General features: G+C 33.5%; 6 protein-coding genes, 1 non-coding gene and 1 pseudogene across 12 annotated transcripts; 3 read left to right on the top strand and 5 right to left on the bottom strand.

Annotated features, from left to right (window-relative positions):
- Positions 1-4568: 4568 nt before the first annotated feature.
- On the bottom strand, positions 4569-8940 carry LOC133674611 (protein PHOX1-like). Its single transcript, XM_062095822.1, has 3 exons — positions 6082-8940; positions 5796-5991; positions 4569-5014 (listed from the first exon to the last, which is right to left on the bottom strand). The coding sequence occupies exons 1-2, from the start codon at positions 8102-8104 to the stop codon at positions 5843-5845; spliced, it is 2172 nt and encodes a 723-aa protein (XP_061951806.1). The 5' UTR covers positions 8105-8940; the 3' UTR covers positions 4569-5014; positions 5796-5842.
- A 4474-nt stretch (positions 8941-13414) lies between these two features.
- LOC133674039 (protein OS-9 homolog) lies at positions 13415-18064 on the top strand. 4 transcript variants are annotated; one of them, XM_062094996.1, is made up of 9 exons: positions 13415-13647; positions 14321-14378; positions 14861-14953; positions 15063-15266; positions 15442-15519; positions 16192-16307; positions 16416-16482; positions 16565-16671; positions 17430-18064. In XM_062094996.1, exons 3-9 carry the CDS (start codon positions 14906-14908, stop codon positions 17584-17586), a joined length of 777 nt encoding a protein of 258 aa, XP_061950980.1. In that variant the 5' UTR covers positions 13415-13647; positions 14321-14378; positions 14861-14905; the 3' UTR covers positions 17587-18064. The 4 variants fall into 4 exon arrangements, with proteins under 4 accessions (XP_061950980.1, XP_061950979.1, XP_061950978.1 ...); XM_062094995.1 differs by having other exon boundaries at positions 14305-14378; XM_062094994.1 differs by having other exon boundaries at positions 13415-13651.
- Positions 18065-19341: 1277 nt separating this feature from the next.
- Positions 19342-24014, bottom strand: LOC133673851 (uncharacterized). Of its 3 annotated transcripts, none has more exons than XM_062094760.1 (11): positions 23511-24014; positions 22704-22823; positions 22473-22569; positions 22030-22065; positions 21719-21906; positions 21515-21617; positions 20896-21081; positions 20745-20818; positions 20292-20394; positions 20121-20214; positions 19342-20008 (listed from the first exon to the last, which is right to left on the bottom strand). In XM_062094760.1, the coding sequence occupies exons 1-11, from the start codon at positions 23840-23842 to the stop codon at positions 19605-19607; spliced, it is 1737 nt and encodes a 578-aa protein (XP_061950744.1). In that variant the 5' UTR covers positions 23843-24014; the 3' UTR covers positions 19342-19604. The 3 variants fall into 3 exon arrangements, with proteins under 3 accessions (XP_061950744.1, XP_061950745.1, XP_061950746.1); XM_062094761.1 differs by lacking the exon at positions 23511-24014 and adding an exon at positions 23383-23453; XM_062094762.1 differs by lacking the exon at positions 23511-24014 and adding an exon at positions 23287-23363.
- Positions 24015-26519: 2505 nt separating this feature from the next.
- Positions 26520-27957, top strand: LOC133674058 (protein ALP1-like). The gene has a single exon (XM_062095018.1). It carries the CDS (start codon positions 26579-26581, stop codon positions 27842-27844), a length of 1266 nt encoding a protein of 421 aa, XP_061951002.1. The 5' UTR covers positions 26520-26578; the 3' UTR covers positions 27845-27957.
- An 862-nt stretch (positions 27958-28819) lies between these two features.
- LOC133674001 (calcium uptake protein, mitochondrial-like) lies at positions 28820-34278 on the bottom strand (annotated as a pseudogene).
- A 294-nt stretch (positions 34279-34572) lies between these two features.
- Positions 34573-37938, bottom strand: LOC133674000 (cuscuta receptor 1-like). Its single transcript, XM_062094965.1, has 2 exons — positions 37881-37938; positions 34573-36953 (listed from the first exon to the last, which is right to left on the bottom strand). Exons 1-2 carry the CDS (start codon positions 37936-37938, stop codon positions 34828-34830), a joined length of 2184 nt encoding a protein of 727 aa, XP_061950949.1. The 3' UTR covers positions 34573-34827.
- A 2805-nt stretch (positions 37939-40743) lies between these two features.
- On the bottom strand, positions 40744-43081 carry LOC133674734 (cuscuta receptor 1-like). The gene is made up of 5 exons (XM_062095940.1): positions 42706-43081; positions 42400-42555; positions 42139-42213; positions 40973-41200; positions 40744-40839 (listed from the first exon to the last, which is right to left on the bottom strand). Exons 1-5 carry the CDS (start codon positions 43079-43081, stop codon positions 40754-40756), a joined length of 921 nt encoding a protein of 306 aa, XP_061951924.1. The 3' UTR covers positions 40744-40753.
- Positions 43082-47020: 3939 nt separating this feature from the next.
- Positions 47021-47157, top strand: LOC133674962 (small nucleolar RNA Z247). Its single transcript, XR_009835290.1, has one exon. It is a non-coding gene; the product is annotated as a small nucleolar RNA Z247 (small nucleolar RNA).
- The last annotated feature ends 13851 nt before the right edge of the window (positions 47158-61008 follow it).

Here is a 61008-nt window from a genome sequence, read left to right as displayed (position 1 = left end):
AGTTGAATAAGAATGAAATTGAAAAAAAAATATAATTTCATAAATTATTTCAAATAAAATAAATAATAATCAAAATAATAGAGATCAAATCTAAAAAATAAAAAAAATAAAAGATGAAAAAATTAAAATAATAATAATTAACATTTTATAAATTATTTTAAATAAAATAAGTAACAATAAAAGAATGAGAATCAAATTTAATATATAAAAAATTTTAATAAAAAAATAAGAGAAAAGTTAATTTTTTGCAAAATGGTCATTGTCTACTTGTTCTTCTGTACGGCCATATGACAAGTCATTTGCGAACATTTTGGGAAAAAGCAAATAATAATTATAAAAATAAGGATCAAAATTAATACAAAAATTAAATTTTAAGAGATGAAATTGAAAAATAAATATTCAAAACAAAATATATATAGCAATCAAAAATTTGAGGACCAAATTTGATATAATCGGCAAATAATATAACAATTTTAAATTTTTCACAACTTCCTAAAAATGTTTCCGTCTAAATTTTTCAGGAAAACACTATTCTGAAAATCAAACTAAATTTTTATTTGACTGGAAAGTGTTTTTTGTTAACTAACTTTTCTAATAACAAACAAATAAAAAAGTTTAGAAAGTGATTTTCTAAAAAATAAATTTTAGTAAACAAATATAGCCTAAGAGAAAACATCTTTTTCCAAACAATATAGTCAAAACTGTTCCTGATAACTTGAGTTAAGCTTGTCAAATACACTTTTTTGAATAATTTAGAAGTGGGAGTTGCAAGCATGTACGCTTTAACTTGTTGCTGATTGTTCTTATTTCGTACTTCAAATTTGATGCAGGTTTATTCAACAAAGAAATCAGCATCCGCAAGAGAGGTGGATTGTGGTTTACGGCTAAGTGGTATCTTAAACTAGTTTTTGCAAGAACTAAACTCACCATTATATCACCATCTAAGGCAAAATCCATTCTAAATTAGAGGTAATCCTTTATATCTCATGCTAGAAACATTTATCAAACAAAAAAAAGTAGTATTTTTTATTTATTTATCAATTTTTATATATAAAGATTAGGTCCATCTCTTTATTTTTATTAAAGAAGAACGCCACAATTAAAAGATAAATAGATTTTCAAATAACTTTATATATCAAAATTAGATATATCTCTTTGATTTTAAGAAAGATAAATTACTTACGTAAAGGTTAAACAATTCATAAAATTTCAATGTAATGAAGTTTAAATCTTTATCATAAACAATGATTGCGTGTAATTAATCTCTTGTCATAGGCATTGAGTCCACTTGCCTAATAATTAATGGGAGTGCCTTTTTATACAAGCAATGGTGAGCTTTTATGGAGTTGTCTAATGTTTGTTCCTGAAATAATTAATGATGAAACTGTTTAAAATAAATCCTTTGGAAATGAATCTTTAGCATAACTTTCATCATCTATTTCCTTAAAAAAAAATTAGAAAGGAAAAAACATTGTTGCCAAGCCCATTAATACTTAATAGCATTGATGGATTAACTTTAAACCTAGCTCGGGTCAACTTTATGAGTGTTTAGTATTATAGTTAAAAATAATTTTTATTTAAAAATATATTAAAATAATTTTATTTTTTTATATTAATATATTAAAATTATTAAAAAAATATTATTTTAATATTTTTTAAACCTTATATATTTTTAAAACAATTTCAAATATAATTTCAACCGGAATGTTAAATAACCTATTATAGTTAATATCTGTTTTGAATATCTCATACAGCCAAAGAAAAAAATCTTTATAGTAAATCCAATTGTAGAAGATTTCAACAGGTAAATTCATTGTTAAAACTTCAACAATTGAATTTATGAAATTTCACTAATTAGATTCACCCATTTAATACACGAAAATTTTTGGAAATTGAATTCATAAAAATATCTTAAGTGGTATGAGAATATTTTATATTCAAATTTTCTTTTATTTATAGCTCTGTTTAATATGTGTTTTGTGATGCAGCTGGAGTGTTTTTTGTTTAAAAAAAAAATACTGAATTGATTTTTTAATTTTTCTTCAGTAATTTTAAAAACATCAATATCAATTTAATGTTTTTTAAAATAAAAAAATAATTTAAAAATCATCTTGAAAATACCAAGACATCAGAGTCTAGAGCTCTAAACAAATACACCAGCAAAGCTAACAAGCATGGTGTTTTCAACGTTTTTTAAGCACGGAAACTCAAATAAAAAAAAAGATATACTTAATTTTGGTCCTTGCATTATATTTTAATTCTAAAATGAATTCCAAACTTATAAATTTGATCAACTAGGTCTTAAACATAAACAATTCCCACGTTCCCCGATAAGATTTGTTTTTAGAATTCCTCAATAGGGTTGTTAATTCAATTTCTGTTCACGTTACGTGCAGAAGAATCAACATGTTAATTAGCTTCGACCAGAGACATTTGCAGCTTGAAGGCTTAACAATGGAATACAACTAACAGCAGTAACATTAGTATTAGCTAATATAAATGTTTTAAATAATAACGCACATGCAGAATTCAGTTAGTTGTTGATTACATAAAAACAAACTGTCCTTAGTTTGATTTGGTCTTGAATTGAAAATACAGCTGAAAACGCTGCTCCCGTGTATGATCATATGTTTATATTGGTTCATGTACTCTTTTTTTTTATTATTAGTTTAATGTGGGTGTTCAGGTCAACTTATGCGTACCTCGATTAATCCTACAGGCCCTAAATTTAACAATCATGTTTATATTGGTTCATGTACTTTAGTTGTCCACCACTTTGTCAAAAGAAACATAAGCTTCACTTTTATTTATATGAAGATTCCATGCTTGGAACCTATTGTGCACCATGGCTATATTTGAAATAGTTTTATGGCATGGTTGGTAATGCGTGAAGCTACTGAGTTAAGGTTCATATGCAAGAGAACCGGAACAAATGCACCTTAAACCTAAATTGGCCTGTCTTGTGACCCTCCCTTCAGTAGGCTTTATATAATTATCCCTTTATTATGTTAGGATTAATTAGCCATGCTGGAAATAATATAGCTCTTGGAAGGATTCTTGGCAGCTCTTTTTTTCTAGTGTAATTTCCTCTGTGTTTATATGGTTGGGTAGGAATCCGGTCTTGTTTCTGGGTTGACGCCCATTCAACGGTGAGTGTTTTCTGTCGCTGAGTGATTATGTTTCTTTCTAAAATAATGTTTTGTATATATATAAAATATCAAATCATTAAAATTAATTAATGTCATTGAAAAACAAGTTAAAAACCATAAAAACACCCTTTCTCAAAGGGTGTGCATTTCTATCGGGGGTGAGAAAAAAATCAAAAAATCAATTAAACCAAGAAAACCAGAAAAAAAATAACCAAAAAAACCAAACTTAAAAAAAAAACTGATTACAATTTTGAAAAAACAAGCCGGTTCAGTTTTGGTTTTAAAAGCAGAAAACCGAAAAAACCGAACCGGACAGAAAAAAACAGAAAAAAACCGAGCCAAAACCGGAAAAAACAGAGCCAAAACCGGAAAAAACCGAGCCAAAACTGGAAAAACCAAGCCAAACTGGTTTGAACTAGTTTTTTCCCTAAAAAACGAACCGAACCAATTCGAAACCGGTCAGTTTAACCCGGTTTCGGTTCGATTTCAGTTTTTTTTTTAAATAATTTTGATTTAATTATTTTTTTATAAAAATCAAACTGAACCAAAAATAATCACCTCTAATTTAATTACCCCTAATTTCTATACCTGTCCACTTCAAATATTTTATCCTGATGGCACAGGACGACTTCATCAATGCACCATGCATGTGGAGATATCTTTTGTTTACGCATTGCACTCATTCTTTATTATTAGGCCTTTATATCGGTATCATCTGGCGCAAAAACACATCCTCAGCGCTTAAAACTTTAAGGTTCTTATCGCAGAGGTATGAGTCATACCGTACTTCATCTTGATATTTAACCCCATTGAAATCTCTTGTTGGGGGTAATAGTCTCACCTGACCTTGCCTCTGGCGGGTCACCAAAGAGGCATGTCGAAGGGCCTGTAAGACGAGAAGTATTGCAATACGGCGAGAAAGCATTGCATGAGCTTGGCTCACCTGCCATTTTCGTGACACAATGTCTAATGAGTTCACACCACAAAGTGGGGTGTGAGTGAATCTATATCATCACTTGATATAGGGTTCCACCCTGTTTACATGAGTAGGTGCTCATGCAAAACCGGGCTTATCTAATATTTCATCTGAATAAGACACCATCTTCGATTCTTAAGATATCACTGTACTGGAACCTGTATAATCTTTTTTACCTAGTTGTTACTGCTGTCCTGTGGTTTCCACCGAGCTCAGCCGATGAGAGTATTTGATGGATTAAAATAATCCGAGGTCCAACTTTTGCTCACATGTTACACTCTTAATAACTTAGCAATCAATTTTAAAGGGACCCATATGTTGTGTAGGGCAAATGATGGGAGCTACGAGCCCAACTTCAGTTCTACAAAGATGTCATATGCTAGACAAATGCATATGCTGCAATCTGCCAAGATATAGTTTCTGGCGTATGAAGTAAAGAAAGATTTTCTATCAAAAGAAAAAACAAGACCGATTTCTTTTAAACGTTTGTAAGACAAGACACTGGACTCAATCCAGTAGAAAAGCACACTTGTTTCCTTGAAACCTAACTAACTAGCATGACTATGAACATTTACAAAGAACACATCAAATTCAAGATTACAAATCATAGCGGCAAACAAACAATGTATAATTGCTGAATACTTGACAAATGAATAACATATACCATCTCCTGTTGACTGTCAGTCTAAAAAGTGGGGAGGCATTTGAGTGGAGGCAGAAATTAACAAAAAGGGAAACCTTAGCAGCTTCATCTTATCCCCGTCAGTGTAAACAAATGGAAGAATCTGTTTCTGCTAATATCATGTAATACAATCCCATTACTACAGCAGCTACACCTCTGATGTTTCTAAAAATACATGGCTGAAACTGAATTTTAAGGAGAAGATACCTGCAGAACATACAACAATGGTTATCTTGAGCAAAAAGGCATCTAACTTCTGGATGAACGAAAGAAATAAATTAATTAAGAAAGACTGAAATATGAAGTGGTAAGTGGTATGCATGCACTAATCATAAGTGGCAGAGATAACGCAAAGCCTATCACTGGTCTGACCAGAGTGCATAACATTAAAATCCCAAACAAGAAATCACATTGAATTCTTGAAAGCCATTTTCATCAAGTCTGTTAGAGAATAATATAAATCATATCTTGGAATCTTACCTAACAATTTAAGCTATTAAGTTGAGATGGTTCTTTGACATGATATCAGAGTCTTAATGATCAAGCGGTCATAAGTTCAAATCTCACCATCCCTATTTATTTGATAAAAATTAAGTACAAGGTAATATGAGCATGTGCGAGATTCAAGTTCAAATGGCTTTCACTTGAGGGAGTGTGTTAGAAAATAATATAAATCATATCTTAAGACCTCATCTAACAGCTTAAGCTATTAGGTTGAGATGGACTTTTGACAAAGTCAAAAGAATACTGTCCCTTCCTGAGATCGAACTATTTAACAAATTAAAGCCGTGACCACATAGAGCTGCTTGTGAAGTGGTTGCCAGTTAAAAACGGAGAAAAGGTCACTCTATCAATTATTAGACAGCAGCTGCTATATGAACTTTGCACATGACATATGGTAGCTGGAAGCCAAGGTATCACAGAAATTTTTCCATCTTATGCAAAAGAACTTGATTAACGAGAGTGTTTTTGGTATGCATGTACATACCTTAGCAAGAAGTCATCTATTCATAGTAAAGTTTTGATTGATGCAACTCATAAAATCTCCAAGGCATGATAAATATCGGAAACACGACGTCGAAGTAATGGTTCTAGCCGGAATGTGGGAACCCCATTCCGCCACCTCTTAGCTTCATGCATCTCCTTCCATGCCTGTACTATCTCGTCAATTCTAAACCCTAAACCTGCAATGGTGAATTTTAAGCAGATATATTTGTTAGCATCTCAGAGATAGTTCTTAAACAAAATTTCTATTAAGTAATCAAAAGTTATACCTTCCAGTGCATTATCGTTTGAAACATGATTCTTTATCATAACAGCTATATCTGTGGGGGAAGCTCCAGCAAGATGAAACTTCTCGATTGCAACTTCCAAGCATTCTTGCCAGACTGGTAGGCCTAATTTGAATTCCATAATTGACCGCTCATATAGTATGGTGCCCCAAAGGAGGTTAATCTGGGACCTCATGTTCCTAGCCTGCTCAGTAGCATCTTCTGAGGACACATCTTTAAATAGCTTGTCTGACCCAGTTTTCTGAGATTGGGATTTAACCTTCGCTATGCTGGAAATGTTCAGGTGTTGAGCCTCAAATTCTTCCCACATTTCCATGCCCTTTTCCATGTTTTCCTCAGCCATGTTATAAAGTTGGATAACCTCTTCAGAAGGCCATGTTTCCAAGTCAACATTGTTTCCAATTGCATAGTACCAGGAAAGTTTTGCCCGTTCAAACTGCTGCTGCGCTTGAGCTAGAAGACCTTCATAGAAGTCTGGTTTGATTCTTAGTGCTTCTTCATATCTCTTCCCTGCTTTTATATATTCTTTTTGCGCCCAATCATATGACTTTCCAATCTCTTTAAGTATTGATTCTCTTGAACCTTCTTCAGTGAAGCCGAGCCTCTTCCTTGCCCTGGACATGTGAATGTTTCCCCAGTTGAACAGTGCCAAAGCTGCCATCTCTTGAAACTTGCTTGCAGCTGTGTTGAAAAGGTCTTGCGCTTCTTCACTAGTAACTGTCTCCTCCATAGCATCTGAATACACCTTCATACCGAGTTCATGAAGACCCAAATAAGAATCAGAATCGAACCCCACATGGTTCTTGAACAGCTTAGCAAACTCTACTATCCATTCATCAAAGCAATATGATCTGTTTTCAGACAGCTTGCCGTTTTCCATGTTCCCATTCTCAGTGGCAAGCTTTTGTTTGATATCCAGTTTGTGCACCTCCTCCAGCGTAAGTCTATCAAAGGATGGGTCTTTCTTAGGATTGGCTTCGACCAGATACAGCTTGACAGAAACCTGGGTTTCTGCTGATGCTTCTACCCCCCTTAATTCTTCATCAGACGTTATTGTAACCAAATCACCTTCATGGTCCCTGTATTTGATAAGAATCTCTTCTAAGCCTGGAAACCGATCAGAAATAACTTCCCTAAGTTGCAGGAGGTTGCAATTAATAGGCAACTGAGCCCATCTTATGTCCTCCCCAAAAACCAATTTTACAGACTTCTTAGGTTCTTCCGTTTTCCTCAGTTTTTCCTCCACCACCACCTTATCCTCGGCTTTCTTCCCCTCGAGCTGGCTATCAACTCTACTGTATTCAATTTCTTTCCCAGCATTCTGTCCCTCAACTTCATCCCCAACCATCTTTTGCTCAGTTTCACCTGCAGTCTTCTTTTCCTCTACTGTTTTGCCCTTCTTCTTCTTTGTCTTCTGTTTCGCTAGTTTAGATGAAGCAACAGGGGGTTCAACATATTCTGGAGGCAGTTCAATTACTGTATCGTTCACCCTTAGCCCCTTCTGCTCAATTGTCTTTTTCACCCTTTCTGAAATCTCTGATGCCATGAAATTATTTGGCTCCATTTTCAAAACCGTACTGACATCTCTCAGAGCCAAATCCAACCTATTCAAAGCCTCATAACACCTTGCTCTCTTCAACAGTGCCTTACTATACTTTGGTGTGACCTCTAACGACAAATTACATTCATGAATTGCCCTGGGATATTCACTCAGACCCATCTGCATATAACATGCGGCCATATTACTCCGAAGATAGGATACATCTATATGATTCCTCGGAAGCAACTTGATGGCCTTTTCGTACTTCAACATGGCTCCTTCATGGTCTCTCTTCTGAAACAACTTGTTCCCTTCCTCCTTCAATTCTTGTGACATGGAAATGAAGACTGCAGTGTCCTTATCTAGCGCCTTAGGGCTATTATTCCCGACCTTAGGTTGCTTCATATCATTCTCACTTGATTGTCTTCCTACCTGTTTCTTATTCTTTTCGTTCTCCTTCGCCATTGTGAATCCGACAATCCAAAATCCAAGAGCTACAACTCAATAACTAACTATATGATGACTATCCAAACTAAAACCTCAAAATCCACAACAATCCAATCAAACAGTTCACAAACTAACAACCGAACTCGCCTACAAGATAAATAATTGAAACCCAACAACCACTTCTGTGTAAAAGCTTTAAAATTGCAGGAACAACAAAGGCTAGAACTTCAAAAGCATTAGGTAAACAGATCTTCACAACTCAATCCAAAAAATATACTAAAATACAACAGACCACAGACACGGGCAAATCAAAACCAAGCTCTAATACAGCAGACCCACAAACCAAATTCAAACTTTTCCTCCAAAATGGTGCCAATTCCCACAAAAAAAAACTTCAAAAAATCTAAATCTCTCCCTTGAATCCCAAATGGGCTCTTCTATTTTTAAGCACACATTGACTTCAAAACCAGCAAACCAAACAACACGAAAGGAAAAGTAATAAACTTTGTCTATCCCTCCAAATCAGGACAAATTCTTTCTCCTCCAGAGAACAAACAAATCCCAATTCAGAGAGATGCAAAACAAAATCTTAAAAAGAAAAGAAGCCTTCTTTCAGCTAAAGATTGCAACTTGATACTTTGCTTGAACAAAAAGAAATTAAGACTTATCTGGGAAACGAATTCTTGAAATTAGAAAGCTTGTAATGGAGAATTCTTTTTTTTTTCCTTTTCTCAGGAAAATGCAAAGAGAAGGTTGAAGGAACAACAAAGCTCGTACGCTTGTGCTAAAAAAACGAAAAATGGAAAGAAAACCGACCAAATTCTTGTACTTTTATAATGTGTAAGACTTTCACAAGCTTAACGTAAACGCCACAAAAAAAAAAAACTGATAAAACAATGTTTTTGTTTCACGTATTTTTATTTTCTTTCTAATATTTTGAAGCTTTCGATTTTATTTTATTTTTGGTTTTGTGGCTTTTATATATATATAACACACGCGCGCACACACAAAAGTGGTAAGGCCCATGATGACGTAAATTCCAAGTATCTTGGGGACGTTTGATGAGAAGTGAAGGGCAAAGATTTGATTTGACTAGTTGCCACATAAAAATGGGCTGTCTTTTTCTTGAATCCAAATCCTTTAGCTTAATTAATAATTAATAATTAAATAGGAACATCTTAAATAAAATCTTACATGCTAAGTAAGGTCATTAAATAGCAGACCTCGATTTCAAGCATGTGAAATCCTACAGCTTAATTAATTAATTAATCAAATAAATAGGGACATCTTAAATAAAATCTTAAATGCTAAATAAAGTCATTAAATAGGAGGCCTCGATTTCAAAGCAAGTGACTTTTGCTGGCAAACGATTATCATTAGTTGTCTTTTAGTTACAAAGGATTGAATTGTTAGTTATTTAAATGGGAATGGACAGGGTAATTCGTAATTTCACTTGTAGTTGAATTTTTTTATTATTTGTGCACGACATGAGATAAAAAAAATAATTTGTTTCATATTTAGATATATATTTTTTTTATAAAAAAATAGTTATATCTTACCAAGAAATATTTTATGTAAATTAAAAAATATCTAATAACATTCTTATCATTTTTTTATAGGATCATAAATTTTATTTTTTTATATCTATTTTTAAAAAAAAAGTATTTCTATCTAATTTTATCCCTTCCCTAATCATACCTTTTATTAGATTATATACAATCATTTAATCATCATTAATCATGCCTTTTATTAGATTATATACAATCATTTAATCATCATTTCAAAATAAGAGAATGTTTATAAATAAAAAAAACAAAGATTTTCAACGCACTTAACAACTAAGCTCTATTTGTTTTTGTGTTTAAAAATGTTTTTAAAAAAATTTATTTTTTTTTATTTTTTTTACTTTAAATTAATATTTTTTTGGTGTGTTTAGATCATTTTAATACGTTGATTTCAAAAATATTTTTTTTTAAATAAAAAAAATATATTATTTTAATACATTTCTAAATAAAAAAACACTTTAAAAAATAATTATAACCACACTCAAATGTAATATATAGATAATCATTATCTCATATGGGTACCATTTTTGTAATGATATTGAATGCATGATGTATGAATATCTATTTATGATTGTTTTACTTAAAGCTATTACAATTAATTAAAAATATTTTGCAAAACCTTTTTTTCCTTAATTTTTTTAATCCCTTTAAAAGAAAAATCTACAAGTTATGTAAGCTCTGACTCTCCACATGCTCTCTGTAAATTCTTTTCTTTCATTATATGTTCTTTTTTATCAAAAGAAAAAGGTTTCTGCTAATAATAATAATTAAAAAAAAGAAAAAGGAATTTAATGAGGCCTTTCCTCGTCACACCATGTGTACAACATACATTGCCTTTGTGGTTATTATTCTGGCAAAAACCATGAGTGGACGACATGCTGCTCCACCTTTTGTCTTCCTCTTTCTCTCACGTGTGTCCCTCTCATGCAATCCGAAGCAAGATAAATGTGTTTGAGTACTATTACATATTTTTTAAAATATTTTTTTTAAAAAATATATATTAAAATAATATATATTTTTATTTTTTAAAAATTATTTTTAATATTAATATATTCAAATGATCTAAAATTATCAAAAATATATTAATTTAAAATAAAAAATAAAAAAATTAATTTTTTTAAAACATAAAAATAAACAAGAAACTAGTTGCAATGTACCTAAATAAACTACTGCCAATCACAGAACAAAGAAAAAGAAAAGAGTTTTTTTTTTTATAAAAAAAAAACACCTTCGCCAAAATAATTTATAAAACACCTCAGCAAAAACAAATTTAAAAATAGCACAAAAAAGGTAGTCACGTTACTGAATAACAAACTCAATTACTTGTGTTATTCCTAGTAATGCTATTAAATTTAATTAATTGCGCTATTAAAAATGATATAATCATGAAAAAAAATATAGTTTCAATAATTTTTATATATATATAAAGTTTATGCTATACCTAACAATATAGCATTTACAATTTATTTCAGTACGCAACCTTTATAAATTTGTTTTACAGTTTTATTATTATCAATTAAATTGTGTTGCTAAAAAAAGGTAACAATCAAGCTATGTTGTTTTTGTTATTTTTTCTGGTTCAATTAATTTATAAATTATTTTTATTAATCATAATTTTTGTTTTTAGATATTTTTTAAAATGTATTTGTTTTAAGAAAATATTAAATTATTTTTTAAATATTTTTTAATGATTTTAATATATTGATATCAAATAAAAATCTAAATATATATTTTTTAAAATACTTTTAAAAAATATCATAATACTAACAATTTGCTACGATAAAACCGGCAACAGCAGAAGCCTTGTTAAGCAAGACAATCGTTTTTTGTTTTCGCAGAGCAAGAAATTGAAATTTCCCTTTCCCTTGAGCAAAAGCAAGCCCTCATTTTTTTTTATACTGTGAAAATTATTTTTTAAAATATTTTTTATTTAAAAATATATTAAAATAATATATGTTTTATTTTTTAAAATTAATTTTTGATATTAAAATACTAAAACAATTAAAAATACTAAATAGATAACTTAAAATAATAAATAAATAAATTTTAATTAAAAAAAAAGGTTTATCCCAGCTCCAGATTCCGTGTCTAGAAACGAAAGGAGGCGTGACAAAACAAACACACGTCACCGCTCGTCAACTCCTTGACCCTTCTTTATTCCCTTCGGTTTCTTCGTAATTTCTTGGTTTTGAGGGTAACAAACAAACACGACTCACCGCTCCTCCATTGAATAAGGCGAGGACTGGTCGGTGTGTAGAGGTGTTGAAATTTCAAGTTAATTTCCTTCTACACCCCTCCACAATAGAAAATGAAAAATCCCTGCACCAACAAATGGAGAACACGCGTTAAAAAATATAACAAAACCTTTATTTATTTATTTATTAAAAAAATTGAGGTTTAAATTCAAGATTTTTAAAGAAAGAAAGACATTATTTGACCAAATAAACCAAACAGTTAAAGGCAATACGTGTTTTTTTTTAATCCTTTCCTTTTATTTTCTCGCCCCAAATTCTCTTAAATCAATTCAATTTGGTCATAGATTTAAGCCTTTAGTTTTTGTTTTGTTTGGTTCCAAATTTTTTTATAACTCCTTAAATTCCGTAAGACTTGGTAGGGAAGAATAATAAGAGAAAATACATGTTGTGCAGCGGTGGATTATTCGAGTTGTGAGTTTTATAGGTTAATTTATGTTAATTAAAATTAATAAAATATTAAATATTTTTATAACTTTTCAATCTAATTCTAATTTTAATTCATCTCAAAACCAATTAAGACTTGAAAAAGTCTAATTAGAAAAAAAATAAAAATAAATAAATTGTACAACTAAGTTAATTCATCATGATTGTGTTTATTATTCAAGTCATAAAATTTACTTGGAAATCCATGTCAATAAAATATAAATATATTATCATCTTTTCATTTTGCTTGTCGTTGTTTTTTGTGATGTAGTTCTTTGAGAGCCTGTAATTTTGCATTTAAGTTAGAGTTAGACAAGGATTAAAACAATTACGACGTGAAATATATTTTTAAAACCAGATTGCCATTTGAACTGGCAACTAGTTCGCCGTTGGTCCACTAAGTCATTGTTTATAAAACACCTCAACAAAAAAGAAAAAGAAAATAAACAAATGGGAGATATAATATATCACCATCCCGGAGGATAAAGTAGTTTGCGAATGGATTTGTTTTAATTTTAATAATAACAATAATAAAAAGAAGAAGAACCAAGCACCTCAACAAGTGAAAAATCAGAATCAATTATCACTTATTCTTGATATTTTAACAAAAACTAATTAGTTAGTCCTTGTTATTTAAAAGATTATGTATTTAAATCCATTTATAAATCTTTTATCTCCTAAATTTCAGTGTTTTCTAGTTTATTATGTTTTTTTTCCTTTTTTGAAAAAAGAAAAAAGAAAAAAGAAAGAAAAGTAGGTAAAATGGAAAAAAAATGATTAGAAAAGATAGTAATTTTGAAAAAATATTTATTAAGGATGATCAGTACTAATCAAGATAGTATTCAATCATATATATAATAACAGGTCTGATTAATTAATGTTTTTGATGAACTGAGTTGACTAAAGTATAATTATAATAACTCAGGAAATTGTGAAATTTTTTATATGATGATTGTAACTCCAATCAAACAGTTGGGCCCAAATTCGATCTTAAAGCCTAATCATCACAAGCCTGGACTAGATGTGTTTATCCAGCCCACTATCTGTTACGTGGCGAATCTTCATTGGCCAATCAATTCAGCAACAAGAACACATGATTCAGACTCACAAAGGAACGCTTCCTCTTCCTCTTCTATTCTTAACGCAAAACCCAAAATCTGCAATTTTTTTGGAAGTTCTTAGATTATTAATCATAAAATTTCAATAAAAGTAAAATAAACCACAGAAAGGGAGTAGAAAGATGAGATTTTTGTGGTTAATTGTGCTGTTATACACTGTATGCAACCATGTTTTAGCTGATCAGATCTTCCCTGGTCATGTAGGTAAAAAGATTGCTACTTTGACTGTAAAGTCGATTGCTTTGTAAACATAAGATTAATGGGTCTTTGAGATTTTATTGTTTTTGACATGGGTTTATCCTGTTTCGCTATGATTTCTCAATTTTTGAAGAACTTGGTTTCTTAGGAATAATTAATTATTAATGTGTTTCATGGAATGTTTTTGTTGTTTCGTGCAATGTTTTTTCAACAAAGATTTTTATGTTTCGTGTGGAGAACATTCGAGTGCCTATAATTGGTTAGAAGGTAATTTTTTGGACAAAATTCAGAGGGAAAGGGTGTTAATGATAGTTTGTAATACGCTGTGGTGCTGAATCGGCTTGGCCTTTTATTGTTTAGTTGTTTTATATCAAAGCATTAAGTAGTTTACTGGTTATGAATGAAACTTTGAAAGGAATGAAAACACGGATAACTAAATGGGGGGTTGTAATTCAGCCATTACTGTTGCTGGCAGTTGTCATGGCACTATTTAAGAATTTAGAGGTTTCAAGTCCTGTTTTGATATGTTCAGTCAGTTACAAGGGTGTTTTTGTGTTTTGCATGTTAAGCAAGTTAGTTAAATTAATGTTGTTGAGTTATATCCTTCTTCTGTTTGTGTATTTCTAAATCTGCTATGTTAACTTTCTGCTAATTAACAGGTGCTACATTTCGCAGTTCTCGTGAACCTAAATATCAGATCGACTTTCATTCAGAAGACTCTCCTTTTCTTCCTGTAAGTAAGCGTAGGGTTTTTGCCTTTTTTTTCCTTTCTGTGCTACATATATCTTTGTATCATGCTAGTCTGTTCATTGTCTTTGTCATCAGCTAGATTGCATGTCCATGTTCCTTTTAACACTGTTATCACCACATGCTCTTTGATCAGTTAAAATGAGAATATGATGGGAACCTGGGACTTGGGGCCGGTAAGTATGTGACTTGAAAAGAGAAAAACTGTCTTGGCTAGGATCTGGAAGATGAATGTTTCTCAAAAAGTTTGCATGCAAAGGAGGGTTGGTATTATTTGATAGTCAAGAGAGTTTCCTTATTCATTTTCTGCAGCAGATGGGTATTGAGGGATTGAACAGTGACCGTGTTATGACATTGCAAATGCTTAACTCTGTTGTAATTTTAAATTGCTTCAGATTCTCTATTTTAAAGTCAGTTTTTAAGTTTCAGACTCAAACTGATATAACAATAAGTTTTTTTCTCTTTTAGTTTCTCTACATCCCATGGAGCCTGTGAGTTTCTTTGGTGTGAAGAATGTCCATGCAACAACCTAATGACCATTCTTTGGCTTTCTATGTGAATGTGATAACCTTAATTTATTTTCCTTTTTAGTTCTCTCTGTGTTGGAATTTGGTTTCTGTAACTTATATATAAAAAAATGATTTGTTTTTTTAATCCGACAACTTTGCAGGATGATGACCAGGAGTCAATAGTTATACCCAACAAAAATGGTGAGAATTATTTATGCTTCTTGCCTAAGGTGGAGAAAGCCAAGAGTGAAAAACCAATTACTCACCTAAATATAAGCAGCATGATTGTGGAAACTGAGGAACGGGTTAAATTGAAGACACCAGATGAGCTGCTTGAAGTACTGAAAGGCTCATGCTTTGTCAGAGTCAGTATCTGTCACTAAAAACTTTATGGACATGTCATACTAAATAATGCGTTTCTGTTTGTTGATCAAAATTGCTTCCAGTTGTGCTTTTTTTGTTTTCTTATGTCTGGTCTTTTTGAATAAATTTGCATCAATCGCAAGTCATTTCTCTTACACTGCTGTATCTTTGATGCAGCAAGAGGGTTGGTGGTCTTATGAGTTATGCTATCAGAATAAAATAAGGCAATTCCATGTGGAGGATGAAAAGGAAAAGGTTGTGACCTGGGCATGTATGAGTTATTCTTATCTTTGATTTTTTAATTTCTTTTGTTTTGCCTTTGGTTTTGATATTTCCTTGCTTTGTAACTGGAAGCATGCTGATGGATTAATTTCTTGAAGTTTCGGTGGATAGGATGTCCTATACGGATATCCTTTTGGGCTTGTCGTAGTAAGAGCAATAATGCCAGGCAGTTGCTACTATTATTATTATATTGGAAAACTTAGTTTATTTTCCAAATTTTGGAATGATTAGGACATTTTACAGCAGTAATTTCAGCATGTATGAGCTATTCTTATCTTTGAGTTTTTAATTTCTTTTGTTTTGCCTTTGGTTTTGATATTTCCTTGCTTTGTAACCGGAAGCATGCTGGTGGCTTAATTTTTTGAAGTTTTGGTGGATAGGATGTCCTATATGGATATCCTTTTGGGCTTGTCGTAGTAAGAGCAATGGTGCCAGCCAGTTGCTACTACTATTATTATTATATTGAGAGCAATGGTGCCAGCCAGTTGCTACTACTATTATTATTATATTGGAAAATTTAGCTTATTTTCCAAATTTTGGAATGATTAGGACATTTGACAGCAGTAATTTCAGCTTCCCTTTGTACATTGCACACCTGCAACTTGCATGTTATTGCCTTCATGATGCATATATTTCTCATTACAGGCTGTCCAAGAATTTATCTTGGGTGTGTATGATGAAGAAGCCACGGCTGCATTCAACCAGAATCTTTCTGACATTTCTACATTGAAGGATCATCGTTCAAAAGATGCATCTCAAAGGTAAAATACCAACCCATGCAAAGAGTGTGAGGTAAACTCTGCTTGTGTGCAAAGTAAAGCGAATAAAAGGTGGTAGCCATCATATTTCTATTGTTTGTGTTTGAGTAGGTATCATGCTCATCAGTATACAAATGGAACCATATGTGATCTTACAAATGAGCCACGAGAAACTGAGGTACGGTGGAGAAGTTACTTTTTTGCAGCCACTCTCTCTCTCTCTCTCTCTCATGTGGTGCCTGTGTTTTCTTTATGTGCAGGTGAGATTCGTATGCTCAGAGCCCAGAGCTATGATTAGTTCTGTCATTGAGCTATCCACGTGCAAGTATGCTCTTACAGTACAGTCTCCAATGCTTTGCAAGCACCCGTAAGTCTCTCTCCCTCTCTGAGGTGAAAACCATTGCTGCTAGAGATCAGATTTGATAAAATATTGCAACCTTTAAATTGCTTATGGTTTAAATACAAAGGAATAAAATATACAATAGCATGTTAACTTCAGCAATCCTGTTCAATCTTTTGTGGTAAAAGTGCCTTGCTTCATTTTAAGGCTTGATTGATCAACACAATTTGTCTCAAGTTTTAGACTCAATTTGACAGTCCAGGGCGCAATGAAATGCCAATCTTCTTGTTATGGTGAAAAATCATCTCTAAGGTGCCTTGCATCACTTGTTTAAACTTTAAACACAGTTGTTATTTGAATAAGGTACATGTTACTACTACCACAAAATTGGGCTTTCTTTTCTTCTGATATTTTTTCTTCAAGACTGCTTCTCATATCCATGTGCTGTTTATCGCAAAATGAAGGTAAAAAAATCTGCAAGAATGATAGATGGTGAATTTACAATTATTATGCTCCTTGGAGAACGACACAGTGAAATGAAAAATATTATTGTTGTACAAAGCAATAACGTATCGTTATACAATCTGTTTGTACTTGTATCTTGTGTGAAAATGCTTGTTTTATCTGTTGAGTTGCTGGTATGAACTTGTTTTGTATTTAGTTCGTGTTAATATAGCTTCAAATGGACTCTTTTAAGTTTCTATGGAAACATGCCATTTTATCCAACCGAATCTGTAATACTTGCTTACATGCATCATGCGTTGCATCCACTTTTGACTTCGCAGATTGTTCCAAGAAGAGAGACCAGTGTGGCATACCATTAATTGCAACCTTCTTCCCAAGGATTACAAAGAAGCTAAGCCAGATGAAGTCGAAACCGAAGATGAGCAGATTTTTATGGTGTCTGACGTTGAATCATCTAATTATGATTCAGATGAATAAGCGACGCAGAGGGACTTTTGTCAATATGGATCAAATTGAACGAGCTAACAAATTGTGTTCTTCGTGTTTTATATGGCTCTTTCTTCGCAAGTGCAACAAATGGTCCATCACTGTCATGCCATTGACCCAACGAGTTGCTTTTCCTAGACCCTCTCTTCTTAGAAAGCAGACAACAAACAGTGTTAAGACAGTTTTAATGGAACTTTGGATAACTCCAGGTTGATGAAACTGATCAGAAAATACATGTAAATTTTACGGAACAAGACATTCCTTGATGCGCCAAAATTTTCTTCCATTTCTTTCCATGCATTCCACTAATTTGTTGCTTTCCAACATGCCGATTTTTGCTTCGTGATGGAAGGCAGTGGTGAGAACATTTTGAGAACATAGTTTGGACCAGTAATATTTGGGACGCACAGAATTCAATTTCTTTTGATTCCCATTTCTCAATATTACTAAAATATATTTTGTATTCTAATATTGGTGGTGTATATAGATGTATACTAGATGACTGAACGTGTCATGTTGCGTGGGGAGGAATTATTTTATATTATTATTAAATTCAATCTAGTGAAATAATTTTTTTTTTACTTCAACTTTTGATAATTATCTTTACTTTAACCTAAAAAAACTGAAGATCAATTCAAAATTAATCATATATTAAAAAATAAATTTAAAAAATAAAATCAATAATTAGTTTTTAATAAAAAATTCAATATTAGAGGTTAAAAAAAAAGTCCAACTAGGTACAGGACCTAAGTGCCCAGGCTTGCGCATTCAGGCCATATATATATATATATATATATATATATATATATATATATATATATATATATATATATTTTATAAGAAATGGATCCCTACATCGTCTATCCAATTTAGAATCCGACCACCACTTTAATGATCAAAAAATCATGGGATAAAGTTTTTTCAAGTTAAAAATTTAATTTTCAACCTTCACCTGTCATAAAATCATTTCTAAATCACTTACTAGCCTCAAAACATTCTAAGATCACTCAAGAAAATTAAAATCAATAAAAAAATCAAAATTAAACTTCATCTTCTTTTTCAGTCATGTTTAAAGAAAAAAACTCATTATCATTGAACTCTCATAATCGAATAGAACCTGTTGACACTAAGTTGATTATTTTGATTGTAGAAATCGTGACAACTGATCATTTTCTATCTTCCATTATTTTTTAATGATTTTCTTTTTTTTTTCTAATTTAGAAATTAAAAATTAAACAAAATAAATTTTTGGATTAAAATAAACTTTTAGGCTATCCATATATTTTCTCTTGTTTTACAATTCAATTTTATTTCTTTTAATTTGATAATTATACCATAATTGTAACACTAATTCCATCTAATTTGATCATTAAAAAGATTGGATATAATTGAAAGGATAAAGGTTTGAAAATGAAAAGAAAACTCAGAAAAAGTGAAGCTCCATAAGCTTTCCCAAATCTTTTACATGTATTAGGTAATAATTGCAATACTAATTCTATCAACAACTCATTGAATGATGTAATTTAAAGGAAAAAAAAGTTTGAAAAAAAATAAAATTCAGAAGCTTCCTGTTCACATGATGTGTTTTTTGATGATAAAATATTGTTTTTCTATAAAAAATAAAAACCTGATCAGTTGATACTTATGCGTATGAATTTCTTCCACGTTTACCCTTTGTGAGGGCAACCATTCTTGTAGTAGATAAATCTATTAGAAATACAAACACGCGGGAATTGTTGCTTCTGCTTGGCTTTCATCTCCATAGTGCATTTATTTCAACCAGGAAGTGTTTTAAAAATAAAAAGGCTCGTTGCCAACACCATCACTCTCAAGATGGATGCTGCAATTACGTTTGCTTTCTGTGTGCAGGTCAGTACAACAACGCAGCCTATGCTTAGTTTCAACCCTTAAACACCAAGGCTCTATCATATCACCAGAATTGCTATTACCACTATTCACAATATATTCACAAAGATACACTTTGCGCCATTCTCCGAGTCAGTTTCTTCTTACTGGGAAGGTTGGGAAGACGAAGTGCCATCCGCTGATGCCAGCAAAGCGAGGTACTCATTGATGGCCTCCCCTTCTTTGGCTACTTCAATGTCATAATCAGACAATGCATCGCCTCTCGCTAGTTCATCAGCAATTTCACCCTCCATCTCCACATCCCGCTGTTCAATTTCAGCAGCTGATGGACCTTCATTACTACAATCAATATCCAGGGCATCTGGATCCAGATTATCCAGAGCAGGGTCGGTAGGAGTTGAATCAGGAGCACTAGCATTATTGTTAACAGTTGAACCATGAGCATTTGCACTGTTTTCAGCAGCAACAGTGGTATCTGCTCTGGAATGTGTGAGCAGTTGATGCATGGCTTGCTCTAAAGAACCACCAGCTTGGACAGCACCAATCACTGCAGAAAGCAGGCAAGAATAAATGTCACTAACTTGCAAGGTAATAATGCCTACAAACATAGAAACAGCCTAGAATTAGAGGCACCACAACGCACAGCTGCTTATTAGTACCTCTTGATCTTTCAAAGCCCATGGACACAAGCCGTTCAATGGTGGCATCAGTGGCTCGTTGCTGTCTTCTCCTTTTCCTCAATTCTATATTACGCTGCAGGTCAACTCAAGTTAGTAATGATAAAAGTTCAAAATGAAATTCAACAATATTTCATGTGTAATTTCAGAAACCTGAAGTGCAGTATTAGCTTCTGGATTTGTCAAGTCATCCAATGCTTTTTGAGTATCATTCTCATTTTTTCGAAGAGCTTCAGCAGCTAGCTCCTTCTCAAACCTGCCACAATGAGGAGCCCTTAGCTTTTACCAGGGCCGATAAGTGCTAAATGAGTAGGAAAGGGAAGTACAAGTGTTAATGTCATATTTACAGAATGCCCTAAAGAATTGAAGAATCTGATAATCTACATGTCAAAATATTGAGGAAGTTCATGAAATTGCTCGTCCAACACAATATTAAGCTCAGGTACCAAGAATGTGCATGACATTGGGATAACAAACGTTAAGAGTACCAAATGTTGAAGCACAAATATATGAACTCCTAATGCTCGTTACAAATAAGTTTTCCAACATGAAACTATGTTTTCTTACAGGATCACCACTAACAAAGGTATTAAAATGCCTGCTTACCCTATGGAGACCACCTCTGTCAGTCTTTGGAGATCCACAGCTTTCTTTAAGGGTGTAACTCCATACCGTTTCTGCTCCCTGGAAATCAGCAGAGAAGTGATGTTACTAACAGGGATAATCCCATATGAAACAGAAGTCAATTTTATGACACTTGCATTATTTCATTTCTTCGACGAATGTCATCTTCCCTTTTCTGTTCTCTCTTTTCCCTTTCCACTACAAGAAAATTAACAGCACTCTGAATATCCTGATTGCTCATTCTTAATGCTCGTTTTGCATCCCATTCCCCAAAGCCCATGCTCATGACAAGTGATAAGGCTTCATCTGGCACTTGTAGCTGGAATCCACGATAGGTATTGTTTTCAGAAGGAATAAAAATGCAAGGAAGCTTTGATAGGAAAAGAAAGAGTGCATTGAGATGGAAGATCAAAGACAAAGTAAATCAAGAATCCAGAATTACTCAATATTGAGATTCATAAATTTGATTTCAACGTTTAGACAATTGCAAAAGTTCAAGCCTCAAAAGCAACCACTTCAACCAAAAAGACTAAAAACTAGATTTTATTTGCAGATGCGTTGGTTTCAATTTTGGTAAAAGTTTGCAAACATCATAAATCATCCATAGACAAAATGAGAAAAATCAGACAACATTCAGTAAACTATCCCAGAATACATCAACCAAGATGAGAAAACGTTATGTACTTAAAAAGTATGTTCACTGATACAATGTCATGTCTACACACACGCACACAAGGAAAAAAATGTTTGACCTGGAAGAACTTTTCTTGTGCAGAGGCCAAGAACTTCCTAGATTTGTCGAACTGGCCACTGTGATAAGCCACCACTCCTTCCAACAATTCCAATCGCAAATATCTACAAAGAAATAGCAGAATGGAGTTACATTCAAAGTGCCAACCAAGACTTTCAATCCAGCTATCAGTAACCATGCAGAAAGCTTTGCATTAGACACTCACAATGCGAGCTCTGAAGTACGACCAGCTTGAAGCAGTCTGAATCGGGAGGAGTCCTTTCCATGAGCACGCTCAAGTCCTTCTCTAGCCTTTTTGAGGCGTAATCCTGCCACTGCAATCCAGGCAATATCTCGGAGCATGAAGTAACACCAGACCATGTCTATTTGCAGTATTGGAATATTGTCAACAAGCTGGAAGCAACACAGCCAAAAGGCAAAAGAAAAGGACAGTATTAATCACTTAACCATAAAAGATACCAGAAAAGAGATCTAGCATTAACCATCTTAGTTAAAGCAAAAAAATTGCTCACTCACTTCAATGGACTTGGGATTGCATAGAGAGAAAGCCTCCTGCAACATAGAAATCAACAGGATATTCATTTCCTTCATCAATTACTGGAGGGTTTCTCAATTGATAAGCAACAATCAAGTTTCCAAAAGCCAAAAAAAGATATCCAATAAGTCTAAAAATCATTTCATATGCATGAGAAAAGTTTTGAAAAGAAGCACAATGCCAATTGTAATAGACAAGCAGAGGAAATATGAAAAATAAAGGGAATTGTGATAAGTTAATAAAAGGAAATCTATGAAAGGTATAATATGTAGATACAAAAATTGTCCCCTAAAAAATTTCAATCGGAATATCTTAAAAGGCGCACCAATAACTTACTCCAAAACAATTGATTAGACCATAGAAGTTAAATATACAAATCAATTGCAATAAATTGACCATTTAAATAAATGCACAAGGAACTAACCTCTCCCATAGTAAGAACTTCTAGTGCATCAGTAAACATTTGCTTTCTGATAAATCGCTTTCCACTTGTATGGAGCATCAGACCTGTCATTATTGCCCTGCCAAATAATGGTTCAGATCTTACTTCTTATAGAGTTGGATGATAGACCCTTAAACTCTTAACCATGGAATTTTTGTCAGGTATCGAAACAATCTAGAAAAGTTACAAGCACAATTTGCTTCAGTATCTTACAGTCTATCAGTCTCAGAAAAGTGCACTTTCTTCCCACTCTGATCTTCAAGTTCAATATCGAAGTCTTCTATAGGTAATGCACCATCTGCATGCCTCTTGGACAATGCAGTAACAGCTGCCCTGCCAAGTTAAAAGAAACCACATGTGCAATGCAACAATTAGCAAATTACAAAGACATGTTCAGAACGATTTTATCCTCAGTCAGCACATCTGAGAGATTTATCTTCAACAAACATGTAGCAGAAGCACAACAAATAAATCCAAAATTCTAGTTGGGGGTTGGAACAACTTGGCTTAGTCATTCCTGAGTTATATAAATTTCCGGATAAAGAATTAACCGAGTTCACTCAAATTCTATCTTCTTCCAACAGATTTGACCATCATATCAAAATACTTCACTCATTGATTCATCTGCTTAGTATATAAAAAAAGCTCAAATACCTAAGTCTGCATCAATAACAACCCATACAAAATTCAAGCACTGTTGTTCAATCTACCCCCACAATTCAAAACCCAAATCAAATTGTTTGCGAAATCTCAAAAATCTATTAGCACCAAGAACCCAAGGACCGATAAAAAGTACCTAAAGAGACCAAATTTGACACAAAATTCCCAAGAAATATAACATTTAAGAATTTGCTCTCTAAATTCAAAACAATAAAACCTATCAAAAACTTACAAACCCATCATCGGCAGCACTCCAATTAAGTCAATATCAAGTCAATATAAAAAACGAAAAACCTTGAGCCACACGATTTCAAAAAACCAAATATATATAAACAAAATAAAAAGAAAAAGATAACTCACCTAATACGAGCAAGTCTACGGTTCCTTTCATCATCAGCCAACAATTCACTCTTTAAAGTTTTACCCTCCTCAACAGAGACACGACAAGCAAGAATTTTAGAGTTATTTTTAATACCCAGCTGAGAAAGACTGCTTTTGTCCTCACTAGTACAGTCTTTCAAAACTTTGCCAGCAAAAATTAGGTTGATCGACTCAGTACCCATGTTTGATCTCTTTGCAATCTCTTCTCTCAACATGGGCACAGTCCAATTCTCTGTTTCTACCTCTAACAGTCCTGCCCATGTCCCTGCTACCTTCAGCTTTGCAATTGAAGCAGGAGAAGAAGAAGACATAGTGTTTATATTTGTGTAAGAGTGAGAAGTGAATGAGAAGCTGGTTTCTTTTGGGGTTTATATATAGGTTGAGTGACAAATTGACAAACAAAGTTTTAGTCTTTTTCGGTTTTAGTTTTTGTGTAATTTCCTTCCTTGGCGATCACGTTGCTTTTGGGTTTTTCTAATTGGATTGGAAATTGTAGTAGATGGAATGGCAATAGATAAAGCTCCAGTTTAATATTAGTTGGAAATTGTATCAACTTTTTTTATATTTTTATATTTTTTTAATATGTTATTTTTAAAAATAAAAAAAATAATTTTAATATATTAAAATAAATAATATTATTTTTTATTACTTATAAGTTAAAAACAATTACTATTAAGTAATAAACTAAAAGATATGGAAAATTCATTGTTCATTCATATCCAATACAATATAACGTGGATTACAATTCTTTTTTATGTTTTTATATTTTTGTTTTTTTGTTTTTTTGCATTTTTTCTTTTCTTTTCCCCTTTTTTCTTTTTCTTTTTTTTTTATTTTTTTTGTTATTTTTTTGCATTTTTTTTATTTTTTTTAAATTATCTTTGTTAATTTTATTTTATTTTATATTAAGCTAGTTAAAAATTTTGTTTTGTAATTTTTTTCCTTTAAAATACTGTGAATTGCTACGATGTTTTTGCACATGGTTTTTTTTTTTTATCAAAATTACAGTTGTAGATTTTTTTAAAAATATTAAGCTAATTGAGAATTTAGTTGTAAGTTTTTAAAAAAACATTATTGATTGCTACAGTGTTTCTCCACGTGGTTTTTTTTTTATGATTTTCTCTAAAATTATCTTTTTTAATTTTATTTTTTAATACGTGAGGGAAGCACTGTAACTTTCCTTGCAAATTACTATGAATTGCTGCAGTGTTTTTTCTCACATAGTTTTTTTATGTTTTTTTTTTAAATTATCTTTGTCAATTTTATTTTTTAAATATTAAGCTGGTTAAGAATTATAATTACAAGTAAGGCTAAATCATATGGGGAAAATACTGTAACTTTCCTTACAAAACACTATGGATTGATACAGTTTTTCCTCACATTATTTTTTTTCCAGTTTTTTTTGTGTTTTTTTTTATAAATTTTTTTTCCAAAATTATCTTTTTAGGTATTATTTTTTTAATATTAAGCTTGTTAGAATTTAACTTTGTAATAAAGCTTAATTATATAGGGAAAGTACTGTAGCTTTCCTCACAAAACACCGTGGATTGCTACAGTGTCTCTCCACATGATTTTTTTTTCTTATGATTTTTTCAAAATTGTGTTTGTTAATTTTATTTTTTGCATATTGAACTGGTTAAGCATTACAATTATAAGTCATTACAAACAAGGCTAAATCATGTGGGGAAGCACTGTAGTTTTTATTACAAAATACTGTCAATTGCTACAATGTTTCCAACATGTTTTTTTCTCTTGTTTTTTTGTTATATTTTTTTGCTAAAATTATCTTTGTTGAATTTTTTTTTAATATTAAGCTGATTGAGAATTTAGCTTTATAATTAAAAAAACGTTGTTAATTACTGCAGTGTTTTCCCACATGATTTTTTAATGATTTTTTTTAAAATTATCTTTGTCGATTTTTTTTTAATATTGAGTTGGTTAAAAATTATAATTACAATAAAACTAAATTATATAGGGAAAGGGATGTTGTTTTCCTCACAAAATACATTGGATTGCTACAGTATTTTTCTAAATGGTTTTTTTATGATTTTTTTCTAAAATTATCTTTGTCATTTTTATTGGAGAAAACACTGTAGTTTTTCTCACAAAACATTGTCAATTGCTACAACGTTTTTTCTTATGGGTTTTTGTAATTTTTTTGCTTTTTATTAACAGAAAAGTAAATCATGTGGTGAAAGTACTGTATTTTTCCTCACAAAATATTATAGATTGCTGCAAATCATTTTATTCAGTCTCTAAGTTTTTAATCACCAACACAATTTTTTTTTCTATCATGAAATATTGGCTCCATTATACATTTAGTTTCTATTATTTATTTAACGTTGATTCATAATTATAACACTATTAAATAACATTTGTTTTATAAACCCGCGGTAACAAGCGGTTATATCATCTCGTAATATTCCACAACATCTCAAAGCTAAGGTGGACTGTATACTTAATTACATTTAAGTTATTCAATTTTAGTGTACTTAAATTTGGTATATCTATATTTTAGTATAGTTAAATTTAGTCCTTTAAATAAATCAAGTTTTTCATACCATTACAATTACAAGTTCCATTAAATTATATAAACAATTAAGAGTGTTTTTGTTTTTACAAAATCATTTTTGAAGATTTTTAAAATATTATTTTTATTAAAAATAAATTTTAAAAAATAAAAATAATATTATTTTAATACATTTTTAAATTAAAAATATTTTAAAACACGGTCACAAATACAATCACAATCATAATCATAATCATAACCATAACCATAAATTTAAATACCTTCTAAAATTATATATAAGGATTGTTTAGTAATGTATTAGATGTTGTTTTTTTTTTTTCATTTTGAGATATATAAAAGTAATTTATTTTTATTTCTTAAAATTTATTTTTAAATTTAAAAAATATATTAAAACAATATAAATAAATAAAATAAAAATTTAAAACTACAAATAAGTTTTGACATTTGCAGTCTCAAGTCTCAGCACCACGAAGCACTTCACAACACTCACCTCTGACCTCTCTCCCACTCCACCAAAATGGCCACCACCGGCGACTCCTCCAAACCCACCACCCCAAACCCCACCACCAAGAAACGCAAACCCAGAAAACCCAAACTCACCACTGCCACCGCACAACACGTCATTTCCATCCTCAACACCGCCTCATCAGCAGCCCACTCGTTCCTTTCCCAAAACGACCTCTACCTCCTCCCTTCCCAGTCCCTCCAGCTAGAATCCCTCCTCTCCTCCCTCCCCCCTCCCTTCTCGCAGTTCCCTTCACAACCCTCCCTTTTCCACCGCTTCGTTTCATCCGCCACCTTAGATTTTGACCAACGTTGGGTCCAATTCTTTCGCCTCTCAAGACCCAATTTTTACCGCCTCCTTTCTCTCCTTTCTCCTTCCCTCGTTTTCTTTCTTCCATCCACAATCCCTCCAGAAACAGCTCTTGCATCCGCCCTTTTCCGCCTCGCCCACGGCGCGTGTTATAAAACTGTGGCGCGTAAGTTTGGTCTGGACTCCTCTGAGGCGTCCTGCCTTGCGTTTTATTCAGTTTGTAAAGCTGTGAATGATAAACTTGGGGACTTGTTTGAGTTTCGCCGTGATTTGGAGAGAATTGTGGTGGGCTTTGGGTGGATTTCGCTCCCAAATTGCTGTGGTGCTTTGGGGTTTGGGAGGTTTGGGGTTGATGGAGAGGTTTTTGGGAGAAATGGGTCAATATTGGTTCAGGCTTTAGTGGATTCTGAAGGGAGGTTTTTGGATATTTCTGCAGGGTGGCCTAGTAGTATGGAGCCAGTAGCGATTTTTAGACAAACTAGACTTTATTTGGGTGTTGAGGATTCAAGGGAGTCGGAGTTGTTAAAAGGGCCAACTTATATGCTAAGCGATGGCTGTTCAATCCCTCAGTATGTAATGGGAGATTCTTGTTTCCCATTATTGCCTTGGTTGTTAACTCCTTACAGTGAGCTGGATAGTTTTGGTTCAGCGGAGAGAGAGTTCAATGTGGCACATAGTAGAGCAATGAAGTTGGTTAGTACTGCGTTTGGGAGAGTTAAGGCGAGGTGGCAACTTTTGGCAAGGAGGTGGAAAGAGGATAGTTTGGAGTTTTTGCCTTTTGTGATTGTTATGGGGTGTGTATTGCATAATTTCTTGATTAAGTGGGGTGAGCCATTGCCGGAGGAGAGTGTGGGTGGGTGCTTAAAAGAGGAAGAATTGCTGGTTTTTGAGGGAGAGGGAGATGAGACTGGGCAGACGATTAGGGATGCACTTGCACAGCACTTGAGTCTGGCCAGTATGAGGAAATGAATGGTATAAATTGTTATGTTCTGTCCTTGCAGTCCTTTTCTCATTTCTTGATGAATAATTGTTGCTGTAGTCCACCTTGCTTTTCTGTAAATAAATAACTGTTCTTTTTAGCAGTGGAGTGGCTATTGATGACTGATGTCTTTTATGGCCTGCTTTAGCTCATTATATACATCTATGCACATGAGTCTGCATTGCGTATGCTCTTCTGTGTCTATGCGTGTGTTAGAGATCAAGGGGGTCGAGGATGGGGGGATTAATACTGACATTTATTTAACTACTATAATCATTTTGTGGATGAAGCTGAAAATATCTAATTGCTTGTTCCTTTGGGTGCATGAACTCTCTTAGTCTTACAAATGACTAAAGATTTGGATGATGAAACACTTAAATTTGATTAATTAATTTCTTTCATACCACATCAATGTGCTGAAAGGATCATACTCCGTATGATTAATGGGCACCTATGAATCCCACATCAGTTCCAAGATTGAGCTGTGTTAGATAATCCATGGATTTGCTTGCTGTGTAGATTTTGGCACATTAGAATGATGCTATCTTATTTAACTTTCATGATTGTAATAGCTTTGTTGTCAAATGATTATTATTAATGTGGCATTTCTTTTTTTTGATTACAAAGAGATAAAAATATAATGCACTTGCCATTTGCATCATTCTGATGCTGTGGAAGATGCTATATACAGACTCACAAATAATGCCTGCATGAACATAAATGTGAATATTTTGCATTTCCTGTGTTTATCTGTATTATAAACAAGTATGGACATGGTAGTCTGGGTTGCGTATGTTGCATGGACACATTATCAATGATGACTTTTATGCTAAAAATACTCGCCATCGCTTGAATTATGAATGCAAATATTCATTTGCTTATTCACTTGGGAAACCATCTGCACCATACTGCTTGCACGAGCTTTCTTACAATAGAAATTTATTTTGGAATTTAACAGTGTACATTATCATTCAAGTATTGGTTCATCAACAATTTTTCATGAAGTGCTTGTTTACAAGTGAGGATGGACTTTGGATATTCAATCTAGATCTGTAGCTTCAGTTCTTAGTAGAGAATGATGAAGAAAGTTACTACTGGAACTTGATTAGTGGTTCTGTCCCAAGTTCTAAATGCATCTTTTGAGCTCCAAAAAACAAAAAATGCCTCCTCCTGAAAGAACATGTGGACTAGCTTTTGAACTTCGAAAGTATGAAAAACCTGTGTTCCATATAAATCGATTGAATTTGGTTCAAATTCAATCCTAGAGGCAGATGCGAAGTACGTGATAAAGGAGCATAATGAAATGTTAAACAAAACATTGAACAGAAGAGGAAGGCAAATTGCCAGAACACCTTTTTACACTACTTTTGCCAAAGGAAAAATAGGAAAAGAAGGAAAGGTTGATAAGGAGCACAATACCAGAGAGGTTTTACAAGGCCATGCAGGCTTAACAACAAACATAGACTCCACGGATACATCTATACGCAAGGCTATGAAAATCGTGGAAAATTATTGATGGCATAATTTTCTACAAACAAGGCGAAGCCTCTGTACCGTACTATATTCATGGCAAGAATAAGCATACTAATCCCCATCTCTGGCCTATATGACCTTGAGTAGGAGAGGAAATGTCCAGGGAGTATTTCACCTCTAAAACTTATATGAGACAACTTGGTGTGACTTGAAGGAGCAAATACATGTTGGATTGGAGGCTGAGCATGTTTCCGATCGATCAGAGTTGGGAAGTGGAGAATGCCATGGTTTTTCTGGGTTATCCATGATACCTTCACTTCAATCTGCAGACGAAACCTGACAATCTTTAATACCTATCTCAGTAGTGAATACTTCTAGTGCAACCCCATGAAGAAAAAACAAAACAACAATATGACAATCTGCTACCGGGCAACTAGATGTTGGTTAGTCACTAACCTGTCATACCTATGGTGCTATGCTTTACGTAAATGTCCAGGTTTACCATGTATTGGCCAATATATTAGAGGAGACGCTTTGCAGATGAGTAATTTTTGGCGCAGTTTGCACAACAAGACATCAATCCCTTCAATCCTGGTTCTCTAGCGATCAGGCTTGCCGTCTCACGTCCCTGCAGAACTCTTACAAACTCATCCGAACTTAAGTTCCCATCGCGATTAGCATCGAAGACATGGAATGTTATGTCAACCAAATCATTGGTGATGGAGATGCCGCATACCTAGTAAAACTTAAACCACATATCAGTATGAGAAGTAAGACAGTTAATGGGATGTCAACAAAGCTTGAAGAAATGTAACAATCAGCTAAATATTTACCTGCGATGAAGCTCTCTGGAAATCTTTTCTCGTTAACACCCCATTCACTTTTCCATAGCTAAAAATGGCGAGAGATAAATACTGCAACTGTCTACGTATCTCTGCGAAGCTTTTGAACTCCGCGAATGTAATTCGTATGTCTCTTATCTGTAGTTCATTGCTGTTAGGATTTGCTTGCCAACTGCGCATACTGACATCACACTGTGTCAGGTGGGTCCCGCGGTGATGACATGGCAGATGACTGGTCGCTGACATGGCATGCCAACTGTGCATACTGACATCACAATTACATCATGCTGATGTCATCTCTGGCATGCCTGCTGTGCATGCTGACATCACAATTATGTCATGCTGACGTCATCCTTTGCATGCTTACTGTAGACTGCCACCTCGTCGGCGCGCGGGGGCGCGTGTGTGCATGTCCGACGTCCGATTTCGACTCTGTTTTCACCAGTGGCTTCGTCTCGGCCTCCTCTACACAGTGGTATGGTCAAAACACCATTTTGAGAATTTTCATTTTTGAGCAAAAATCAAACACCCCTTTAAACCATGTGCTCTGATACCAATTGTTGGGTGATTCCGGCACCCCATGCGCGGACCGGTGATGTACTGATAGTTGCTCATAGGGGGCTAAGCACACTGACACAATATTTAACGTGGTTCGGCAAAACAGCCTACATCCACGGGAGAGAGTCATTGTATTAGAGCTAGAGAAAGGGTTACAATAAATACATGTAGAGGAGGAGGATTACATCTATTCTACTCAACTCATCAACTCTCATTGCTGCTCTTGCAGCTGCTGCAATGGCAGCAAGGCTGCTGCCATTGCAGCTCTCTTTCTTTCTACTCTCTTGCACACACTCACGTTCTCTCTCACATTTTACTCTCACTCCCGGTGCCCTTTTATAGGCAACAATTGTGTCTTCTCAACAATGGCTGCACATGGGTTGATACACTTGTCAATGGTGGATGCAGCTACCATTGACAAAAAATGGTAACCCTACTCCTTAGGGTAGGTTGTCCAATAATGGTAAATCCTAACAATTGCTTACTTCATCTACCCGATCGAGTAGCTTGCTAATGTGTCTAATGTCAGCTGATGCAACCAAGGACAAGGCAAAATCTTTAGCTGATATAGTACCACATGATCTGTAATCATAATGGGCGAATTCCAGCTGTAAAATCTGTAAAATTCAACAGATTCAGTTCTTGTGAATTATATTATATAAGAGTACAATGAGACAATGATCATGAACAGAATCAAGAATTGATGATTCATAAGAGCACAATTAGACTGGAAAAGGAAACTTATCCTCTATCGAATCAATATTATGACATTCCTGACATTTCCCAACAAAAATCCTGTTAATTTAAAACCCTTTATGGGAGATTACATCAGAAACTGTAATAAAAAGTAGGAAGTATAAACACAGATTACAACAGAAACTGTAATAAGAAGTTAGAAATATAAACACATACTTCATCATGCATGTCCCTCAAAAATTGGACAAATCTTTCATGTTGGAGACAGGTCCTGCCATCTTTGCCAAAGAAGTATTCTAAGAGGCCACCATTCTCCACAGGCTCTGCTACTTTCAACCCAAATCTCCTTCCATCTCTGAGGCCTGCCCCTTGCCTGTTTTGAGCTCTCATCAAACCCATCACTTTCTTAAATTCTTCTCTGTCAATTTGTCTGTTATAAACACGCGAACATTTAAATAAGCACAAATAGAAATAAGAGAATCAAGAAGCAAATTGTACTATAAGTATCAATGAACTTCAAAATTGTTTTGATATTCTGCAGAAGCTGAACTATGATGTGGACTGTGTGTCCAGAAGAAAGCAAGTAAATGAAAAATTTTCTTCAAGATAAAGGCAATTCATATTTCTACTGAACTAAATGTCTTTACTTGGAGTAGCTTCCTGGTCTGGTCACCTGCCAACTGCACATAGTGTTGGGTCATTCAAGCAATCAAACACACACAAATTTACGTGGTTCGGCAATTTGCCTACTCCACGGAGCTACTGGTTTGTATTAATCAAACTTGGAAACAATACAAACAACAAAACAAGGAGGAGGAGAAAATTCTTCTCAACTCAACTTAACTCTCCCTAGCTCTCTCTCTCTGTGTTTCTCTCTATTTCTCAATCTACTTCGTCTCTCTGTCAGCATCTCTATTTATAATCAAGACACTCTTCTTTAGTCAAATATGGCAGCCACCATTTTCAATGGTAGGCAACCTACCATGCCTAACTTTGCAGCCATGTTTGACAGCAGTCATGCTTGACATGACTGCCACCACCATCAGCTTGTGTCCACACTTAACACTTAGATCTTGAAACTACAAGCAACTCACCCATTATTGTCGAGGTCAAACATCTTAAATGCAACAGAAAAACTTGATTCAGGAATGCTGAGCACTTGAGCAGGGTGACAAAGAAGATGTACCTAAACGTTGAACATGGAAAGGACTAAGTAAGAACACAATGCAATTCCCCAGGGACTGTTTCCCCTCTCAGAAATCCCTCTCTAACTTGATTTGACTCTGATGGAGGAAATACAGGAACAACTGCTCGCATCAAGTCTGCTGGTGTCATAAGAACTTCACCATCAGGCGTTTTAAAAGATGCGAAGTACTCAAAAACCTGAAAGGAAAATAAATGAAACATTACACACACAAAAAAGCATAACATATAACTAGTACTCATAGGTGTGATAATGGCTTCCACACCCAGGAAGATAAAAAATAAAAGAATATCAGGGAAACAAAATGAAAAGTGGACTTAGTGTACCAGAAGATCAATCCTATTAAAACTAGAAGGAGTTGGAAGATAGTGGGTAGTTGACAACTGACTTTCATGCCACTTCTGAGTTTTTGGGTGCTCTTATTGAAGGACAGCAAGGTTGTCTTGATGCACATCTTTAATACAAACCCCTAACAATATTTGAATCTTTGGTTCCATTTGTGGATGAATTAGCCTTTCGTAAGTCATTTAAAGGTTTCAAGCTTTCCCCGATCAGACAATCAGGTAAAACATAAATGTCCTAAAAATGGTTTTGAAGAAGTCCATTGCTCTGCATTGGAAAGCCTAGATAGCTTCCACTGCCGGAGAGGCAGGATTGAGATCTAATGTCCAAGACATGCTTGAATTGACCTTGCCAACGCCAGGCTTAGCCGTAGGATTGCCAATTAATAAAAGTGCATACTTGGAATCATAGTGAATTGGTAAATCAGAAAAGAAGAAAGCTTTGTTTCAACAGACAGAAAACCAAATAACAACACACAAGTTCATTATTTAATTTCTCATTGCTTAAAGTTAGACATGTTGCTGCAATGAATTGAGTCGCCAATAATGTGTGTGATTGAATGCTGGCATAAATACAAAGAAAATATTTCCATTCCTGAAAGATTTGCGTACCTTCTCTGGAGGGCTTTGCAACCTGATGCGCTTTTCATAATTAAAGAAAAATCTTCTCCTGTATGAATCTGGAACAATCGACAAAAATGATACAAAGGAGTACCCAATACCAGACATTGAAAAAGTCTGTATGATCCCTTGTTCATATGCATGAAAAAAAGTAATATTGTAGAAAAAAATCTGGTATATTATGCATGACTCAATTCAGAAACCGAAATTGTAAGTGAAGAAAAAAATTACAGAGGTACCTTTTCTTCTTCTTGTGTGGAAGAAGATCATCACTTGAAATCTGCACTGTCGGCGAAAGAAACAAACGAACACTTATCAACCAAGGAAGGATACCAGTACTTGCTAAAGCTCAAGCTGGAGCCACCAATCACAACTCCTGAAGCGACTGATCTTAATAAAAATTTCAGCAATGCATCTCCACTCTTATTGTCACCATTATTGGATCCACCAAAGGATGATCTTGACAAAGAAGAAGCGACTGATCTTAATAAAAATTTCAGCAATGCATCTCCACTCTTATGGTCACCATTATTGGATCCACCAAAGGATGATCTTGACAAAGAAGCTGCCACTGGTAATGGATCAGGCCCTTCTGATTGTGTTAGCAATGCTCTTGTGCAGGTCCGTTGATTGGCAAGCACTCTACCGGCCAACTCTGAGGATTTCCTCAGGAATTCCCAAGACAACATAGTAGTAAAAAATTTCTTTCCGTGTTCTTACAACAGATAAAGCTGAAAAGGGTTTCTGAATTAAGAAATAGATAAATGTAAGAGAAAGATGGAAATGGAATTTTAGCAGGAATCAAGAATGTTATTGTTGACCGAGAAAGATGGAGTTAGTTAAGGTAGTTTCTTATGATCAGACAGTTAAGCCCGCCCTTTAGTTTTTCCTTGGTAGCTGCTAACTCGTGTCAAGTGTACAGTGAACGACGAAATAATTAATAATCAGTACCCTTCATAGTTTCATCCTTAAACTACGTTCGCTGAACTGGAAAGTTTCTACTCAATAAAAATCATGAATTGTCTTGTGAGATTTTTGACAAAACCTGAACCAACTACAATAAGAATCAAAAGACACGAGTACAGAATTCATGAAAAGGCCAAACAAGAACCCTAACCACACTTTATTTTAGGAATAAAGTTCCTCTGCCAATAGGACCATGATATATATATATATATATATAACTGGTTTATTGATTAATCACGACTTGAAAATGTAAATTCTAAATAAAGTATATTTCAGACACAAGGCTGAAATCGTCTGAACTTGGCTGGCACAAGTAGATTGTCTACAAGATAGTAATAGCAATTATTGATGCTCTTCCCAATAAAGTAAAACCATGCTCGTCGCCAATGTGGGTTTATGTACAGAATTGCACCTATTGCCAACAGGACCATGATGTATGCTACTGAAAATGTCACATAGAAAGCCTCCATATCAATGAAGCCATTTTCTTCATTTTGGTCAGTCTTATACCTTGGCAACGGTGATGGTGATATTTCTCCAATGTCGTTATTGGTGAGCGGTGGTCCACAAAGCAACGGATTTCCCTCGTAGCTAGACTTGTTGAATGTTGAGAATTGTCCAACCATCTCTGGTGTTTTGCCAGATAAGTTATTGTAGGCTACACTGAAAGCAGAAAGGAAGTTTAAGTTGAGAAGCTGATGAGGAATTTCCCCGTTCAAGTTGTTGTAGGAAAGATCCATGCTTTCAATTTCCTTCAGGTTTGAAAATGTAGATGGTATTGGACCTGTTAAACTGTTATGGGATAGATTCAACACCTGGATGTTGCTAAGGTATCCAAGCTCAAAAGGAATCTCTCCAGTCAAATTGTTGCAGGAGAGATCGATACCAGAGAAGTAAGTGAGGATGATTCCCTTGAATGAATAAGATCTACTCTTTGTTGTAAACTCAAAAGCTTTATTCACAGAAGGATCTTCCAAAGGAATAGGAGCAGCGGCAAATGGCATAATAGGACCTGGAGCACTATCAGAAGGATTTATAGATGCTTCTCGTTCCCGATACCATTTGCTGCTAGGTTGTAGGCATGGAAGAATATGACCACACAGATTATTATGAGAAAGATCAATCAAGCTTAATTTCTCTAGTTTGCACAGCTGGCTTGGGATTTCACCTACTAGATTATTATAACCTAAAAGAAGAAAGCTCAACTGGAACAAAGAACCAATTGACTCCGGAATTTTACCTCTAAAATAATTATGGCTAAGATCTAATCTGTTCAGCGACAGGCAGCCATCAAATGCATCAATCAGTGATCCTTCTAGTTTATTTTTAGATAAATAAACTTCTGTCATCATCCTTGAAGAACAAAAGCTGGATGGTAGACTTCCATAAAGATTGTTCTCTGAAAGGTCTAAATATTGAAGAGAAGACATATACCCTATCCATCTCGGTATCTTACCAGATAAATTGTTGAGACTGACATCCAATGCTTCCAATGCAGAACAATTAGACAAGCTATTCGGAAGAATCCCAGTTAACTGATTCCCTCTTAATATCAGCTCTGTCAAGTATGTTAAGTTGAAATTTTTCCAGAAAAGCTGGCCTTTGAAATTATTATTTGAAAGCATGATAACCTCTAATGATAAACAGCCTTCCACCAACTGCTCGGGTATGTTGCCTGATAAGCTATTGTTGGACAAATCTAAGACTTTCAAGAGGCTCATATTGCTGATCGAAGAGGGAATGCTACCATCAAAATCATTTCTGGACAGGTTCAAAAACACTAACCTCGGGAAACATGCTCCAATTTCGGTGGGAATTTGATTATGGATGTGATTTCTCGAGATATCCAAATGTGACAGCCTCACAAGGGAATGATTTGCTAATTGGAAAGATCCTGAAAGAGAATTGTTGACCAAATAAAGCTTTTCAAGTTTTGTGTTGTTCTGTAACAACCAGCTCGGAAATTCTCCTGTCATTTTGATGTGTGAGAGATCAACAAAATAAAGGTCATGCTGATAGTACAGGGATTTTGGAAATGTCCCGCCGGATCCGGTACATTCCAAAGAAAGCCACTGTAACTGGAACCTTGGAATCAAATTGTGTACCAGCTCTGTTGACTCGTATATCTCATTATGGTCACCATTCAAATGCTTGAGTTTTGAAAGGTTAAAAAATGGGCCAAGTGACATTGGGATTTGGAAGTGATTGTGTGAAAGTCTTAGATATTGAATAGACGTGAGACTTCCAATGAGACTCAAGGATATATTCCCAGTGAAGTGGTTGGAAGAGATATCTAAAGCTTGAAGGTTTGTCAAATTCGAGAAACACAAAGGCAAAGAACCAGTGAGATTATTATAGCTGATATCTAGTTCCTGGAGATGCTTTAACTCACAAAGGCCTGCAAATTATCCATGTTAAAAGAAATTTAGCATATAATAATGTAATGGAAACTATAGGATCATACATAGGGCGAGCAATATAGGATTAATGAAGGCTCTTCTTATATGCGAGGACTAGGAAACTATTACTAAACTAGTTATATGGCTCTGCATTGAGATAGTAATATAATGTGGTTGTTTAATTATTCACATGTAATCAATTTCTTAATGATTTGATTATATTTGAAATTGGTTTTAAGAGATTTTTAATTGGTGCTTAGTATCAATTATTAAATTTTTCTTATTAATTTGAAATTGGTTTTAAGAGATTTTTCTCTAAAACTAAAATAAAAAAAGTAATAAAATTATATATATAATTTTCTTGATGCATTTAGAATGACATTCTTATTACTCTAAAGAGATACTATTGTATCAATTGATTTTGTAATTTTATTAAGAAAGAAAAAACATAATTAACAAAATAATAAAGTTTCAAAAATTACATAATCCAAATCCTATATTATCATAAACTTTTAAACAACTTGGAGGACTTATTAACAATGATTGAACTAGTGTAAGAGATGATTTTCTTCATTATTATTATTTTTACATTTTATCTAAAAATCTCTAATATAAATTTTAAATAATTCAATTGGTTTATGTGATAACATAAACTAAATTCAAACTATTTATTTAAAACCTCTTCTCATATTTTTCTCTTTTTTCAACTTTTGCATGAATATTTTATTTTTTTTTCTACTTTTTGTCTATACACAGGGCTAAAGAAACCCAGTTTACATGTTAAATGTTTTATTTTATTGGTTTAATGGTAAGAGATATCCTCAAACTAGTTTGAACGTCGATTACAGTTAAGTTCTCTACATATAATTTTATATGCATGTCCCCACACCCTCACATTGGCTTGTGCATTCATATAAATTTAATACAAATAGCTATTAAACAATTCTTGTCTTTCCCATTGAATACACTTAGAATTGCATCCATTTCTTGTGTGTGTGTGTGTGTGTGTGTGTGTGTGTGTGTGTGTGTGTGTGTGTGTGTAATATATATATATATATATATATATAGCTATTTGTCCCATATTTCACTGCAAGTCTAAAAATAAAACTGGATATGCAAGCTATTTTAATGTGTTTTTTTACATCAAAAATTCAAAATATAAATCATAACACTTATTCATGTATCTAATTAAATAAATCGATAATCATCTATGTAAAAAAATAAAAAAAAAATGTTACCAATAGCTATTTTAATCATAACACTTATTTATCTCGTAAAATAAAATATTTATCCAGTTATATTTACTGAATTTATTTATTAAAATCAATAAAAAGATAATAGAAATAAAAACATATATAAAACTGATTGATTAAAATAATAATAAAAATATTTTTTAAAATAATATAGAACAATAAAATTGAAAAAGAAAATGAGCAAGAAAAAAGAATATTGAACCATATTAACTTTAAAACTTATGACCTGAGTCATTAGTTTGAAAGCACTATAAATAAAAAAATCACGAAGCTCGATCCCTAACAAATCAGAAGCTAAATGATGAAACTGAGAAAAAAATCAATTACATAAAAGGATCAAAATAAAAAAAATTGTAATTAAAAGAATGAGGATGAAAATCAAAATAAAAAATAATATGAAGCAAGCAAAAATTTTCAATTGGAGTATTAAATTGAAAACAAAAATAACTTTCACAAATGAAAAAAATAAATGAAAATAATGAGGTTCAAATTGAAAAAAATAAAATAACATAAACCTTGATTGAAATTGAAAACTAATAAAATTTTAACAAAAAAATTAAGGAAAAAATAGAAATTAAAGAATAAAGATCGAATTAAAAACAAAATATTTGACAAATTATAATTGAATGAATAAATTAAAAACAAACAAAAATTTTATAAAAGAACAAAGAACGAAAATAATATATCAAAAGAATAAGGCTTATTTTCCATTGATATGAAAAACAAATATATTATCCTTGTTCATATATTTATCTAAAAAAAAATCCATATCCTTATTATTTTAATAATATACTATTAAAGATTCCTAATTCCATGTATTAAATATTCTTTTTTTATATACTTGTTTAGTTCTTCTAATAGCTTGACAAAAATGCTAAGAGTCCAAGATTAACTTAATTTATTCCTATCGTTTGAGTAAATTTGAGTTTAAGAAAATAAGTTATTCATATTAATAAAGCAAAAAAATAGAGTAAAAGATTATTATAATTGATAAAGAATTTGTTTTTAGAGAAGGCAAGCATGCTATTCTAGAAAAAACATGTAAAAGATGATTACGAGATAATTATGTAATTCCTTGCTTCTGTATAATGAATTAAAGTAGGTGTTTTATGTGAAAGCACAACAAAACCAAATAAATTTTAGAAGTACTAGTAAAAATACATATCCTTATTATTCTAATAATAAAGTATTAAGAATATTTTAGGAAACAGATGATAGTTGTGGAAGTGTGTTGCTAGTAGTAATTATTAAAAGGGAATTTAATTATTTTCATGTATAATATCGGTTTTGATTATTTAATTCCAATTAACTAGGTAGTTTTGAGACTATATTCTAAAATTACAAACAAAAAATAAAATAAAATCATCTTGTCACTTGAAAAAAAAACTAGTAATATATATATATATATATATATATATATATATATATATATATATATATATATATATATATATAAAAGGAATATATGTAGGCATGTAACCTTTCGTGTCTATTGATACGTTCATCTGACTATAAAGATATAGATGCCTGAGAGATGAAAACCCTTTGAAGAATGATAAGGTGCTATCGTTGATTTTATTATAGCCTAAATCAAGACTCTCCAACTTGTTAAGCCTTGATGGTCCTTCATAACCTGCATGATATTTATAGTAAGCGGTTAGTGATTAATTTTAAAAAAATCAATTACATTTCATATCCTAAATATTCATTTTTGTCTTCAAAAAATTTAATTAAGAAAGAAGTCTTTGATTTGAAAACCAACTACATGATTATCAATCATTTCAAAATTGTTAATTATTTGAAGTGTAGTTGTAAATTGAAAAAACAAACAAGTATCAAGCTAAATAATTATTCATCTCATAACTTAGAGTCTGTTTGAGAATGTGTATCATAAAGATTGCATTTATAAATGTTTTTTATTTGAAAACATATTAAAATATTTTTTTATTTTTAAAATTTTATTTTTAAAGCAAAACAATTCAAAAAATAACAAAATAACAGTTCAATAATAACAACAAACAAGCCCGGAATCTAAAGTAGTATTGTGATGTAGCTTGATTTAAATAAAGGTACATAGAGGTTTGGTATAATTAATATATTATTCACACTTTGGCACAACTAATTAATTAATTAATAAAATAGAGAATGTGCTTTTATAGTGGATCACTTACAAAGTATTATTTATTTAAATAGTTTTTTTTATTTTTTATTTTTTATTTTAATATTCGATATGTAAAAATTCAAATTCATGATTTTTTTTATCTAACAGAGAGAGATATGTTTTCCTAGGTCACGTAGACAAAAAACACTAATCCCTTCCTCTCTCGTCTTATTTTTTTGGAATTAAAATATAATAAAAATAAAATTTAAACCGAAATAAGCACTAAAGAAACCAAATATACTTAATCTGAAACTTGAAATATTAAACTTAAGATGGATATTGGGCACTAAGGTTAAATCTAAGGTACTTGAAATGAAAAAGATAAGATAGACAGAAAAAAAGAGAGTAAAAATGAGAAATAAAAGAGTTATCAAACGGCCCTTAATTAATTGATACCTGTTAAGGCTACAAAATTTTGGATATTATTTCCTGACAGCGATAGCTCCTCCAAGTTGCTCAATGAATCAAATTCTGAGTTAAGAAAAGAATACAAAAGAGTTAATATAAAATTTTTAGGTCTTTTATTCTCAAATTGAAACTTATATGTAACATTTCGACTCTTTTTCAATGAGTTATGATGATGTGTTTGTGTGGGTCTAAGTACCTTTCATGTTTATTGATCCTTGCAGCTGGTTGTCACCAAGATTTAGATGTTTGAGAGATGAAAGCTCTTTGAGGGATGATAGGATGCTATTGTTGAAGTGATTGTATCTTAAATCAAGACTCTCTAATTTGTTAAGCCCTTCGAGGGATGATAGGATGCTATTGTTGAAGTTATTGAAGCTTAAATCAAGACTCTGCAATTTGTTAAGCCTTGATGGTCCTTCAGAGCCTGCATGATATTTATAGCAAGCGGTTAGTGATTAGTTTCAAAATCAATTGCATTTCAAATCCTAAATATTCATTTTTGTCTTAAAAGAATTTAATTAAGAGACAAATCTTTGATTTGAAAACCAACTACATGATTATCACTCACGTCAAAATCGTTAATTATTTGAAATATTGAGAAAAAAATTATAGGTTAATCCAATGGTTTGGTATCAAACTAAATTTAACAATTATGATTCATCACCTAATTAGAGCCTGTTTGAAAATGTAGTAGAAATTATATTTTAAAGAGTGTTTGTTGTTTGGAAATCTATTAAAATATTTTTTTATTTTTTTTATATTAGCACATTAAAACAATAAAAAAATAAAAAACAATAGAGAAACTACGGTTCAACCACAATACCAAATAAGCTCGTAGTGCCTGTTTGGCATTGAGATTTAACTGTTTTTCATCAAAATTTGATTATTGGTTTTCCCTTCAAATTAATTTTTTGTATTATTTTTAAATTGTTTTAATGTACTAATGTAAAAAATAAATTTAAAAAAAATTAAAAAAATAGTTTTTAATAATAAACAAGAGAATTATATATTTTAACTACACAAGTTCAGATGTTTTTAGATATTTTTAGAAATCCTGAATGTATTATAAATTTTAATATATTTATAGGATCAAAAGAAACAGATGACAGGAGAGCCCTTTTACAGGACCATGCACCCAAAGTCACTGGAGGTCAATAGTGAATGGTAGAATAAACTGGTTGAGAATCAAGTCGGTACTGAGTGAAGGTTACATTTACACCTTCTAGCTTTGGATTCCCACCAATTTAAATAAATGATTGAGACCAAGTGCGGTATTATTTAAAAATTGAAGACAAACACACACAAAAAAGAGTAAAAAAGAGAAATAAAAGAGTTATCAAACGACCCTTAATTAATTGATACCTCTTAAGGTTGTAAATTCTTGGATGTTATTGTAGGATAGCGATAGCACCTCCAAGTTGCTCAATGAATCAAATTCTGAGTTAAGGAAATAATACAAAAGAGAAGAATTAATATAAAACTCTTAGGTCTGTTATTCTCGAATTGAAATTTATAGGGGTCAATTCATAACTTCATATCAAAGAATAAATGGACATATGTGTGTTTCACATTTTGAGTATTTTTCAATTGGTTGTGATGATGTGTTTGTGTGTCTCTAAGTACCTTTCGTATTTATTGATCCTTTCAACTGGTTCGCATCAAGATGTAGATGTTTGAGAGATAAAAGCCCTTTGAGGGATGATAGGATGCTATTGTTGAAATTATTGAAGCTTAAATAAAGAGTCTCCAATTTGTTAAGTCTTGATAGTCTCTCGAAACCTGCATGCATGTAAGATTTCTAGGTAGTTGTTAGGGTATAAAGCTAAAAACATTATTTGATTAATTAAAAGAATAAATCGATTTCAGTTTATATATGTTCATTTTCGTGCTAAAATTACTAAAGATGAAGTCTTTAAGGAAGAGACAAACCTTCATTCGCAACACAGCCAGCTATTCTATTTGCACCCAAGTCAAGAACTTTGAGTTCTTGGAAGGGAAGAAATATAGATGCATTTAGGTACCAATCTCCCATAGATGAGTACCAATCTCTTGCGAAGAAAAGATCGATTTCGATGACTCGTCTTGTAGTGGAATTGCTGCAGGTAACTCCTTCCCAGCTGCAACAGAGGGCATCTTTTCCCCAATAGAACAGCGGGGGTAAATTGTCATTTGGGTGGTCACCAAAGGAAGTTTTGATTTGCAAAAGAGCAATTCGTTCTTCCTCGAAACACCCTTGTGATAGAAGCATGACATTAATCATCATTATCACCGCCACTCCTGGCAGAGAGAAGCTGTTTAATATCATTTGTACCCCTCTGTTTCTGCTTGAAATTAATGTATCAAATACTTCTTAGGAGCCAAAGGCTCTTTATAGGGGAGAGCACCATGCATTGCCGTCCGGCGGGCCCATCTTTGATCAAGTGGATCTTTTATGGAAGGTGACGTAAGGTTCCTCAGTCCATCAATTTCCATGAAGTTTCAATATTTGTTTTTTGTTTTTTGTTTTAGAACACAATGTAAAATTATTACTCTTAAATAAAACTTGTTTAATCTTAAGACTTGCAGAAAACCATCTTTAATTTGGAAATATAGCATTATATCTGAAAGTTGGTTATGGAAAACTGAGATTTCTCACCAGTCTCTTCGTCATGTTCTAAAATGGTTTAAAAGCCTCGATGAGATTATATTGGTACAGCCCACCTCCTCATGTTTATATATATATATATATATATATATATATATATATATATATATATAATTGGCAGTTTCATTCTATCTCTATAGTCAATACGAGAGTAAGGGGAGTTTGTATTAATCTTGTACGCGATCCCCTGTGCATAAAAATCAATAAAAAAAATAAAAAACATGATTATGTTTGTGATTTGTCGTCCCGTATTTATTAAAATGATTGTCGTCCAATAAAATCTATACCTACCTTCGCTGGGTGACCCAGTTTGGAAGTCTAGCATGACAAATTAATCTTCGTTCCATAAAAGAGGAGATTTAGACATTGACTTGGAGTCTTCTTTTGGCTTATTGGCCTCTTCCTTCTTCGCTAGTGTTAGCATTTGCATCAATCGACATCAATAATTTATAGTGACACCAAGAGGTTGACTATATATCCCCTTTGTCTTTACATTTATAAAAAAAAAATATGAAAAAATTTTAAATTTTATTTATTTATTTATTTTAAATTAATTATTTATTTATAGCTTTGATAGTTTCAATGTATTAAAAATAATTTTTATAAAATAAAAATATTATATTAATATATTTTTAAATAAAAAAATATTTTAAAAAATAATTATTATTATTGAGTTTCACCTGCATAGCTATCACTTGCTTCTACTCTTCTCTTCGCATTTAGAATACTGATGAGTGGCATTACTTGACTCTCAAATATATTGAAGCAGATTTAGACATCGTTTGGTATTGCGTTTGTAATTGTGTTTCATCAAAATTTAATTTTTTTTTTGCTAAAATTGAGTGCGGTTTGTATTTTTTGGATCGTTTTGATGTGCTGATGTCAAAAATAATTTTAAAAAAAATGAAAAAACATCATTGACATGCATTTCGACACGAAAAACTATTTAAAAAACACCCGCAATTACAATACCAAACACGCTCTTAATCACTTCAAAGGTGATTCTACCTATAGAATTATGGTTAATGTAGGATGGAAAAATATCATTCAACATAAATAAAATATATGTAAATCACACAACTATTGTGCAAATACATAAATTACATTGTGCAATCCAAAAAAACAATTCACATTTAGAATAAATATTTAAATAATTAAATGAGAAAAATAACATTTTTTTTATTCCCGGAGGAACGCGGAAAAAACACCGGAAACAGCAGCAGCGCGTGGTGTGCAGATACTGGAACTGGACAGGCTGAAAAAACAATGGAGGAGCATGACATGCACGCGGAAATGAATTATTTTAAAATATTTTAAAATAAAAAATATTTTAAAAAGAGAACCCTACATAAATAATTAAATGTTATAACTATTTGTAAATATTTTAGACGGCTTTGTGTTTGTGTTGGATTGTTACTTCCAAGAAGTTTCTTGGAGTAAGTTTCCAGCTGGCACTGACTGATTGCATTATTTTTTTTTTTGCCGTGGGAGACACATTGAGCGTAAAGACCACTTCATTGCTCTATTTTTCAAGCGTCCACTTGCATCATTTTGCATTTGTCTCAAATTGATTGGTAGTTATTTATTTATCATCGTTTAGTTTTTATTAATCTTGAATGATTATGTCTGATTTAAAAATTTATTTGTGATATTAACATATTAAAATAATTTAAAAATATTTAAAAAATAATTTTAAAAAATAAAAAATTTAAATTTTTAAAAACTATTTTAAAATGCAAGAATAAATGGACACTAATTATAAAAATAAATAAAAACTAATTTATTTATGATAATTAGAAATTTTAATTAGTATTCAGAGTTTTATGTAAAAAGCTGATTGTATAATAGAAAAAATAACATTTATTCTATACTTCCCGTCAAATATAAGTAGTTTAATGTTTGAATTCACAATAATCCTAAGCTTAAAGTTTTTCCTAAACTATTATGTTCATGATAAAATGGTCATCAATAGTAAGATAATGATTTAAAATAAAGCCTGACGTGTGAGACCTACTCCTCACTGTAGAAATAAAGGCATTAGATCTAAAAAGTTGGTTATGGAAAATTGAGAATTGGCTTGTTTCTTGGTCATGTTTTAGATTCAATGGATTATATTCATGATAAAAGGGTCATCAATGGTAGGATAATGATTTAGGATTAGGCATGAAGTGTGAGTGTGAGACCTAGCTAGTCCTCGCTTTAGAAATATTGACTATAGATGAATCCACAAGGCTTTTTCCAAGAAACTGTGGAAGTTTCTCACCTGCAAATATGATGAAAGAGAAGAAGAATGAGGCATAAAAGAAATGTTTGAAGTGAATTTTTTTATCATTTGAAGAGTGTGTAGTGCGGTAGTGTACATATAGATGGAGGGTGGCATTTATAAATCAAGCTAAGCAACTGTTTCGTTGAGCTAATTATCAGTCCAAGGCCATGTGAGGAAATTACGAGGGCATTCTGAGAAAGGTTAGGATATCAGAGTCTCGACCAGAGCTTTCTTTTCTTCTGATCTTTCCTTTATAACAGTGCGCATGTTTCCACCTCTGTCTGTTCGTAAGTGGTGATATCAGAGGAGAACATGGTTTTATTTTATTGTTCGTGCTCCCTTGTGTTCGATAACTTCATTGAAAATCAATAAATAAAAATGCATCATCGTGTTTCTGCTTCGTCGTCCAATAAAATGTAGACATTGTAGAAGATCAAGTAATGGTTACTGAATTCAAGGGTGAAGATATTGATCCACCCGTGAATGCAGTGACAGAGACTGTAAAGGATCACACCAAACAATCCTATGAAGAACAGGAATCTGATACACCCGTGATTACAGCAGCAGCAACTTATCCTCCGTGAAAGCAGCAGCAGATAAATAATTTGAAGATATGATTATATGCATTCAAAATCAAATGATTTGAAGATATGATTCTATGCATTCAAAATCAATAGCTGGTAAAATACGTTAGAAGCTGTTAATGTAATACTATATATATATATATCAGGATATGTACAGAACAAACAAGAAATAAGAAGTGTAATTCTAATATACACGATCAGTTTGTATTTTCTTATATGGTATCAGAGCATCAAAAGACTAACGTCTAAATGTCTTCCTCAAATTCTCCTGCAACTCCACCCCACTCTTCTGTCATCTCCATGCCTTCTGTTGCTACTGTCAAACTCAACCATGACAACTTCCTTCTCTGGAAAGCACAGCTTGTACCATATTTCAGAGGACAAGATCTCTTCGGTTATATAGATGGTAGCATTCCCAAACCACCTAAAATCATCTCTGTTACTCACCCTGAAACTTCTGTTGTCTCTAAACGTCTAAACCCAGCCTACTCTCAATGGGTTCGTCAGGATAATCTCATTCTCAGCACTCTTATGACTTCTCTGTCTGAGCCAATTCTTGCTCAAGTTGTCACTTATACATCTTCCAAGGCTGTATGGAATGCGTTGGATGATACCTTCTCCTCTCGGTCTCGTGCGCGCATTCTGCAAATCCGCACACAACTTGCAACTGCAACAAAAGGAAGCAAGACAACCACTGATTACTTCCATTACATCAAAAGACTCACTGATGAATTAGCTGTTGCTGGACAACCACTGAATCATGATGATATTATAACATATATTCTTGCAGGACTCAGCCATGAATATGACAGCTTTGTGGCCTCTATATCAGCACGTACTGATGACATTACTCTTGAGGAAATCTATTCTCTATTACTAACTTCTGAAGCTCGCCTGTCAAGGCATCAACTCACCCCTGTCATCCAGCAACCTTCTGCCAATATTGCATATCGACAATACAACCCTCCAAGGCGTGGTGATTTTCGTGACAGGGGGCGTGCTAGTCGTGGTGGTTATAATTCCAGCAACAAGAATCATGATCAACCATCTGTTGTTTGCCAGATATGTGGTAAGATTGGACACTCTGCTAAGAAATGCTATTTTCGTTTTGATTTATCTTACCAGGAAGCACCTCCTCTACCAACAAAACACGGCCTGGTCGCTATGCGTAATAATTCCAACCATACATGGGACTCCGCATGGCATGCAGAGACAGGAGCCACACATCATTTTACCAATGATGCGAATAACTTGACTCTTCAGAAATCCGACTATGCTGGTGGAGACAGTGTGCAAGTTGGAAATGGCCAAGGTTTGCAAATCTCAAAAACTGGGACTTCCAAAATTTCCACTCCCTCTTCTACCTTTGTTCTTAATAACGTTCTCCTTGTTCCTGAAATACATAAAAATTTACTGTCAGTGCACCAGTTCTGTGTTGACAATAACGTGTATTTTGAGTTTCACTCATATTATTTTCTTGTGAAGGATTACTCGGGGAATGTCCTTCATCGAGGCTATCTTCATGATGGACTGTATCAATTCACCAATAATTCCAGTCTTCCTCAAGCCTTTTCTTGTGTTCGTTCCTATGAGTGGCATCGTAGACTTGGCCATGCCTCTGCTCCAGTGGTCAATCAAGTTTTATCCCTTCTTTCTTTTCCCGTAGAGAAAACTAAAACACACAATGTGTGCCCTGAATGTCAAATGGCCAAAAGCCATGATTTGCCTTTTAAAAATTCTACTTCTATTTCGTTGCACCCTTTGGATTTAATTTTCATTGATGTGTGGGGACCTGTATCGGTGCCTTCCACAACCGGTGCTAAATATTATGTTAGCTTTCTTGATGATTATTCCAAGTTTCTTTGGTTATTTCCTATTCACCTTAAATCTGATGTTGAACGTATCTTTTTAAATTTTCAGACTTATGTTGAAAAACAGTTTGACAGAAAAATAAAAGCAATTCAATCAGACTGGGATGGGGAGTATCGACGACTAAACACTTATTTTCACCAAAATGGTATTAATCATCGCCTAGCTTGCCCACACACTCACCAACAAAATGGCTCCATTGAACGCAAACATCGACACATTGTCGAAGTTGGTTTGAGCTTGTTAGCTCATTCACATTTACCTATGATATATTGGGAAGATGCATTTCAAACCGCGACCTATATCATAAACAGACTTCCAACACCTGTTTTACACCACAAGTCTCCCTTTGAAATTCTTCATAGTAGGATCCCTGATTATCGTTTTCTACGTGTATTTGGTTGTGCCTGCTGGCCAAACTTAAGACCATATAACAGAAATAAACTCAATTTCAGATCCAAAACCTGTATTTTCATTGGTTATAGTCTTTGTCATCAAGGGTACAAGTGTCTAGATCTCTCTACGGGTAAAATCTATGTTTCTCACAATGTTATATTCGATGAAACTATTTTCCCTTACTCACAACCCATTGTCTCCGTGAGTGATCAACCTTCTCCTTCCACGTCTGTTTCTCTTCCTCACCACATCACTGTGCCACAATTCCTATGTCCCATAGAGTTGCATCCTAACCATATTACTACAGGCACACCATCTGCACCTCTTATGTTGATTCCTGCAGAAACAGATCAGGCTCCGCCTCCAACACACTCTCCAGAAACAGAACCTGCTTTGTCTACCATTGTTTCTCAAGCTACGACTACAGTTACACATGCTGATACACTGCCCGTTCCTACCAACATTCACTCTATGGTTACAAGGTCCAAAAATAATGTTCATCGCCCTAGACAATCAAGTGATGACTTCATTCGCTATCCATTACCGAAAGCATTGACAACGGCACTTGTTCCCACAGCAACAGAACCAACATCATACAGTTAAGCCTCCAAATCTGTGCATTGGCGAGAGGCCATGAATCAAGAATTCTCAGCATTACTTCACAATGGCACCTGGTCCTTGGTCTCACCTCCCCCACATGCAAATATTGTTGGCTGCCGATGGATTTACAAAATAAAAAGAAAGGCGGATGGAGCTATTGAGCGTTACAAGGCTCGCCTAGTAGCTAAAGGATTTCACCAGCGAGAGGGGGTTGATTTCTCTGAGACATTCAGCCCGGTCATCAAACATGCCACCATTCGGTTAGTAATTTCTATTGCAGTAACATATAAGCCTATCAAACAGTTGGATGTGCAAAATGCTTTCTTGCATGGTGACTTGCATGAAAATGTGTTTATGCTTCAACCACAAGGCTATGTTCATCCTCAGTTTCCCAACCATGTGTGCAAACTGCACAAATCACTTTATGGTTTACGCCAAGCTTCCTGCTCTTGGTTCTCCAAACTTTCAACCAAGCTCCTGTCCCTGGGGTTCAGTGAAAGTAAGGCAGATACATCTCTCTTCGTGCTACAGAAATTTGATTCTGTGATCTACATTCTTATCTATGTTGATGATATATTAATTACTGGCTCCAATGCATCTGTCATCAACAATATCATTCATTCTCTGCAAACCACCTTTGCTGTCAAAGACTTAGGTAGTCTTGCTTATTTTCTTGGTGTTAAAGCACTTTGGTGCACCGATGGCATGTACTTGACTCAACGCAAATATATTGCTGATTTGCTTAAAAGAAGCAAGATGGAGAATGCTAAACCCTGCACCAGTCCCATGGCATCCAACTGTCGACTTACTTCTACTGATGGTACTCCATTTGAAGACATCCACCTTTATCGCAGTATAGTAGGTAGCATGCAGTATTTGGCTTTTACGAGACCTGATTTAGCATTTGCTGTTCATAAAGTGAGCAAGTTTATGCACAATCCTCTGGACACTCATTGGCAGGCTGTCAAGCGTATCCTTCGCTACCTCAAGCACTCTATTTCAACAGGTTTGTTCATCACCAGCAATGTTAATTTCACCTTGCAGGCATTCTATGATTCTGACTGGGCCGCCGACAGAGATGATCGCAGATCAGTTGGTGCTTACTGTATTTACATGGGTTCCAACTTAGTTTCTTGGAGTTGCAAACAACAACCCACAGTAGCACGCAGCAGCACAGAAGCTGAGTACAAAGCAATTGCCAATGCTGCTGCAGAACTCATCTGGTTCAAATCCATACTTCGTGAACTCGGTCTGCCCCCGCAACATAGCCCAACCTTATGGGGTGATAATATTGGTGCAACTTACCTCACGTCCAATCCCAAATTTCATGCAAGAACCAAACATATCGAGATTAATGTTCATTTCGTCCGTGACCAAGTTTACAACAAGGAACTTGTAGTTCAGTTTATCTCCAGCAAAGATCAGTTAGCCGACGCCCATACAAAGCCTTTGCCACCAATTAAATTTAAAGAGGTTCAACACAATCTGAATGTCCGTGACCTACCCTCCAGATTGAGGGGGCGTGTAGAAGATCAAGTAATGGTTACTGAATTCAAGGGTGAAGATATTGATCCACCCGTGAATGCAGTGACAGAGACTGTAAAGGATCACACCAAACAATCCTATGAAGAACAGGAATATGATACACCCGTGATTACAGCAGCAGCAACTTATCCTCCGTGAAAGCAGCAGCAGATAAATGATTTGAAGATATGATTATATGCATTCAAAATCAAATGATTTGAAGATATGATTCTATGCATTCAAAATCAACAGCTGGTAAAATACGTTAGAAGCTGTTAATGTAATACTATATATATATCAGGATATGTACAGAACAAACAAGAAATAAGAAGTGTAATTCTAATATACACGATCAGTTTGTATTTTCTTATAGACATTGACTTGGAGTCAACTGAGAAAATGAGCAACCTTTGCCTCTCTAGAAATAAATTTAAATTAATCCCCCGCCTTGCTAATTGCAATATCACATCAAATGTCATAATTTTCCACGAACAGTAGAGTCTTCTTTCTTCGGCATTTGCATCAATGGACATCAAGAACAGTGACAGCAAGAGGTCCGTTAATTCAATGGTAACACGTTTGAGTGTCCCCTTTCTACCTATCACGTTGCTTCCCTTCCACTCTTCCCTCCGCCTTTGTTTATTTCGTGGTACATTTTCGTGAAAAAAACCAGGTTTTTTATTTATGATTGATTTTGTATTATTTTTAAAATACAAAAATAAACAGACACAAGTATAAAAATATATAAAAACTAGTCACTTAGTTGAGGTAAATAGAAATTCTAATTAATATTCAGAGTTTTATATAAAAAGGTTATTATATAATAGAAAAAACAACATTCATTCTATTTTTCCCTCTAAACTATTATATTCATGGTAAAAGGATCATCAAATTTATGAAAATAATTTGGGATTTGGCTTGATCGGTCATACCTAAGAATGTTAATGGTCTGGTTTGGTCCGATTTTAACTTAAAAATTTAACCGAATCAGAAAATAATATTCTTTGTTAATATAACCAGAACTGAACTAGGACGTGGAGATTGCTCTTGAAGGTTATCCAAGGATAAAAAAATTAAAATAAGCCGTTGTATACCTTAATCTAGGACACACTCCTGCATTTAGCAACCGATTGTTACTACCTGTAGAGCAATCTCTACGTCCCTAGGCTTCGAGCCAATGGAGGAACGAATGAGAGAGAGGAGCACCAAGGAGTGGGAGAGGGAGGGAGGGGGTGGTGAGGCTAGAAAAGGAAAAGAAAAAAAGGGAGGGAGGCGGCTGGAAGGGTTTAGGTATTTAGGGTTAGGATGTTTCTTTTTATATATTTTTTATATATTTAATTAAACTTGTTCGGTTTGGTCCGGTTCAATCAGTTTAAGTTTTTTTAAACTGGAATCGAACCGAATCAGGTGATTTTTTTAATCAGTTTATTCAATTTTTTTATTAGTTTTGTTTTTTCAATTAATTTTTTTATTTTTTCAGTTTAATTGATTAATCAATTTTTTAAACACCCCTAGTCATGTCAACTTCTCGCTTTGAAAATATGAGCATAAAAGTTAGTTATAGAAAATTGGGTATTCACCGTTTCTTGATCATGTTCTAAAATAGATTCATCATCTACCACACACATCTAATGGGCCGTCATAACATTGTGTTGGTCTAGCCCAACTTATATGCACATCAAAATAAACCTTGGGAGCTGAATTTGAAGGGGACTCTTGGATGCAAAGCACAGCTTCAACATCGAATTGATTTAGAGAACTGGCCTAGCAAAAGCTTCGGCCAACGCATTTCAAGTCCTAGCACCATATCCTCAAGCCTAGTTTCTGAAGTTGGGTTAAAGATCCAGAATGTCTTTGCAAATCAAGTTTACACCAAACAAGTCTTAATTTTGCTCATTGATTTGATGATATCTCTCATATAAAGTTATTAATACGATTTCAGGAGTGGATTTTCAATCGGTAAGAAAATCTTTGAAATTAGTATTATAGTATATAAAAATATTTTTATATACTTAATGATATTTATTTTTGATATGCCTATTAAAGAGATTTATAATGTTTTTTTATAGATTAAAAACCGATCTAGTCTGGATAATCATATTGTCGAGATCCTAGAACATAAAAGAAAATATTATAAAATTTAAAATAGCACGAGATATCTACGAAACCAAGTAAAATAGAACAAACAGACTCCACAGATACATTTATACGCAAGGCCGTGAAAATCGTGAAAAATTATTGATGATATTAAAAAAAAATTAAAACTGTTCAATGTTTTATTGTGCAAATTCACTGTGAAACGTTAAGTAATTTTTTTTGTTATTTTTTTGTTGTTTTTTTTATTTTTGTTATTTATTTTTCCCCTTTTTTTCTTCTTCTTTTTCTTCTTCTTTTTTTTGTTTTTTTTTTCTCATTTTTTCCTGTTTTTTTTTTGTTTTCTATGCCTTTATGGGTTTTTTTTTTGCTTTTTTCTTTGTATATTTTTCTTTTAATGAATTTTTTTGTTTAATTTAGTTTGTTAATGTTAATTTTTTTATTTTGTTATCAAATTTTCATAACACGGATCCCGAGTTTAACGGGTTAACCTGGTTTGATGAGTTAACCCGATTTTTTTTTCTTTTTAATTAATAACATATACTAAAAATGTTCAGTGTTTCACTGTGCAGTCCACAATGAAATGCTAAACTGTTTTTTTTTTGTTTTTAATTTTTTTTGTTTTATTTATTTATTTATTTTGCCTTTTATGCCTTTATGGGTTTTTTTTTTTGCTTTTTTTTTTGTTTTTTTTCTTTTAATGAATTTTTTTGTTTATTTTAATTTGTTAATGTTAATTTTTTTTTAGTTATCAGACTTTCATGACATGGATCCCGGGTCTGACGAGTTAACCTGGTTTGACGAGTTAACCTGAATTTTTTTTTTTTTGCTTTTTTTATTATTTTTAATTAATTTTTTTTCGTTTAGTTTAGTTTTTTAATGTTAAATTTCTTTCTATTTAATTATCAGACTTTCATGTCACGTATCACAGGCTTGACGAGTTAACCCGTCAATTTTTTTTCTATTTAGTTATCAAACTTTCATGACGCGAATCCCAGGTTTGACGGGTTAATCTGATTTTAAGGATTAACCCAGTTAATTTAGATTTTTTTTCTTTTTCTTTATTAGTTTTTTTCTTCCTGTTGGTTTTTTTTCTTTGTTTTTTTAATTAATCTATTTAATTATCATATTTTTATAACATGACCTTGCAGCCAGACCCATATTTAAGACTTTTGGATCCGGTATTGTAGCCAGACTCACTAAAAAGCAAGGCTAAACGGGTCTGACCTCTAAGCTTGCACATCTGACCTCCTACTTTTATTTTGCACTTAAAAATATAAAATTATTGTGTTCTTTGAATCTTGTGAAAGAATGGGCTTCTAAGACTTGGGAGCAAGCTCTTGAAGAGGTCATGCTCCTTGTTTTTAAATTGAGGAGTGAAGAAAATTGCAATGCTGTCCTAGGCGTAGGACCATGCCATATAGCTGGGAAGCTTTTGATTCTTAAGAAATGCCAACCAACCGGGAGAGCATCTCTCAAAGATTCACTTATTTTTTAATTTTGACATGGTTTTTGAATAAAATATAGATTTTTATTTGAATTTTAATATTTTATTTTTCAATTATTATGTATCTAATATGAAAATAAGAATAATAGTAATAAATTGTTGATGAAAGTTAATTCATTTCAATTTTTTTTTAATTTTTAAATAGATTTTAAACTTGATTTTAACTCATTCATAATTTTTTAAGCTTTCAATCATATATAAAATATAAACATATTTTTTTAATAATTTTATAACTTGTTTTAACAATCACATTTTTTTTTTAACTTTCAATTTAAAACCTGGTATTCACTGAGATAAATAATAGAGACTTTCTCGTTATGGGATCTGTAGCTATGTGATCCTGTTGCAGTCCTATTCATTCATGGGTTTTGTTGTTTGATACCAGGTTTGAAAACGCTCTTCTTGAAGGAAGGTAATTTATTGATTCGAAAATTGATACCAGGTTTACCAGGAAAGATGAATCCACAAGGCTTTTTCCAAGAAACTGCGGATGCTTCTCACCTGCAAATATCATGAAAGAGAAGAAGAATGAGGCATAAAAGAAATGTTTGAAGTGAATTTTTTTATCATTTGAAGAGGGTGTAGTGCGGTAGTGTACATATAGATGGAGGGTGGCATTTATAAATCAAGCTAAGCAAATGTTTCGTTGAGCTAATTATCAGTCGAAGGCCATGTAAGGAAATTATGAGGACATTCTGAGAAAAGTTAGGATATCAGAGTCTAGACCAGAGCTTTCTTTTCTTCTGATCTTTCCTTTACAATGGTGCATGTTTCCACCTCTGTCTGTTCATAAGTGGTGAAATCAGAGAAGAACATGGTTTTACTTTCACACTTGGCTAAGAACCATAATAGTTGTTCTTTGACTAGGGTCTTTAATGAGCTCCTCTCTATTATAATTCAGAGTTTTTTATTATAATAGTTTTTTATTTTCTTTTCAACAATTCCTGACCCCTTAAATCTTTTTTATCACTGATTGATTCAATTAATTTGATCTGTTATAACCGCTAGCTTATATTTTTATTCTTACATTATATGGGTGATATACATTAATTTTCTATCTCTTAATATTACCGATGAGTTGCTAACATGGGATTTGAATTCAAAACCTATTTTGCAAGAATATTATTAGAGAAAAATTGCAGAGAAAAGGTGTATTAAAAGGTTTCTCTGTTTCTTAAGAAAACAACGTGAATGTACAGTAATACTTTCTGCAAGGGCTGCTGGTTATTATATAGCAATACAAGTTGCTTAAATTGGATATATTAAATAGCCTAATTCTTAGCTGATTTACTTTCATAATCAACCAACGTCTCTTTCTGTTGTTGTCTTGTTCTCCAACGTAACCTTCCTTGTTGCTGCAGTTGATTTGTTTCTATAATCAACCAATGTCTCAACTTCTCTTTCTGTTTCTATTTTGTTACCATTAATATCCTCCCTCAAACTAGGCCGGGGTCGGAGGCATAGTTTGTTCTTGAAGTAAGCCAATGCAGTTTTTGACATAGGTTTTGTGAAGATGTCAGCTATTTGGTCATGAGTTGAGATGTGTTGAGTAATGAGAAGTCCAAGGGCAACACGTTCACGTACAAAATGGTAATCCAACTCAATGTGTTTGCAACAAGCATGAAACACAGAATTGACAATCATGTGCAACGTACTGAGATTATCACAGTAGAGGATTGGCGGAGAAGTATGTGAGATGCGAAGATCTTGTAGGATGAAGGTGAGCCATGTAAGCTCTGCCGTTGTGTGTGCCATAGCTCTGTATTCAGCTTCAGTACTGGAACGAGAGACAATGGGTTGTTTCTTTGCACACCATGAAATGAGATTGCTGCCAAGGAATGTGCAGTATCCGGTTGTGGAGCGTCTTGTTGTAGAGCAACCTGCCCAATTTGCATCGGAGAAGGCACAAAGATCAAGTGTAGAGTAGGAAGTAAAATTTAAACCAATATCAATTGTGCCTTTTATATATCTTAAGATGCGATGAACCATTTTGAAGTGTAGACAGTTGGTGCGTGCATGAATTGGGAGACAAAATTAACACTGTATGAAATATGAGGTCTGGTAAGTGTTAGATATTGTAAGGCTCCAACAAGCCCACGAAAAACCTGTGGATCTTGCAGTAATATATCAGTTGCTACAGTCTTAGTCTTGGTTTCTAGTGGTGTGCTCATTAGTTTACAATCCACCATACCAGCTCGTTCAAGGATCATCAATGCATAATGTGATTGAGAGAGGTGAAGTCCTTCAGGTGTTTGAGTGATTTCAATACCTAAAAAATGATGAATTAGGCCTAGATATTTCATTGCAAATTCAGAATTCAACAATTGAATAAGGTTTGTAACCAGAGGAGCAGAAGATCCTGTGAGGAGTATATCATCAACATAAAAAAGAAGAATTAATGTATCAGAGTTAGAGTGAAAAATAAAAAGAGATGGATCGGCAAGACTACAAAAGAAACCATATTGAAGAAGAAATATACTAAACCGATCAAACCAAGCACGAGGTGCTTGTTTGAGACCATAAAGAGCCTTTCTTAGCTTGCACACATGAGATGGGTATTGTGGATCAGCTGTTCCTGGTGGTTGTTCCATGTATGTATCTTCTGATACAAAACCATGTAGGAAAGCATTTTTAACATCAAGTTGTCGTATGGACCATTTATGAACTAGTGCTATGGAGATAACCATGCGAATAGTTCCTGGTTTAATAACTGGAGAATAGATCTCAGTATAGTCTAATCCATCAATTTGGTGATACCCTTTTGCTACTAACCGAACTTTTAAGCGATCTAGTGAACCATCGGGTTTGAGTTTTGTTTTAAGTACCCATTTAGAGCCAATAACATGCATGCTTTTTGTGCGGGGAACGAGCTCCCAAGTATGATTTCTATGAAGAGCTTCCAGTTCCTCTTCCATTGCAGCTTTCCAGCCAGGGTGAGCTAAAGCAGACCGAAAGTTAGAAGGCTCACGTGGGATGGTTGTAAAGGACTTCAAGGATGTTAACGCATATTTTGATTTGGCTTAAGGATCCCTCTTTGTGATCTTGTTACCATGGTATGTGAGAGAGGAGGATCACATGGAGAATGCACAAGCTGCGTGTCTGATTCCAATAAAGCAGAATTGGATGGTGAGGGAGATAGCTGTTGCAATTGTGTGTCATCTTCATTATCAAATTCTACTAGTTCTATTTCAATTGTGTTATCATCATTAATATGTTGCTCTATAGTTGCAGAAGTAAAAACAGACAGGTTGTTGGAGGTGTTGTCAGTGATATGAGGCAGTGATGTAGACTCTGACTGAGAGGGGGGGAGGTGGAGTTCTACCATTTCATTTTCATTGTTATGTTCAGTCAGCTGTGTTCCAATCACATTATTAGCACTAACATGTTGTTCTGCAATTGTATTAGTAATAGCATTATCATCATGTAAAGGAAGAAAAGATGATAGGGTATGTGGTAATGAGCTTAAGCATGGTGGAGTAGACATCACAGGTTGTATGTTTGCGACAGACTTGGAGATAGCAGGTGGTAACCATGAATCAAAGATGCTCATAGCATGTGTTGGGGAAGAGGTTATGTAATTCTGAAGTTTTTGCTTATAAGGAAAAGATGACTCATCGAAGACTACATAACGGGAAATAAGCATTTTTTTACTAGGAGGATGAAAGCATTTGTATCCTTTATGTTTGTCACTATATCCTACAAAAACGCATAGAACTGTTTTAGGGTCAAATTTGTTTTGTTTTGTATCCCAGGTGTAGGGAAAAAATTTGGACTCAAAGACTCTAAGGGATGAGTATGTAGGATGATTACCATGCAACATGAAATATGGTGATTCAAAGTTAAGTGCTGACGAGGGCAATCTATTTATAAGATAAACAACAGTAGTGAAAGCTTCAACCAATAGAAATAAAGGAGCATTACTATGAAAAAGCATAGTCATACCTAGTTCCCGTATTACTCGATGTCTGCGTTCTACTATACCTGTTTGTTCTGGTGTATAAGGACATGATATCTGATGAATCACTCTTGTTGAGAGAAAGTGTGATGATAGTTTGGAATTTATAAATTCGCCTCCTCCATCAAAGTGAAAGACCTTGATATGTTTGTTAAATTGCCTAGTAACATAATGTTCAAAAGCAAGATAAGCATCTGCAAAATCAGACTTGTGTAGTAAAGGGATTATCCAAGTATATTTAGAAAAATCATCGACTAAACAAGCATAATATCTGAATTTTCCTATTGATAAAACAGGAGCAGGTCCCCATAAGTCACAATGAATTTTTTCAAAAATACCAGAACTCGAGTGTTCAGAACGAAAAAAAGGTAATCGACTAAGTTTTCCAAATTTACAACTATCACAAACATGTTTATGCTTTATAGTTCCTTTAACATCTATCAAGCTTTTATTGTGCAATAATTGTAAAGCAGAGAGGTGCGGATGTCCTAAACGCTGATACCAAATATCTGCTGGTCCTGATCTAAATCGATTGGAGAAGTAGAGCTCAGGCATGGTGGAAAGAGTATAGAGATCACCCTTGCGCCATCCTGTGATCACGGGTTGTCCTGTCTATCGTTCCTTAATACAGAAATCAACATTAGAGAATTCACAATTAACAGGAAATTAGGATGTTAATTGACTTATAGAGAGTAAATTTTTTTTTAAGTCTGGGACTAACAACACATCATTAAGTGGCAAGATTTTATTTTTTTGTTTAATGGATGAGTCTCCAATACCATGTATTGGTATAGAGGAACCATCACTAACAAGAACTGAGTTAGAACCATAGTGATTGCGAATATTTTTTAACATACCTGGATTACCTGTCATGTGGTTGGAAGCTCCCGTATTTGAGATCCATTTTGTTTCAGTAACGGTATTGTCCAAGGTGAGAGCTGCAAGAGCTTGTGGTATGTCTTCATGTTGATTTGGTCGCTTTGGAACCCACCAGCATATTTTTGCAATATGACCTGCTACCCCACAATACTAGCAGGTTTCTTCTCGATACAACTCACGTTCTGCAGGAGTCATGCGTTGTTCTCCAAATAGAGGGGGTCGTTTTTGTTTAGAGTCTGAGGTGGGTCTAGCAGTGTAGGTACGTACCTTATCTTTAGGTTGTTGTGTATAGAAACCTCTCCCAGTAGATATGAAGCTTTGTTTGTTGCCATGGTTTCTTGAAGAGCGTTGTTGAGAACGTTGATGTCTTTGCCCATAAAATGCTAGTTGTGGAGTGAATGAATTAGTTGTCTTATTTGAGAACCAATTTCGTCTTTGATCTAGACTCTGTAGTTGAGAGACCAACTCAGAGTAAGAAGGTCTTGGTAGTTTCATCATTGTGGTAATGAAGGTTTCATATTGAGGGCCAAGGCTTGTGAGGAGACAAAAGACTTTTTCTTTGTCTAGAATTGGTTTCCCAATAGCTGCAAGGCTGTCACATAATCCTTTGAAGGTTCAGATATGTTCTCCAATGGTTTTGTCATCTTCTTTGCGGAAATAAGTAACTTGTTGTCTGAGGGAGAATTCTCGTTCTTGGGAGTCTTCTGCATACTCATTTTTTAGAGCATTCCAGACAGCAAAGGCTGTATCTAAGCCTACAGCAAGGCCTAATGTTTCTTCTGAAAGTGTCCCAATCAGCCAGCCACGAAGGAGTCGGTCTGACTTTCTCCAGACAATGTATTCTTCAGATAGTTTTGGTGAAGAGTCTGTGGTGGTGGTAGAATCTGGTACAATATATTTGTCAGGGGTTGTGTTTTCAATGGTGAGATGCTCAACCAAGTCTTGACTCTCTACAAGAGATAAGGCTTGTTCTCTCCATAATGGATAATTTGTAGGAGTGAGTTTGAGGGTAATAAAGTTACCAACATTGAGTGACAGAGTTGACATGTTGTTTGGTTTTGCTAGGATTGTTGTATGTTCACAACAAGCTCTGATACCGAGAGAAAAATTACAGAGAAAAGGTGTATTAAAAGGTTTCTCTATTTCTTAAGAAAACAACGTGAATCTACAGCAATACTTTCTGCAAGGGCTGCTGGTTATTATATAGCAATACAAGTTGCTTAAATTGGATACATTAAATAGCCTAATTCTCAGCTGATTTACTTCCATAATCAGCCAACGTTTCTTTCTGTTGTTGTCTTGTTCTCCAACGTAACCTTCCTTGTTGCTGCAGTTGATTTGTTTCTATAATCAACCAATGTCTCAACGTCTCTTTCTATTTCTGTTTTGTTACCATTAATATTATTTTGCCACAATTCGACTGGTAAAAAAATTAATTTTGTATGAGGCTTATTAACTACAGAATTTTGTAAGTTATATCATAAATCTGCGTCTTTCGTAATAATAGACAAAAATTGAATTATTCTTCTAACCAACTCTTTTTTTTTTCTACTAAAAAAGAATTGATGGATCAAACTAGCTAGGGTTGAGTTTGATTACTATGAACAATTGAGGGCCAACATCGTCCATTAATTTATTTTAATTTAAAATTTAATTTTGAAGCCATTAATTACGATCACTTGTCACGAAATATTAAAAAAAATATATATATGAGAAATAGAGTTTTTATAGTTGGGAATTTAGTAAAACATTGCTATTATACAGAAAAATATAACAAACAACTTATATATTCCTCTAAAAAGTATTAGAGATATTTCACTACTAAGCCTTGCAATCATTTCCTAGATGGGAGCTGAATTTGGAGGTTTTTGGATGCGAAGCAAAGCTTCAACATCGAATTGATTCAGAGAGTCT

This window comes from Populus nigra, chromosome 15, assembly GCF_951802175.1.
Source record: "Populus nigra chromosome 15, ddPopNigr1.1, whole genome shotgun sequence".
NCBI classification, from domain to species: Eukaryota; Viridiplantae; Streptophyta; class Magnoliopsida; order Malpighiales; family Salicaceae; genus Populus; species Populus nigra.
Note: the sequence above shows the minus strand (reverse complement) of the source record. Positions and strands in the feature narration are given on the sequence as shown.

Coding starts and splice junctions, on each gene's coding strand:
- LOC133674734 (XM_062095940.1), bottom strand. CDS start 43,081: ATGATATTAAACAGCTTCTCTCTGCCAGGAGTGGCGGTGATAATGATG. Junction 42,556..42,705: donor TGGCTGTGTTGCGAATGAAG/GTTTGTCTCTTC, acceptor ACATGCATGCAG/GTTTCGAGAGACTATCAAGA. Junction 40,840..40,972: donor AGGATCAATAAACATGAAAG/GTACTTAGACCC, acceptor TTCTTAACTCAG/AATTTGATTCATTGAGCAAC.
- LOC133674611 (XM_062095822.1), bottom strand. CDS start 8,104: ATGGCGAAGGAGAACGAAAAGAATAAGAAACAGGTAGGAAGACAATCA. Junction 5,992..6,081: donor AAACGATAATGCACTGGAAG/GTATAACTTTTG, acceptor TCACCATTGCAG/GTTTAGGGTTTAGAATTGAC.
- LOC133674058 (XM_062095018.1), top strand. CDS start 26,579: ATGGCCACCACCGGCGACTCCTCCAAACCCACCACCCCAAACCCCACC.
- LOC133674000 (XM_062094965.1), bottom strand. CDS start 37,938: ATGGATGCAATTCTAAGTGTATTCAATGGGAAAGACAAGAATTGTTTA. Junction 36,954..37,880: donor GAATTGTTTAATAGCTATTT/GTATTAAATTTA, acceptor GATAATTTGCAG/GCCTTTGTGAGTTAAAGCAT.
- LOC133674039 (XM_062094993.1), top strand. CDS start 13,570: ATGAGATTTTTGTGGTTAATTGTGCTGTTATACACTGTATGCAACCAT. Junction 16,483..16,564: donor ATGAGCCACGAGAAACTGAG/GTACGGTGGAGA, acceptor CTTTATGTGCAG/GTGAGATTCGTATGCTCAGA. Junction 16,672..17,429: donor CCAATGCTTTGCAAGCACCC/GTAAGTCTCTCT, acceptor TTGACTTCGCAG/ATTGTTCCAAGAAGAGAGAC.
- LOC133673851 (XM_062094760.1), bottom strand. CDS start 23,842: ATGTCTTCTTCTTCTCCTGCTTCAATTGCAAAGCTGAAGGTAGCAGGG. Junction 22,824..23,510: donor CGTAGACTTGCTCGTATTAG/GTGAGTTATCTT, acceptor TTAACTTGGCAG/GGCAGCTGTTACTGCATTGT. Junction 20,819..20,895: donor GAAGAAATGAAATAATGCAA/GTGTCATAAAAT, acceptor ATTTCCAGGGAG/CAGAAACGGTATGGAGTTAC.